General features: G+C 36.7%; 5 protein-coding genes across 6 annotated transcripts; 2 read left to right on the top strand and 3 right to left on the bottom strand.

Moving 5' to 3' along the window:
* Positions 1-14,226: 14,226 nt before the first annotated feature.
* LOC113334989 (uncharacterized protein At2g29880-like) lies at positions 14,227-16,328 on the top strand. Its single transcript, XM_026581237.1, has 5 exons — positions 14,227-14,259; positions 15,238-15,437; positions 15,483-15,555; positions 15,607-15,825; positions 16,065-16,328. Exons 1-5 carry the CDS (start codon positions 14,227-14,229, stop codon positions 16,326-16,328), a joined length of 789 nt encoding a protein of 262 aa, XP_026437022.1.
* A 21,211-nt stretch (positions 16,329-37,539) lies between these two features.
* LOC113290861 (myb-related protein 308-like) lies at positions 37,540-39,104 on the top strand. Its single transcript, XM_026540451.1, has 2 exons — positions 37,540-38,115; positions 38,257-39,104. Exons 1-2 carry the CDS (start codon positions 37,853-37,855, stop codon positions 38,888-38,890), a joined length of 897 nt encoding a protein of 298 aa, XP_026396236.1. The 5' UTR covers positions 37,540-37,852; the 3' UTR covers positions 38,891-39,104.
* A 6,041-nt stretch (positions 39,105-45,145) lies between these two features.
* LOC113290866 (proteasome subunit alpha type-7) lies at positions 45,146-48,549 on the bottom strand. The gene is made up of 3 exons (XM_026540459.1): positions 48,259-48,549; positions 46,506-46,920; positions 45,146-45,575 (listed from the first exon to the last, which is right to left on the bottom strand). The coding sequence occupies exons 1-3, from the start codon at positions 48,429-48,431 to the stop codon at positions 45,414-45,416; spliced, it is 750 nt and encodes a 249-aa protein (XP_026396244.1). The 5' UTR covers positions 48,432-48,549; the 3' UTR covers positions 45,146-45,413.
* A 306-nt stretch (positions 48,550-48,855) lies between these two features.
* On the bottom strand, positions 48,856-56,854 carry LOC113290853 (histidine kinase 1-like). Of its 2 annotated transcripts, none has more exons than XM_026540444.1 (13): positions 56,484-56,854; positions 55,490-55,732; positions 54,592-55,383; positions 54,007-54,254; positions 53,601-53,760; positions 53,228-53,354; positions 53,014-53,103; positions 52,614-52,793; positions 52,455-52,524; positions 51,858-51,900; positions 51,633-51,773; positions 49,553-50,737; positions 48,856-49,370 (listed from the first exon to the last, which is right to left on the bottom strand). In XM_026540444.1, the coding sequence occupies exons 1-13, from the start codon at positions 56,766-56,768 to the stop codon at positions 49,155-49,157; spliced, it is 3,780 nt and encodes a 1,259-aa protein (XP_026396229.1). In that variant the 5' UTR covers positions 56,769-56,854; the 3' UTR covers positions 48,856-49,154. The 2 variants fall into 2 exon arrangements, with proteins under 2 accessions (XP_026396229.1, XP_026396233.1); XM_026540448.1 differs by lacking the exon at positions 56,484-56,854 and adding an exon at positions 56,005-56,158.
* A 1,422-nt stretch (positions 56,855-58,276) lies between these two features.
* LOC113290844 (protein EARLY-RESPONSIVE TO DEHYDRATION 7, chloroplastic-like) lies at positions 58,277-61,510 on the bottom strand. Its single transcript, XM_026540436.1, has 4 exons — positions 60,479-61,510; positions 60,166-60,332; positions 59,288-59,372; positions 58,277-58,730 (listed from the first exon to the last, which is right to left on the bottom strand). The coding sequence occupies exons 1-4, from the start codon at positions 61,414-61,416 to the stop codon at positions 58,547-58,549; spliced, it is 1,374 nt and encodes a 457-aa protein (XP_026396221.1). The 5' UTR covers positions 61,417-61,510; the 3' UTR covers positions 58,277-58,546.
* Positions 61,511-72,089: the final 10,579 nt, after the last annotated feature.

The raw sequence follows: 72,089 nt of genomic DNA, 5'->3' as shown, positions 1-72,089 counted from the left end.
TTATTTGGTGATCAAAGATGATTTAGAGGTGTTCATGAGAGTTGTATCAATGCCAAACATATTTGTGAAAATAGTTTATGGCCTATTCTTAATTCGTACTAGGTAGGTATGTGTAGGGGTACACGTATTTATGAACCAGTTCATGAATTTTCAGGGAGCTAAGGTATGCGTACCATGTATGTGTACCCTTAAGCTATTCACGCACTTAGGCCCTTGAGGTACGCATGCTGGGTATGCATACCTCTCCCTTTAACGAATTTCAGAACTACACGTAATGGGTATGCGTACCTACCTATGCTCGGAAGTCAGATGTCTAGGGTACACGTACTGGGTATGCGTACCTACTCCGTGTCTAAACTTTAGTGGTTATGAAAACTCTCTTTTCATGTTTTTAAACATTCCCAATTTCCATAGATATAAAATATCATATGCTTGGGAAATTTCCAAATAATCCATTTAAAACAAAGATAATTGTTGAACAATAAATTGTTTTGAACCAAGATTGTTAAAGACCTATGAACATCGATTGCTTGAACCATATTTCGTGATGTTTAACAAGACAAGATTGACTCAAAAATTCTTATTTGCAATGTTAAATATATTAAAAGTCATACGATATAGTCTCCTATAGATAGAATGGTATTGCCGTGAATAAATAGAATGGTTCGGTCTTCACATACCTCTTTGTTGGTGAAGTTCTCCAAATGTCTTCGTGTGATCTTTAGTCTTCAATCTTCGAGGGTTACTCAGTGATGTTTGATACTCAAGTAGCATCTTATAATCCTAATCTGAGACCTAGCTTTAGTAAACTTAAAATCAAGATATAGTTTTGTGCATCTAACGTTGACAACAAGCCTGATGTAGTAAAACTTGCGAGTTCGACCGAACATTGTTGTTACAGTGTGATGGAAAACTTTAGACACACCCAAAGTGATTGCAAACGAGTATCCCAATCCATTAAGGGCCAGATCAAGTTGCTCATGGAGAGCAAAAAAAATTCTATATGAAAACACTTAGTGTCTTAGAAAATTATAAGGCCCAGTACTACGGTATGCTATTTCCCTTAGCTATAGCTTATAGAAAAAGCGAAGTACTACAGGGTTTCGCTTGGCTCTAATGTGACAAAAGCCATTCGCTTCGCCAAATAGTGGATTACATCTGAATCAATCTTAAGCTAAGCGATGAGTTTAAAAAACTACTTTATGGAAACTGAGATTTCGTAAAGTATTTTTTAGGGCTCATAATTAAAATCTCTAGTTCTGCTTTATTTTTTGTGGACCCAAAAATCTTATGGATGTAAACTCAGTTTTCTCTCATATAAGCTAGGAGAAAAAGAAGACCCATACTAATTTTTTTTGCTTAGCTATCTTTTAATTAAGCTATACCTAAGCAAAACGGCCATACCATAATGTTTGGCCTAACATAGTTCATGTAACTAGGAGTACTAATACTAAGGTTGATAAGCTTGTAAAGTGGTAAAGGGAAAAGAAGTATAATTTTTTCTCTTAACTTTATTCAGATTCAGCTTCAGCTTCTAGAGGATGTATATCTAGTGTCCCTAATATATTTAGGTCAAGATAAAACTCCTACCCCAGACAGATCAAATTAACGATCATAAGAAAATGTTAGCATTTTTTGAGAGTCAACATCTTGAAAGTAGTAAGAGATTTCAATATTTGGGGCATTTTAAGTTGGTGTTTTAAAAACTCATTTCTTTCTTTGATTCTGAGGAAACCAGTGATACGAAGAGATAAAATATTTTTGACAAATAACAGATTTTACAAAATAATCAATAAAGTATTGGCAGAGAGATTGAAACGGGTCCTTCCCTCTGTAATTTCTCGACAGAAGTCGGCTCTTTGAATAGAGAGAAATCGTTGGTAGTGCGTTACTAGCCAATGAATGCATGGATTCGAGAATCAAAAGTGGCGCTCTTGTTGTATTTATGAAATCGACTTTGAGAAAGATTTTTATCATGTTTTACGGGAGTTTTGTTGACGAATTTCTCGCAACAATGGGATTTTGTAAACAATGGTAGAATGGGTTCAAGGATGCATTTCCAACCCCCTGAGTTCAGTTCTTATCAACGGATTAGTGCATAAGAAACTTTCCACACGGAAAGGTTTAACTCAAAGTGACCCTTTTTTTTGTTTCTTATTTTCTCGGAAGCTTTAAATCTTCTTTGCCCAAGATGGCCACGAATCCGGTAATTTAGGAGGTTCGAAATGAATACAAATGAAATCAAAATAAGTCATCTTCATTATGCTGATGATACTTTAGGTTCTTAAAAGACTCAATCGAGAAAGTGAACCACCTTAGGATATTATCGCATGGGTTTCGAAATGGTATCAGGTCTGTAAATAACTTGCAAAATGCAGTCTTTTATGTATTGCAGGAACAAGTAATTTGGAAGCTATTTCAGCAATGATGGGTTATAAGACTGAATTACTTCCTTCTAGTTATTCAAGTTTTCTGCTCGGGAAAAATTCAGTTGATGAGCAAAAATGAGAGGGTGTCATTGAGAAATACAAAAGCAGACTGTTTTCGTTGAGGATATGTAGTATCAATAAAGTGGGTAAGTGTAGGAAGGTAGGGTTCGTCGAAGGGAATATAAGTAATCCAGAGGTAGGTGACCTAACACCGAGTCCTTTTCAGCATAATTGGTTCTAAAGTTGGTAGAAAACTCTGCAGTTAAGCGTACTTGAAAGGGAGTAATCCAGAGGTAGGTGACCTCCTGGGAAGCTGCTGCTGGATGATCACATCATTGCCCGTTGAAAATCTCACATTGCCGGATAACCACAATTAATGGTTAAGCGGGGACAATATCAGTGGAGAGTCGGTTCAATACAAATGGTATCAGATCTGACGGCAGGTCAACTATCGAGGGTGGGAGAGTACACTGTACGGGATATATCATATACTGGTCACATGAGTGGCAGGGAGCGTCGGAGATATGGGCATGTGTATATATATTCCGGAGCTACTGACGACTCCAACTTATGGTGGTGGTATTGGTAATACCCCGAATCGACGTATAGGGTTCGAAAATGAAATATAAGTAATGGTTTGTCTTTCTTAACATCGATCCCTTTTCAGCACAATTGGTTCCAGAGTTGGCAGAAAAGTATGTAGTTAAGTGCGATTGGAAGAGAGTAATCCAGGAATGGGTGACCTCCTGGGAAGCTGCTACTGGATGACCGTTGTGGTGCCCGTCAAAAACCCCACGCTGCCGGATAACCGTAATGGCTAAGCGGGGATAATATCGTTGGAGGGTCGGGCCATTACAATAATTCAACTCTTGCAATGAGTTTCTTATCAAGTATTCTAAGAAAATTTTGGTCTGGTCTTAAATCATTGAAGCTGAATAGAACTTTAGTCTTTTAACGAGGTTAGCGCTTTAGCGATAAGAAATCTATCTTATGGAGAAATGTGATTGTCTTTAAATAAATGTGGCACAATCTAACAGATACAAAGAATCCAAAAGTTAACAAATGTGGGAAAGGTATTCTCTCTCTTTTGAACTCATGCAAAACTGAAAATGAGAAAGGACAACACCAAAGGATTTTTGAAAGACAGTTGGGCGGGAGATCAAGCTTTTAGTTTGAAATACCCATTAATTTATGTCATTTCATCGGCGAAGAACTGGACAATCATTAAATGTGTATATTTGATATCAAATGGTGCGCCTTGGAACCTAGGTTTTGTAAGAAGACTAAACAACAACCAAATTATGAAAGTAGTTTTTTTTAATTATTGTCATGAGAGCATTTTCCTGAATTTAGACGAAGACCCTTTAGTTTGGTCTCTTGATAAGTCAGGAAACTTCTCAGTCAAATCCGATTATATGTAGTTTAAAAAAAACTACCAAATTTTGAAAAACTTAAGTATTTGGTCAAGATTTTGTCCCTACAAAATTGGTTTCTTTCTCTGGTAGGTTTATCTTAAGAAAATATCTGTAATGGACACTCTCTACAAGAAAGGTGCATTAGTAGTTATTCGTAGTTTTCTCTATTGAAAAGGGGAAAAATCCGCTACACACTTCTTCTCCATTATACCGTTTCATCTAGTATTTGGATTTATTTTCTGTCGTATATGAACTTAAAGTGGGTGATGCAAGATTGTATCGTTAAAGGTTGGAGGATTAAAAACATCTCTGTAGCGGGTCAAATGTTGTGGAAGATCCCTTCCAGCATCCATTTCATGGACAATCTAGAAGCATAGAAATAAGCAGGGACGGAGGGAGATGGTGCAAGTGGGGTCGCTTGCACCCACTACAATTGGAATATCAGTAAGAAAGGGGTTGAGCTCTATGTAATTTTAGTGGGTTGTGGGTGAAAATACTCGTCGTAAACCCTCAAACATTTGAGTTCGACACTTCCTCATTGAAACTAAATTTCACTGACACCATCGAACAGTTAGTTTTTAGTACATCATTAGTTATATTTTGGATGGAAAGAGATCAAAATCGTACGTAGACTTTGAAAATGATTTTTCTTAATTAAATATGATCAAATTTTATCCTTTTTGCGAGTGTCATTAGAAAAAACTTTATTTGACCACATAGCATATACACTCTAGCTTCATCCCTGGAAATAAGTTAATCTTCAAATTTTCTACTTTCGATGCAAGCGGGTTATACAACATATGAAAAGTCAAGCTTACCATTGGTGCGAAAATTCACAAGCACTGAAAGGAGTAATTTTGGGTACTGTAATGTCCAATTGAGGACAACTTTTTATGTAATCTATTTGAGTTATTTTTTTTAGCTACGTGATGAAACTAGTTCCTTGATTAATTTGGTCTATTTTTGGGTTTTTACTTTATTTATATCTAATAAGTTTATATATTAAAGTTAATGTTTTTGTTGCGGAAAAAAACATAGAAGTATGATTTTTCTAATAGTAAAGACCTGGATATAATTAACTTTTCTGGAGGACTAATAGATATTGTTGTTTAATTAATTAAATAGATGATTGTTGTTTAATTAATTAAATAAATAAATAAATAAATAAGAAAAATTATAGCGGGAAGGTACACTTTTGATTTTTGTACTAATCTCATATTCCCAAATTAAGATGAACTTAGACAAAGGTGGTCATGGCAATCACATGTGAGAGGGAAAACAATTAGGTAAGTAAGGATTTTTAGAACAACAAATTCATGCTCGTTACCTAAACACTTTTGTTATAGGGAGGGGGCTTTTGGATCAAGGGAGTGGAAAACTCGTACTCAACTCACCTGGTACGACCTGTTCAATATTTCCTCATGAGTTGAGCAAAACTACCCTCCCATAAAACCTTTGTTTCAAGATAATTCCTTCTTTACTTCTTCTTCCAACTAACCGTGAAGAAGAACCCAACCCAAATCCTAGTTTCATGTATAATTCATCTAATGTAAAACCATCGTGATTTTGCATGTTTCATCACCGAAACTATGTCTTCGAAAAAGGTATGAAGGTAATGATTGGTGAATATCTAGACTATATGAAGTTAGGAACCAATTCTCGATGCCAAGGAGATCAGAATATCTGTCTTTAAGTGTGCCAGAGTTTGTTGGAACCAATTAATTTTAAGTATCCAAGTAATTAAATCATGAGTTTCTCTTTTTTATGACGGAAATGGAACAAAAGAACAGTCGATAAAGCATTGATTTGGTCATACCACTTGAAGAAAAATGAAACATTCTCGTTCACCACAATACAGAACGTTAATACCAAAATTCTCAACCGTATATATCATGGTGAAATGCAACATTGCACTACAACTTGGGTGTCGGCGTTATAGAACATTTCACTGCCATTTTAGTGACAGTGAACATATTAATTCCTAACAACATAAATTAATTTAGAAATAAAATGAGTTAAGACTATAACTTAAGCAACCTTCATTGAAAATTTACCCTGGAATCTGATCAGTTTCGCATTATTAATATCAGAAAATATATAACAATATTCAACGCCCCCAACTGATCACTCTTTACAAACACAAGTCGTTAACAAATTGGAATAAATTATCCTAGTTTCTCCCCATCTTTGTTTTCGGCTACTATAATTTCAAAGTTCATTTTTTCCCGGGTTAATCGATAATTGCCACAATTTTGTCAACATGACCACAGAAAGATGGCTCCTGTGGCAGCATTTCACCCTTACCATGATCTTTTATAGGTTGCTTCTTACACGTAACACGCTATACACTTTTGGTACTTACGACTCTTGAATATTGGTGGTGCCAGCTTGGAGATGCAATTGGTTGTAGGGACGTAGGATGGGTTTATTCATTGGGTGAGAAAGTTGCAAATGGGACAACCTTATCAACATTAGTAAGACTAGCTGAAGCAATCAAAGATGAAAGAAAACGATGAAATATTGTATTTCACCGCCATTTGAGTGGAAGTGAAATGGCGTGTATCAGTGTAACTTGGGTGGAGGTGAACTGCTAGTTTTCACCGGCACTTCTCTTGTAGAGAAATCACGTATTCACGTTTTGAAATGTGGATGTGAATGTTTCTTTTCACTGCCTCTGATTTGAACGAACCAAGGTCATGCATATTGATTTTTATTCATTTGTAGTTATGTACCACATAAAAACAAGAGAATCATGCTCTTATGGGGTGGGAGAATCTATATTTCTATTAAACTCATATACATTTAGGGATAAGATTAATAATTGTTTCAGTTGTTTCTCTTAGGTTTGAATTTGGAAATGGTATTTTTAGAGGATAAGATTAATAATACCCATTTTAGTGGATTAAATTCTGCAACACCTAGATGATTTTACGAAGGAGCTCTAAATATAATTGGATTTTATGTTTTGGTTGCTGAGAATAACCAAAACTAGCTTAAATAGTAGTTGGTTAGATGAGTCAAGTTTTAAGGATAGTTTTGTCAAAAACAAGTTAATATCTAACTCATATATGAATCAGTGAGTTAACTCTGATTCTTCCACTCCCTATATCCAAAAGCCCCCTCCCTATAACAAAAGTGTTACCTAAACACGTGACCGTTTGCGTATGTGAGCCATTTGAGTAGGTAAGTGCCACAATTATCCGTACAAACATTAGTTAGAACTCGACTCAAGTGCCACAGGTATCCATACAAATACTGTAGTAGCTAGAACTCTACTTTATAGCTAAGATCAAATCAAGATACCAACAAAATGGCTTCCTACTTTTACCCAATTCCATCCTAGTCGAAATTGTATTTGACCTTCAACTATTACGTTTTGGGAAGTTAAGAGAAAAATCAGTGTAATGTAAAGCTGCACATGTCGTGGATGAACTTTTAGTGGGATTTTTAAAATTATCAGGGGGTGTTCTCTATTATTGAAAATTAAGCTGGTCCATAACCATATTTACCAAGAACGAATAGAAAAAATATATATATATATATAGTAGATTTCTCAAGGAAAAACATGGAATAAATTAAATCGAAATACACCATTTTCCATTTTAAGACAAAGAAGTTTCAATATTGATGGCACACATTTTTTTTGTTTTTTTTTTGTTTTCTTTTGATTCATGAAATTTGGGTTAGGAGCCTTCGAATTTGCTCCTCTAAATAAATTATTGATGAATCAATCTGACTTTATCACATTCTAATTTCATATTGAAATACGTCTAGTGATTAAAAATTGAATCCAGAGTTTGCTATATGTTCACCTCGATTAAGTCTTTCATGTAGGTATTTTCTTGTTTTGTTTTGTTTTGCCTTGCTTTGTTAGTTCATTGATTTATCAAATAAAATAGACATAAAATAAATTAAAAGCTACAAGTGAAACTGTAAATTTACTACGACGTAAATAATATAACCATGAGGGTAAATAATTTGTTGGCCACATAGAAAGATTTGGCTAGGTAAGAAGATAATAAAGTTGAAAGAGATGAAGTATGGGATCAAATTTTTACTCGCATTCACCCTCAGATCAAAATATCTACCGCTTACATAGAATACCACCAAGTGGAAGTTAGTAGGATATAGACGATGAAGTCTAAAATGGATAGTAATGCATTTAATGATGGTTCTGAATGATCAGATCACGAAAGACCATGTTGACCAGATTACATGGAAAGTTGGGATTCTATCTCTGACAGATACGAACTGCGACTCGCTCGATGAATGGGAACTTCCTAGATCGCATATGTCATTCAAATAGCAAGCTTGATGGTTAACTATTATAACAAAATATACTTGGTGAAAAAGCGGGGGTCTAACAACACCACCCAATATTTCGTTTGACAATCTGAATAGACAAACTCCAATATACTTTCAAGAGAATCAACTAGACAGTTAGACTCAATCTATGAAAAGTATATCAAAGAGTTTTATATCTCTATCTCTTGATTCAATCCGCAATCAGCAAATAGGGATTTGCGATCCCGATTGAATATAAGAGAATTAACTTGAACGGTACCATATACCAATGTTCAAGTGTCAATCAATTCACTCAACAGCCCTAAGGCCGGATACAAGAACTGATTGATCTTAACGTACAACCTGTGATATTTCTATTATATAAATAAAATATAATGCGGAAAAGAAATAACACAGACACCGGAATTTTTTTAACGAGGAAAACACAAATGCAGAAAAACCCTGGGACCTAGTCCAGAATAAACACACATTGAACAATAAGTTGTTACACCAATTTCTTACTACCTATTCGGACGAGATGTAATACCTTCTTCAGCACTTGTAGAACTCCTAGCAGAATACCGATTCTCTTTAGGAACTCTTCACACAAATCTTCTAGTAGAACCCAAAGTTCTCTTTAGAAGACACACCACCACGATTGATACGATCCGATATCTTGTATGCACAAAACATCGCTTTGATATCCCTTTAGATGTGAATCAAGGCTTTGGAAATCTTGTGTTTAATTTGATAAAAACAATTACTAGGTAAAAGTAATATCAAAATAAACTTGTAGATTAGGGTTTTAAATTACAATCAGTATGCGTACACACAAGGAGTCTGTGAACCTGATTTCCGTAAGTAAACTTGGGTGATTCCAAAGATCAATTTACAAGTTAAGAAAACCCTAATAATTCTACAACAAGAACAACTAGAATAAATCTAGAGATATCTTAGTTTAACACTTCCCAAGGATTTTTACGAGATGCCTCAATAAGAGTTTTTCTTTCTAGTCTCCGATTTCGACTAACAAGTGTTGGTGTACGATCGGAAACTGAAATCTATCAAAACCTAGGGTTTATGATCAACAACTCTTGAATGGTTTTATATCAGAAGAGAAAACCTTAGAATAGACAAGAGGTGAAAAACCTAGATTACAAGTTGTATGATCAATCACGAAGATTAAATCCAACTTGGCTTTGTGATCCCTAATACAAAGACTTTTATCTCACTCTCGTTCACGAAGAACGGAAGACGTGGAAAACAACCTGCAGGGCTTAAGCCAATTTTCCAAAGGGATGAAAACTGTGTAAACTCACAAACCCTTTATTTATAGTGAGCAATAGCTGGGAAGCTAAACAAAGTTATTTTCCTTTTTCAAGACTCTAGTAAATAAGAGAGTCTTTCCTAAGTTACAACTCTTGCCAAAATAATTAAATAAATAATTAATTTAGCAAAATGTATTTTTGTGAATTAATCACAAATTAAATTAGGAAGGAATCACAAACACTTTAATATGGTAATCAAAGATGTTTGGAATAATAGCTAACTTGCCTAGATAAGGAAACATCACCAACTTGACCAAAAATGTCTTTTAGTCACGTAATTGGGCCCAAGTCCGTGAACTGTTACAAAAAACCCATGGATTGTTTCCTACTAACGAACTGTAACAATCACAACAACATAATTGTTACTTTAATAAATCACTCATAACTTCATCGTTATAACTCGGAATTGAGTGATTCTTGGCTCGTTGGATTCATAAGCTCATTCACTATAACATGAGATTCTTGAAAAGGATAAAGGTTATTGTCTCCAAGGTCATGAATCAAATAACCTCAAGTATATATACATAAATGTACATTTACCGTCATCGAAATTGTTCCATATAGTGAGCATATATCTTGATAGATTAAAAAGGTAGAATAAAACAAGAATCCAAATAAAATCAATCACATACCTTTGATGAAGTATTTGTTGATGTCTTCTTGTAGTCTTCAATCTTCAATCTTCATCCTTTAAGGATAACTTCGATTCAACTTATTAGACCTAATCTAGTCCGAAACTATCTTTAATATACTAAATCAAGAATGCGTTTTGGAAACTAAAATTGACAACTAACTTGACATACCAACGCTAGTGGGTTCAACCGAGCAGTGCTCTAACACTTGGCACAATCTTATTAAGGCTATAAAAGGAGAGATTGGATTCATGATTGGAAAAACTCTTGCGAGAACACGCCTAAGAGACCATAATGTCTGATCGAACCTTACTCGCATTTTTTCTCAGATCAATCCATTGTTACTTTTGTAACTCATTGCCTAATCAGAGTGAAACTCAATTGACAAACCACATAGATAATTTATAACTAGGAATCATATCTTCATCATGTGTTTGTTGTGTGCTTTATCTCTCTTTTTTGTGGCCGTCAGATTGTACTTGAGTGTGTCACTAAATTTTTACTAATCACAGTTACAATATAAAATGACTATGGTGTACACTAATGTTTATATATGCAAATAATATGATGTATATATATAGTCTTTAAAGCAAGTTTTATTGTGTAGATCTTTTAAGTTTCATGTCACTTGTGCATTTGCAATAGATCATGGAAGAACAATTTTAATGGTGGAAAGTTCTGACGGATATGATTTTCTTTAAGAATTACAAGCCACATTTTAATGCAAGAACAGATAAATGAGAAGTTGAATTGTTTGGATGAGTGGATTACATGGGTTCAGGGTCTTACTTTGTTGAATCTGATCTCATATTCGGTGAGGTTCAACGAGCAGTCTTGGTGCTAGCTTTGTGAGAATCGCTATATTTAAATGGTAGGGACTTCCAATTACTAGCTCTCCTAGGGATTTTGATTTACAAATGGCTAACTATGATTTTGTGTGTATGCTTTTGTATCCATATAGATATTTCAAGAAGTCTCATTAATTTTATCCAAAGTTGATCTAGAAGCAACCGAACATTGCATTTGATATATGGAGTAGAATTAAAGAACTGAATTAATGAAAACGGTTATATCTGCCTGCTGAAATAGTAGTTTATAATTTTGTAACGTGGATAATATGTTGGAACCTTAGCTTCACATTGCTTGACGGGTAGAATTGGGTAGTTTATAAGTATGTGGGTTCCCTCATCTTGTAAACCAGTTTTAGAGCTGAGTTCTACCAATGAGCTTATAATTAATTGGGGACGATACCCTCAAATTTGGTATCAGAGTCAACCACCACGATCCAAGCCCGCTCCACGGAAGGGGTGGCCTATAGGATGGATTAAGATATCCCATGTATGTACGTAGTTGTCACTGCATTGAACGTTGGTAGTCGAGTGGAACCGCCATAAGAAAAAGGTAACACCGGCACAGTGTCAATAGAGTGCGCCAGCGAGGGTGCTGGGTCTGGAAGCATTGTGGGATGTTAGGACCTTAGTCTCATATTTCTTATGTGGGGTGGAATTTGGTAGTTTATAAGTCCATGTGCTCCTTCAACTAGTAAACCGATTTTAGAGTTGAGTTATACTCATGAGCTTGTGGGGTCGGTACCTTAACATAATATTCGTGATGTGAAGTAGTGTTCTTTATCGAAACTTTTTGTAATTATTGTTTAAGGGTAAAAACTGATTTTGCTGTTTTTTGGCAAATTTGGGGTGTGTTGATGAGAAACGAATTCAAACCCTAAAAAAATGCACTGCACGGGAGTACTTTTAGATTCGAGAGATCAATCTGTAAGACTCTGGCCTAAACCGAGAAATGGTCGTTCCAGATTCAATTCGATCACAAGGTGAAGGAGAAGGTTTGATCTTAGGGAGGGAAGCGGAGAAGGTGTTAGAGATCGGGATGTTAAATTACGAAGGTGTGGTTGTTTTATGACTTGTATCAGAAAATTGGTTTCTGGCTACTTGTGTTGATAGCACTTGTTGTCCCCTGAGGATGGTGTGATTCGAACACAGAACGTTGTGTGCGTTAGGTGAATGCTCCACCATTATGCTACATCCCCCAGCTTGTGACATGTTTGATGTCTCGAGTAAGTAGGTCGAGTCGTGGGACTCGTTGCTGAAAGCAACACGTAGTGCTTTTATTTCAAATAATAATTTATTTGTAAAACCGATATTTATAACGCATTGCTTATAATCGATGTATGTGAAGCATCACTTTCGAATAAGCAGCTGAAAATAATCGATGTGCTAGAAGCATCGTTGTTTTTGAGCTCGATCGAATCAGTCACAAATCAAGCGTCTCAAAAGCATCACGACCGGACCTCTTTGGGTGTTCGTTTGAGGACCCTATGGGCGAGCTATCACTTGGTCGGTCGCTCCATGTGGGGAAGATATGGTCGGTGATCCCAATGCTACTTTGTTAGATTTCTGAAAACAAATATACACTATCCAACTAGGTTGGTGAAGTTGGATGGACGAGATGATTTGCGGCAGTTGTATATTGTCGTTGTTGTATTTAGGGTTTGGAAGCCGTGCGGCCATCCCTGTTTTAGCTAGTCGAATCAAAGCGCTGGGCACTGATTCGAACATGCCGATCGGTGATGTACAAAGATGAGCCGCTGGTATGCGCCCGGACATCTCTTGGGCCATCTGAAATTAGATCTAAGCCACTCGATTCGGCTGGCGAAGATGAGTGGTGACGATCGATTTGCGACAGTAGTGCGTTGCCGCAAAGCATTTTTTAGGGTTTTCAAACGGCGCGTTCTCCCTACTTTGGGCCGGCGATTTGATGTGCTCTTTTCTTGTTATGAGCGAGTCGATCGACCAAGTATGGAGTTGGGTCGATGGTGAACATGTTAGCACTTGTTTAATTATTCGAAGGAAAATCTAAGCCAGCTAGGCTAGCTAAGTTGGGCGGTCGTGATGTTTTGAGACCGTCTTGGCCGGTCTTAGCTCTTTTGAGCTATTTTTCAACATCGCGGTCATCCTACTTTGGGAAATCGTTTTGATGCACCTACGGATTTCCAGGTGAGGTTCGATCGACTAAAGATGAAGGCGAGTTGCCGGTGAACACAACGACGCCTCTTGGATCGCCCAAAACACGATCTACGCCGTCCAACTTGGATGGCTAAGTTGGACGGATGTGATGCTTCTAAGACCGTCATGGTCGGTCTAGTTCGTTTGAGCCTTCTTTTTAATAGCGTGAACGTTCATGTTCAGGCCAGCGTTTGAGTGTGCATCGGATGAGCTAAGGAGTTTCGACCGGCATGGATGCTAGTGGGCCCGCCGGTGTTTATCGAGACGATCGCCTAGTCCTGTTAGGAGTAGGCTAGACCTATTAAATTGTGTGGCCAAATCATGTGGTCGTGGTCATTTCTTAAGACTGATATGGATAGTCTGGATTTCCCTTAAGGAATTTAAACGCGTTCGATCACGCTAACTTTTGATTGAAAGGTGTGTAAACACGTTGGTCTCCTTGTCAGAGAGTGATGCAGCCTGTGTGAGTACTTCCATGCAGACCTCAATACTGACATTTCAGGAGATTCATGTTACTCTGCTGAGAGTGAACATATAATCGTCATGTCATGTCAATATTGAGGGTTCGGCTGGGAACATAGCGTAGGAAAATACTAGGCAAGTCATGCATTAGTGAATAATGCTGGTGGAAGATAAAATTCACAGAATATTTTGGGATTGATGTTGCACGCACCATTCTGAGTAAATTTCATATATACAGATATATTGAATTCATCAATACATATGTGAATTAAGCACTCATTTCTTTCAAATGGCTTATGTTCCTTTGCAGGATGACAGCGTATTAAATACAGGGTTTACGATTTTATCCCTTGAACTAAAAACCACCATCAACAATTTTTCTTCACTTCGCGAACAATGTTATTGCGAAGGTTGCTGGAGATCTCTTCCTAAAGCTGCTGGACTTCCTAAGTATGATAAAAGTTGTAGAGAAATTACAAGAATTATACAGGGGGTAGTCGTGGGAGAGTCTGTGGGTTTTTAATGTATTTCAAGAGAGTTTCTAAATTACCCGTTAGTTGTTGGGGAGTTTAGAAGAATCTTTTAAAACCCCCGTTAGTCGTATGGGGAGTTTGGGAGAGTTTCTCAAACTCCCTAGAAAACCCTGTTAGTCGATGGGGACTTTGAAAAAAACTCTTGAAATTCCTGTTAGTGGAAAAACCTTAGATTTCTAGGGAGTTCATATATAGTTTTTGGCTTGGTGAGAATCTCTCAAAAAGAGAGAGATTTTGGAAGAGACCTTGTTTAAAGAGGAAAAAAAAACGTTTCATCTTTCAGGTATGGGTTTCATTTTCTTTCCTTCTAATTTTGCAAGATCAGTATATGGTTTGATTACGAGGCTATTCTAGTTCCTTTTATATGATCTTGGTGGCTCATTTGATTGTTATCAATCTTGAGTTTGATGGAATTTTGTTTGAGATTTTAATATGATTTGTTTGCAAAATCTATGGTTGATATACAAAAAAGTGATTTTACCGTCTAGAATAGTTATTGAAAACAATTATCATTTGTTAACATACTGATATTAGAACCAATTTTTATGAATTAGGGAATGAGATCTACAAATATATATATATATATATATATATATATATATATATATATATATATATATATATATATATATATGTTAGAACGGATACTACTCTACCATTGTTTTCTTCATGTTGGGATACTGGTTCTATGAATTAGTTAACGGATTGAAATATGCATTTTTGTAAGCTCTTCACTCAAGCTATAATGCTGAGACAACCTTGCATGTTTATTTGTAACTCTTTTACAGAGAACCACTAATATGGATGTGCTGATTTGAGATTCATTATATACAATCCAGTTAATATAATTGTTTGATTGCTTAACACTTATATAGGGAGCTACAAATAAGTACATACTGATTTGGGATTCATTAGATTTTATAGTTCAGTTCATATAGGTGTATACTGAACTGGACAACCAAGGTATATATAATTCAGTTTGTATAGGTGTGTACAGTTCAGTTCAGTTCATATATGTACAGTCTAGTTCAGTTCGTATAGGTATAAACGTATATACTGTTTTATATGTTGCAATTCTCATGTTTTTTTACACCTTAGGATGGACAACCAAGAGACTGAAAAAACAACAAGAAGAAGAAATCATACAATCAATGGACTGAAGAAGAGACTGATGAACTATTGAAATTATTGGTGGAAACTACACTTCAGCATCAGAAAGACAAGAATGGAGCCTTTACTAAGAAAACTGTAGAGGAAAAAATATTACCAAAACTTAACCAAATATGCGAATGTAACAGAACTTATGAGAACTTCAAAGGAAAATACAGATGGTTTAAGAATAGATTGGGTGAGTACTAAGAAATGTTTAAATCTAGTTCTGGATTCGGTTGGAACAAGGATTTAAAGATGATTGACGACACTGAAGAAATGTGGGAAGATTACTTGGAGGTATGTGGATGTTAATTACTAACAACTAATTTACTTTTGAATTATGCATAGGTTGAATGCATGGTTTATTTATTTTTGAATTGTGTCAATTGCCACCCGAATCATAGTAGCGTTAGACTAGAAAATGGCACATACTATGGATACTTGCTTCCTGTTTTTGGAAACAAATGTGCAACTGGAAAGTCACAGTTGATCTCACTCAAGATGGTACAAGTGCTAGAACTTCTATGGAGGAAGGTGAACATCAAGATGATGGCGAAGATGTTAATGGTACTCATACGGAACAATATGATAACGTTTTTGGCGTAGCCTTTGAACCTTATTCTGAAGAGGAAAATAGTGATTCTCAAGATATGAACACCAAGAAAATTCAAACCCAAAAGGCAGTTCCAAGGAAAAGAGCAAGAAATGACAATAATGATTCATCTGCATCTTCACCTCCCACAGGGCAGTCAGAATACATTAAAAAATTGATTATGAACATCGCCTAAATTGCTTTTACTATTGAGTCGATGCATGTTATCGTTATGGAAAATTCCAAAGAGAAAGCTAAAGAAAGAGAAGACCGCAAAATTGAAAAGGAAATCCGTAGACTTGAAACGGATAAGAAGGAAAATAAACTATGGGATATTGTTTATGCCATGTCAGAAATTATGTTGGAACAAAAGCTCAAAGTGATTGAAATGCTCGATAGCAATCATAAGAAGAACATATTTAGACGTTCTAATGCTGAAGAGAGAAAGCTCTGGATTGCTTCAAAGTTGCGAGAATGAACCTTATATTATGTTTGCAAGAAAGATACTAGTCTTCGCAAACAACTTGGTCGTACGTAGTCGTTTATTTTCATTTTTGCTTGCATTGCAACTACTGCTACTTCTTTTTTTTTGTTAGTTATGACTTTATTATCAAGTATTGACTAAGACTGCTTTTGGACGTTTTGTTTGGTTTAGATTTTATGAATTGACATCTTTGTTATTATATGTCGTTATGATGATGGAGGCAATGCCGATGATGAAGTAAGTAGCGATGAAGAAGGTGAATTATCTATAACTTTAAATATTCTTTCAGCGGTGCATTCATAGTTAATGGATACAATTAAGCAATTGTAATACATACAAAGTCACTGTATTGAACGACCAATAAGACGACCAGTTATTGATTTTGGATATAACTATATAATGAGAGTTTGAACGAATACCCAGAAGAATTTCGAAAACAATATAGGATGTACCCTGACGTATTTCAGAAACTATGTTATATTATTTGAGACACAACATCAGTTCGTGGCACAAAATGTGTTTCCGTCAGAGTAATGGTCGGTACGTTTTTACTTGTAGTTGGCAAAAATGAACGACATTGCAGAATACGTGATACATTTGGTCGTTCACGAGGATAATTAGCAAAAACTTCGATAGGATGTTACGAGTTTTAAATGAAATAGCTCCGCGAATCATGGATAAACCAACAACACAACACCACAAAAATACAAGAGAGTACACGATTTTATCCTTACTTTAAGGTAATAGACTAGTTAAAAATATATAAATTTTTTTAGATAACTAATAAATTAAAATATATAAATTGTTATTTGTATATATGTTTGCCTGTTAAATTATTGGTGAATTGAAATTCAAGCATTGTATTGGAGCTATGGATGGTACACATATTCCAGTCATGGTAAAGCGTAGAGATTCTGCCATTTTTTGGAATCGTCATGGAATTGTATCTCAAAATGTGTTAGCGGCTTGCAACTTCGACTTGTAGTTTATTTACGTGCTTAGTGGATGGGAGGGTTTTTCTCATGATTCAAAAATACTTAGTGATGCAATGACAAGGAGAAATGGACTGACGATCCCCCAAGGTATTTTTAGAATAGCTTGCGTATTATATATTGTGTATGTCAAACATGATTTTTACTACAACGCATATGGACTTGGACGATATTTTTGAATTTTGATGCTGCAAAATATTTCGAAGAAAGTTATTTTTGACAAAATTTATTGTCTTTTAATTAGGTAAATATTACTTGGTGGATTGTGGGTTTGCAAACCGCCAAAACATCTTACCTCTATATCGTGGCCAATGTTATCATTTAAAAGAATTTGGTTGTAATACCCCGATTCGGCAGGTAGGGTTCGCCGAATGGAATATAAGTAATGATTTGTCCTTCTCTAACACCGAGGCCTAATGAGTTCACTTGACTGAGATGTGGGAAAAACTTCTCAGTCAAGCGTGCTCGGCCGGGAGTAGTCACAGGATGGGTGACCTTTCGGGAAGCTGATGAGTGCTAAAAAGTGCATATTTCTATATATTTTTCTTGGCATTTAACTCATCTTTTGTGCATTAATTCTACATTTTATCCCATATTCTGTATTTTCTTTGTTTTCAAGAATAAATATTTTTATTAATTAATTTTGCATTTTTAGGTAATAAATAAAGTTTGGATGAATAGCGGAGCGGAAAAGAGCAGAAAAGCGGTGAAAAGCCGGGAGGAATTACACAAGGAAGCCGCGAAGAATGTTGTGCACAAGATCAAAAGGCTAGAAGTGGGCTTGAAGAGGAAGAATTGTTCTTAAAGAAGATATGGGCTTGGCATACCCAAGGCCCAAAACCCTCACCCAAATCCATTTCATATATCCATGCCCGTTTCCCTTTATAGCCGTCAGATTTGATCATCTCAGCATCTTACGGTCGCAGCATCGCCAGTCATCAGAGTCTGAAGCTCCTGTCTAACACTACAGCACCTAACTCCATCTTGAGCCGTCAGTTTCGTTGTACTTCCGCATCCAACGGTCGCTCCTCGCTTCCTTCTGTCTCGCCGTTAGATCGATCCATCATCTTCGCATCCAACGTCTCATCCTCGCTGTTCATCAACAATTGCTAAACCCGCCTAACACCCAAGTATCGAACACCTATACCCTTCAGCCAAACGCACCTTACCCAAATTCTCATCTTCCTCCTTCGAGCAGTCGAGCTCTGCTCCTGCCAACTCCACCATGTCCACCACCACCACTGCCGTACCACCAAACGCCACTCCTTCACACCGTACACCACCACCAACTCCACTATAATCATTCCCCCCATATTCTAGCCATCTATCCTACCAATTTCTTTTCTTTTCTTTCTCAGAAAACCCTAGGAAAGAAATTGGTACAATAGCTAGGGCTAGAGAAGAAATAGAAGCATGGGAATGGAACAGAGGACCAAGGAGAAGAATGGGTCGAAGAAAAACTCGTCAAATCACATCAATATGGGTAAGAATTACCAAACCCTAAATTTTCTGATTTGGGGGAATTTATTAAAGAACCCTAATTTTGTAATTTGGGGGAAAACCCAAATTGGGTCTGTGGGTATAAATAGAAGGGACTGTTGTGTTGTGTAGGGTATGCTGGATTAGCCAGCTTCACTCTCTAGAGGTCTGGACTAGCCAGAACCTCAATTGCCCTGTTTTGTTCCAAGTTCAATGTTATTTTCCATGTCCTGTTTATATTCAAATTTCAATTTCAGTTCAGTTTATTTCAAGTTTATGTTTAAATTCAGTAGTAGTTGCATTATGTTCTAATTCATTGAGCTAAGGCTCAGTTGAAGCCTTATGCACTGTCAAATGACAAGTTGCTAGGATAGTTAACTCCTTGCCCTGTTTTGCTTGAGCAATGGGAAGAGGTTAATGCTCATAGTGCCTGTGATTGATTGTTCTGTCAAAAGACAGTCAATGCTAGGGGCAAACTAGTGAGCAAATTAGTTTTCCTCCCATTCTAGATGTATGCATAGGATTTTCAACTCAACCTAGAAATATGTTGTTTGATTAGGACACAAGGTGGATACTAAGCCTTAGCTTAGCCACAATCCCTTTTACAGTCACTTAAATTCAGTTCTGTTTTGCTTCCTGTTCAGTTTATCTCCTTACCTGTTTTGCTTGTTTAAATTCTTGCAATTTGTAGCTGTTGTGCACTGAAATCAGTGCACAAACTCCCCCTGCCCTTGGCTTACAGCCTTGGTTTCCTGCTATTGTTATTTTATATCCTCTGCCATTTAATCTTTGCTGTGCTGCCATCGTGTGTTAACTGCTTTGCTTTGTTAACTGTTTTAGTTCTTTGTTTCACTGCCTTCATCCATCACTGCTCACTGCCATAGTGCCTTGTCTCCATTGCTAGCTTAGGAAAACTTCTTGTATGCTCCCACTCCCTGTGGACTAACCCCTACTCATCCCTATACTATAAAGCTTGGCCTTGTATACTTGCAAGTTTTGTGTGCAACCCCATTTACACACCAAGTTTTTGGCGCCGCTGCCGGGGAGCTGGCTGCCATATTTTTGAAGTTTTCATTGCTGTTCTGTGGCCTTGTTCTGTAACTGCGTACTCTGCTGAAAATTGCATCTTGGCTGTGCTGTTTTGAAGCTGCTGTTGCTGTTGGAACTGCAGTGAAGCTGAAGTTCCTGAACTGGTGCTGTGGCCCATGTTGCTACTTGTTGCTCTTTGCTGTTGCTGTTGATACTTTAGTACTGTGGTGCTAAGAAGCTACTGGTGCTGAGGACTTGCAGTTGTGCAACCTGCTGGATATTTGGAGATGTTGGTGCTGGAGCTGTAACTGCCTCTGCTGATCTGCTGCTGCTGCCTTCTGAACTGAGCTGCGCTGCTACTTTCTTCTTCTCCCTGGTGCTGCTGCTACTTCTTCCTGCTGCTGCTGGAGCTTGGGCCATTGCTACAGCCAGCCTCTGGTGCTGCTGTTGTTCTCTTTCTGCTATTGTTGAGTTGCTGGTCTGAGCTTGTTGCTGAGAGCCAAAGCCCAACTGGGCCTCTCCAACAAAAGTTTAGGAAGATCCAAAGCCCAACTGGGCTGTAAGCTGCAGAAGGTGAAGAAGTTGAACCAAAGCCCAACTGGGCCATAGAAAAGCCAAAGCTTAGGACGATCCAAAGCCCAACTGGGCTTTTGCAACCAAACCGAACAGCTGGGCTGTGCTTTATAGGTAAGCCTAAACCCATTAAGAGAACCCAACCTGTGGGCTTCCATTTTTAATTTGTGGGCTTGTAATAATTTTTGTTTTTCTTTATTTTTTATTTGGGCTTGTAATAATTTTTCTTTTTCTTCTTTTTCTTATGGGTTTGTAATTATTATTGTTGTTTTTATTTTCTTTTATGGGTTGTGCTAATTTATGCTAGGCTAAGTTTAAAAAAAAAAAAAAAAAAAAAATATTTGCTCCTAATTTCGAAGACCATATTTTTAATCCCATAAAAACCAAAGTTTTCAAAACCCATAAAAACCAAAATTTTCCCATAAAAAACCAAATTTTTGAAAACCCTTTAAAACCAAATAGTGGGCTTTGTGTCTTTTCAATATGGGCCAACCTAGTGCTCTCCATGAATACATGTATCCCACAATAAAAATTCCATTATCATGTATTGTCTTACCTCAAACCAATAACCCTTTTAAAATAAATGCAAGCATGATACAAATACTTCCTTTATTTCGAGGGTTCGATTCTGAGAACCCCTATACTCATGTAAGAGAGTTTGAACAAATTTGTCGGACTATGCAACCTGATCATATGTCCGAAGACTCTTTGAAATTGCGTTTGTTTACATTTTCTCTAAAGGAAAGGGCCAAAACATGGTTTTACGGTTTGAGACCACAATCAATCAACACTTGGGACCAACTCACAGATCTATTTTTCAAAAAATTCTTTCCACATCATAGGACCATCGCTATTCGTCAAAGTATCAATTGTTTTGTCCAATTGGATGAGGAAACTGTTTTTGACTATTTTGAACGTTTTAATGATTTGTTGAGCGAATGTCCACACCATGGATTTGAGAAGTGGAGACTTGTCGCTATCCTCTATGAGGGACTAGACTTTAAATCTCGAGCCATGGTTGAGTGTATGTGTAATGGTGAATTTCTTGATAAAACTGTGGATGATGCATGGAAATTTTTAGCTGAGATTGCAGAGAAAACCCGTCACTGGGAATCCATTAGGGAAACTGAGACACTGTCACATGATATAGGTGGTAATGAATTGAACTTTGGAAATAGCATGTCTAGTCCTTCTCATGTGTATGATATTGAATATGAACCTAATCTAGAGGAACATGAGTTGACTAATGACACCACAACTGCTAATAGGGACAAGTATGCATATTACTATGATGATGATGATGATGATGTTATGTTAGAAGAACATGTCTATGCTGAAAATGTTGTGGAACCTTTGGTTTCAAATACATTAGGCTTTTCTGCCCCGACCTTCATGAATGATATTTCTTCTAGTATTTCATATGCATGTGATGTTGATACTGATTTAGATATTGTGCAATTATCCTGTGAAGAGCATGACTTAGGTAAATCTTCTGTTGACACTAATGATCCTATGCATGAAAACATAGTTGATGTGTCTGATTCCATACTTAAGCCACAATATATTGCTTCTGTTGATGATAATTTGAATATATTGGATAACCATGATTCTGAATTAGGACTTGTGCAAATTTTTTGTGATGATGAGCATGCTACACATCTTGAGTGTGACTTAGATAATGCTGATGTGACTGATAATATTGATACTCTTGATCTCATGCATGTGAGACGCTTAGATGTCACTTTCTTGCCTAAGTCACAATCTGATAGCCTTGTATCCTACCTAGATTTAGTTTGTCACATATTGTCAAACCAATTTTCATGAGAATACCTAATCTAGGCCTGGAACTGTGTGCCTCTCAAGTCCTCTTGGACTATTTTGCATCTAAGTATAATATCTTTGAGGAACCACAGTTGGAATTAGCATGTGTACCCGTCCCTAGCAAAGTTCATTTCGAATTAGACCTTGTGCATGATGAACCCCAAAAACTGCGAGATTTTGTATCCAAAATTTTATCTGTTGAAAAATCCAGGTTTGGGGGTAGCTCATTTTGTTTCACAGCTTCACTTGCATGCCTATCATATTATTATTGTGTGAAGCTGTTGAAACCTCTACACTTTGTCTTTTGGGTTGATCCTCAACTCTTTAGATTGTTAGTGTATGGTGAATTTTTGTATATAATCCAGTAGATAAAATTTCTTAAAAACCCTTTTGTTCCTTTTGTATATATTTTGCTAATCCAATATGATCTCGGCTGACATATGTTGGATTCTTGCCTTGAATAACGGAGTTCTAATATTGCTTTCGCCGAAATCGGGTATTCTCTTTCCTTTTTCTCTACTCAACATGATCCTCTTCATATGTTATATTATAATTTTGTTCATATTTTGAAACATTGAGGACAATGTTTAGTTTAGGTTTGGGGGTGAAAAGTAGATACTTTGATAATACGCCATAATTGAAAACAAGAACTCCTTCTTTTTGAAAAAAAAAAATAATAATAAAAAAAAATAAAAAAATTAAAATTGAAAATTGAAAAAGAACATAAAAATGGAGCTCATTTACCTTGAAATGTTGACTCTTGTGCAAATATGTATTTTTTAGGAGTCTTAGTCTAGATATTTAGGCACCCTGATTCTAGCACAATTCACATAGTGATAAGAAATTTGCACGCGCACGATCTACCAATACATGTATAGCCTCGATCTTCAAGGTGTTTGATAGGAAGTCACGATTGCCAATCACTTTAGAATACTGAACGAAACTTGACTAGCTTGTTCTTTGGTTGGTTGGGATAGAAGGTGGAGGTTACATTAAGAAAGACAACCATCGAATTTAACTGGGTGCATCAAAAAGGGCTACCTCTTGCAAAGTGTCATGTAATCTTTTGTTTCCTTTTGTATATGTATCAAAAGTGTTTCCTTATAAAAAAAAAAAAAAAAAAAAAAAAAAGATGTATATATTCAGAAAAATCAAAAAAAAAAAAAAAAAAAAATCAAGTATTTTTCAATTCCATCCTCTCTTGTTCCAAAAATAAAAGAGAGTAGTCAATGTAAATAAGAGTCATGTAAAGAGTCATCTTTTGTGTTTTATTGTAATAAGCAAGGAAGGGTGTATGCCATTGATGTACAACGCGAGTAATTGTGAAATACCTCCAACTCATTCACAATTCTCGTAAAGTCCGGACAGCTAGCTGGATTTCGACCTTGGTTCTTAGCCTGAGAAACTATCTCTTGGTGATTAGTAGTCATAACTTCAGATCTTTCTTTACACATGTGTAGATACACTTTACACTCTTATCACATGTCTTTTTTTGTTATCAGTGCTAGGATTGTGCCTTTGATAGCTAGATTGACATCTCCATTTTGCTGTGAGCTTAAACTGACTTGCACATGTCACATTTGATGGAATCTGAGCTTATATTTTGACCTAGAACTTTGTAGGTACGTTCTAAGCAAACCTTCACGAGACTTCACTCGTCCACTAGGGACACTTAGTGGTTTAAAAGGCTTAGTGCATACGCTAAATGCATTCGAGAGACCAGCGACAGTGGTATAGGTAGGATTTCCTTAGTTTTGTTTTACTTGAGGACAAGTAAAATTCAGGTTTGGGGGTATTTGATGAGTGCTAAAAAGTGCATATTTCTATATATTTTTCTTGGCATTTAACTCATCTTTTGTGCATTAATTCTACATTTTATCCCATATTCTGTATTTTCTTTGTTTTCAAGAATAAATATTTTTATTAATTAATTTTGCATTTTTAGGTAATAAAAATTTGGATGAATAGCGGAGCGGAAAAGAGCAGAAAAGCGGTGAAAAGCCGGGAGGAATTACACAAGGAAGCCGCGAAGAATGTTGTGCACAAGATCAAAAGGCTAGAAGTGGGCTTGAAGAGGAAGAATTGTTCTTAAAGAAGATATGGGCTTGGCATACCCAAGGCCCAAAACCCTCACCCAAATCCATTTCATATATCCATGCCCGTTTCCCTTTATAGCCGTCAGATTTGATCATCTCAGCATCTTACGGTCGCAGCATCGCCAGTCATCAAAGTCTGAAGCTCCTGTCTAACACTACAACACCTAACTCCATCTTGAGCCGTCAGTTTCGTTGTACTTCCGCATCCAACGGTCGCTCCTCGCTTCCTTCTGTCTCGCCGTTAGATCGATCCATCATCTTCGCATCCAACGTCTCATCCTCGCTGTTCATCAACAATTGCTAAACCCGCCTAACACCCAAGTATCGAACACCTATACCCTTCAGCCAAACGCACCTTACCCAAATTCTCATCTTCCTCCTTCGAGCAGTCGAGCTCTGCTCCTGCCAACTCCACCATGTCCGCCACCACCACTGCCGTACCACCAAACGCCACTCCTTCACACCGTACACCACCACCAACTCCACTATAATCATTCCCCCCATATTCTAGCCATCTATCCTACCAATTTCTTTTCTTTTCTTTCTCAGAAAACCCTAGGAAAGAAATTGGTACAATAGCTAGGGCTAGAGAAGAAATAGAAGCATGGGAATGGAACAGAGGACCAAGGAGAAGAATGGGTCGAAGAAAAACTCGTCAAATCACATCAATATGGGTAAGAATTACCAAACCCTAAATTTTCTGATTTGGGGGAATTTATTAAAGAACCCTAATTTTGTAATTTGGGGGAAAACCCAAATTGGGTCTGTGGGTATAAATAGAAGGGACTGTTGTGTTGTGTAGGGTATGCTGGATTAGCCAGCTTCACTCTCTAGAGGTCTGGACTAGCCAGAACCTCAATTGTCCTGTTTTGTTCCAAGTTCAATGTTATTTTCCATGTCCTGTTTATATTCAAATTTCAATTTCAGTTCAGTTTATTTCAAGTTTATGTTTAAATTCAGTAGTAGTTGCATTATGTTCTAATTCATTGAGCTAAGGCTCAGTTGAAGCCTTATGCAATGTCAAATGACAAGTTGCTAGGATAGTTAACTCCTTGCCCTGTTTTGCTTGAGCAATGGGAAGAGGTTAATGCTCATAGTGCCTGTGATTGATTGTTCTGTCAAAAGACAGTCAATGCTAGGGGCAAACTAGTGAGCAAATTAGTTTTCCTCCCATTCTAGATGTATGCATAGGATTTTCAACTCAACCTAGAAATATGTTGTTTGATTAGGACACAAGGTGGATACTAAGCCTTAGCTTAGCCACAATCCCTTTTACAGTCACTTAAATTCAGTTCTGTTTTGCTTCCTGTTCAGTTTATCTCCTTACCTGTTTTGCTTGTTTAAATTCTTGCAATTTGTAGCTGTTGTGCACTGAAATCAGTGCACAAACTCCCCCTGCCCTTGGCTTACAGCCTTGGTTCCCTGCTATTGTTATTTTATATCCTCTGCCATTTAATCTTTGCTGTGCTGCCATCGTGTGTTAACTGCTTTGCTTTGTTAACTGTTTTAGTTCTTTGTTTCACTGCCTTCATCCATCACTGATCACTGCCATAGTGCCTTGTCTCCATTGCTAGCTTAGGAAAACTTCTTGTATGCTCCCACTCCCTGTGGACTAACCCCTACTCATCCCTATACTATAAAGCTTGGCCTTGTATACTTGCAAGTTTTGTGTGCAACCCCATTTACACACCAGAAGCTGCTGCTGGATAAGCGCAGTAGTTCCATTAAAAATCCCACACTGCTGGATAACCGCAGTGAGTAAGTGGGAACAATATCGGTGTTAGTTGGGATACAACTAGGGACGGATCGCTTGTGCTCGGACGGGAGAGTATACTAGGCCGTTGAGCTAGATACTGGTTTCACATGAGGCAAGGAACGTCTACATTATACCGACGCCTTTTCAGCACAATTGACTCCAGAGTTGGCAGAAAACTCTGTCGTTAAGCATGCTCAGGCGGGAGTACTCCATGGATGGGTGACCTCCCGGGTAGAGGGCCGGGTCATTACAAATGGTATCAGAGACGACGACGAGTCACCTGTTGAGAATGGGAAGGCACACTGGACAGGGTTTTTCCAGGTGCTTCTCATGAGGGGAAGGGAACGTCAGAGATCTGGGCTTGGAAATATTCTGAAGTCGAGGAAGACTCCAATTTAAGGTGGTGGTATTGTAATACCCCGATTCGGCAGGTAAGTTCGTCGAATGGACTATAAGTAATGATTTTTCCTTCCCTAACACCAAGGCCTAATGGGTTCACTTGACTGAGATGTGGGAAAAACTTCTCAGTTAAGCGTGCTCGGCCGGGAGTAGTCACAAGATGGGTGACCTTTCGAGAAGCTGCTGCTGGATAACCGCAGTAGTGCCATTAAAAATCTCACACTGCTGGATAACCGCAGTTGGTAAGTGTGAAGAATATCGGTGTTAGTTGGGATACAATTAGGGACGGATCGCTTGTTCTCGGACGGGAGGGTATGCTAGGTTGTTGAGCTAGATACTGGTTTCACATGAGGCAAGGAACGTCTACATTATACTGAGGCCTTTTCAGCACAATTGGCTACAGATTTGGCAGAAAACTCTGTAGTTAAGCGTGCTCGGGCGGGAGTAGTCCATGGATGGGTGACCTCCCGGGAAGTTATTGTTGGATAACCGCAGCGATGCCCGTTGAAAATCCCACACTGTCGGATAACCGCAGTGACCAAGTGGGGACAGTATCGGTAGAGGGACGGGTCATTACATTGCCGGTGCGGGTAATCATACTCAAAAGGTAGAAGAACTATTTAATATGCGTCACGCTTATTTAAGAAACGTAGTTGAAAGATTATTTGTTGTTTTCAAGTCTCGTTTCACAATATTTTAAGTCCCAACCTCCATTTCCATTTCAAGTGCAAGCAGAGCTAGTGACAGCTTGTGCAGGATTACACAATTTCTTACCAAACAGCATTGTCAACACTCGTAAATGACGGTGTAGAACTTTTATCACAAACTCAAGAACATCAACGTCAAAAAGCTAATGCATGGAGAGATGACATAGCAAAAACTATGTGGTCTGATGTTCGTGACCAGTGGGATTTAAAATTGTACGGAGATCGCCATTAAAGAGAAACTTTGAGTGCGATACTTGAATTGTCTAATGTCACTTACAGATTGTTAATTATCTTCGCGACTACATAGACTGGTTTTATTCAGCATGTTTTTTGTTGAGGAAAACCCGCCGTGCATAGAATCAATATCGACGTTGGCTCTTTTCTGTATCATATATTAGAAGTATTTACTGGAGAAGTTCTAAAAAAACCTCCTTGATTTTGGCTTTGAAACTCTTTAAACTCTCTGAAACTCCCTCTAATAAACTCTCTGAAACTCCCTAAACACATCTAAACTCCCCAGCTCAAAACTTCTAAAGTCTCTTAAAATCTCTGGACTCTCTCAAACTTCCTAGGGATTTAAATACATTTAAAAACCCCAGAATCTCCCACGACTACCCCCTGATAGTGAATTTGGAGTAAATTTACTGAGCTTGTAGTGAAACTAGATTTGTGCCCGGTTTTCCCATATTAACCATATTTTTGATTTGGTGTGCTCCGCCCCGTTGCGATGCATTAAACATGTGGAAAAAAATAGGAATATGTGGGATTTATATTTATTTATTTCTTTTATTTTTTATAGGAATTCAAAAAAGATAGGAGTTCAGAAATATGTGGGGATTCTATTATTTTCTCCTTTTATTGTGACGCAAAATATATATGTGGAGAAGAGAAAAGAATTATGTGGAGAAAAGATAGAAATCACACTCTTTTAACCAATTGTTGTTTTGAGCAATATTGAGTAGTGCTCACGATTGAATTACGAGGTGAGATTTATCACCGTTCAATGTGTGGGCGTTATTGAGTTAGTCCGTTTGACAATTAGAGATTTGAGAATTTCAAAATTATTAGGAATCATAAGAAGATGAAAATTTAAAGACAAACATGAACCCACAAAAGCATATTTTTCATTACATAGAAGGCCAATATATGTTTTATATCTCCACTTTTGCTCAAAGGGGATAAACCTCCGGGTAGTGCTTCCTGGCTCTGGAAATGCCTCTGGAAAGGTCTAAAACTAATCCAGAGGAATGCAACTTGGAGAATAGGAAATGGAAAATCTATTAAAATCTGGGGCCATAACTGGATCCCTTTGGATTTCCCAAATTATATTGCCTTAGAGCAAATTAAACCAAAAATCCAAAACACCTTAACAAAAGTCGAACAACTTTTTACTGAGGAGCCTGGATACTGGAATCTGGATTTTATCAATCAGGTTTTTGAACCAGATGTGGCAGAAAACATAAAACATATCCAACTGGACACAACCAGGACAGATGATGACAAGCTTGTTTGGCTCACAAACAACAAAGGGGATCTCTCTGTTAAACTTGTATACCAATTCCTTGTTAAACATACTACCACTGAAATCAACCCTAGAAACAACCCTAAGGTGTGGAAGAAATGTTGAACCTCAAAAATGCCCTTAGAATACAGATGTTCATCTGGAAATTTCTCCATGACATTCTGCCAGTCAATGCTAACCTCAACCTGAAATTAAAAGATATAGATGCCACTTGCGGTATGTGCAAATGTGAGGAAGAGACAACTCTACATTCTTTGTTCAACTGCAGCTTTAGTAGAGCGGTTTGGTTTGGTTTTGGAGTTCTCGTCAATCATCAGCAACCAATAGGAACTACCCATGAGGATATCTTCCTTTCCTGGTATGACTATGACATGGAAGAAAACTTCCCAGAAAAATGTGCTACAATTTGCTGGTATATATGGAAATCTAGGTGCAAACTTTGTTTTGAAGGAATTATCCCAAACCCACATACCACAATCCAAACTGCTAGGCAACATTTGAAGGATCAGAAGCAGACCCAACTAAACCTTATCCCTGTGAGAAACCCAACTTTATAACAAAGAGATGCAAGAATTTTACGGCAGACAGAGGAAAATATGAAAATCAACATACACACTGTCCTGAATAAAATCTACACACTGCGGCAACAGTCGTTAATGTTTATAACTCGTATGACGTGATTTTGGAAACTGCAGGAGTAACAAATGCAACTCGGAATGTGGTGACAGCACAATCTATAGGAGTGGTGGCAGCTCTGATGATTGCAAGAAGAAGAAATCATAGGAGGATCCAACTCAATTTGCAAGACAAAACGGTCAAAAATCAAATGAACTGCCATCTAAGGAAGAAGGAGAATTATGGTGGCAACACAATCCTGTCGTCTTTTATGAACTTAATTATGTATTTTGATTCAATAAATTGTAAAACCTTTAATAGAGTAGAAGTTTTTAATCTCCAAAACAATGCTCATAATTTCCTAAACACCCAAAATCTGGGGGAATATGGAGAAACAATGATGTCTGGAAACCGTAATTTAAATAGTTGTAATGCTCGGTGGGGAGTCATCCCAATCGACTAGTTTTCTTGTTTAAAAAAAAGGCCAATACATGTTTTTTATCATTCCCAAAATACATGAACCCACAAAATACAATATATCTCATAATTTTTTATTGTTTTTTATCATTTCCAAGATCAATGACTGGTTCTTATCTTGTGCATAGGTGACAAGATAACAAAACCCATATATATGAAATGAAAAAGATCACAAAACTAATCTAGTTCTTTAAATGAACACTAAGCATAGTGTACACAGTTGAAATTAGATTAAGAAGCACAACAATGGAGAGAACTTCACCGAACTTCTTAAATGGACTGGGTCGTGTATAACTATTGAGCTCGTCTCTAACTCTTCTAAGACTGCCACCATGGCTTCTCATCACCTTTGGAATCGGCAAATCTCGAAAGAGAAATGGAATCCTTTCCTCGAGATTAGGATCCACAATAATGACTCCACTAGCAGCAAGGACTTTAACATCGTCTGTTGATCTAACGAGTTCACGCATCAATTGTAGATACTCGCACACTTTACGTTGGTTTTGCCCAAAATGCGTAATTTCGTATCTGATCAAGTTACTGAACAACCTATAAAGATGTTGCTCAGAATCTACTATGATACGAGGGATGATTAAAGTTGCATTGAACATAACTTGCTTCAACTTAATTCCATTGATCCTTGTCCCTTCATCGGACTGAAAGATAATGCCTTCCTCTTTAAGCTCCGTCGCGCTCCTCACTGTTTGACGGACCACATCGTAAATATGGTCACTTCTACTTGTACTATCATCTTCACCTGCAAATATGTAACCAACGCAACCATCTTTTTGGGGTTGATCAGATGACCCTGTCACTAATAGCCAAAGCCCGTGAAGGAGGTCTATAGGGACTTCTTTTAAAACGACCCTCTTCTTCGTTTCGGAGAACTTACTTTGAATTGCAAGCGTATTACCTCCAGTTCTCCGCCTGTGCAAATATTCAGCTAGAGAGGCAGTCGGAATTGTTATTGCTGATTTTGATGATGATACTCCACCAGAGCTATCCATCAAAGACGGAACTAGCAGGAGCTCAAATAAGACCGACCTTTCCAAGTCCATTGGTTGTTCCCATATCCCACCATTAACAACATCTTGAAAGAAACTTTGTTTCATGAGTTCCTTGAGAATTATTAATGGAATTTGGTTACCTACCACGAAGATTGACGAAACTGCATCTCTTATCAGGGATACTTTGTCGCCTTCAAGTTGTCCAAATACCGGATGATCTATAATGTGTTTAAGCTTTTTCTCACGACCAAGTACAAACAAAACTAATTGCAGCAAGAAACAACCATCGTAAATCATCATATGTAGATATTCGTTATCGCTGAGGTGATGGATTCCCGCGTCATCCTTATAATAGAGAGCTAAAGCTTGGTTCTTCACTTTTCTCACCGCGCCAGCATAAAGTTTATATATATGTGTGTCGCTTTCTTTTACTGAATAATAACTAAATCTGGTATAACGACAACTGCTATTGGCTCTGCGAATGTGATTCCATGCAACTTCCTTTGTTGTCTTCCACGACGCGCTCTCCTGTTTATGGTAAAGGGGTCCGTAAGCAACCGTGATCACAACTTCTTGATTACCTTCTTCGTCATCACCGACAAGATCGTCAGTTGTTTTTTGTATTAGTTTGTGTGCGCATGTAGTTCTGCTTTTCAGTGGGGTACGATGCCATGCATAATTGGCGCCTATCAACGTTTGCGAGGGACTATCTCGCTTGCCTCTGAAGAGCCTGTTTTTAGCACGAAGAAAACTTTCTGTAACCAACATGCTGCTAGCTGTTCTTTAGCAACTTGTATTATGCAGTCTCGTGATGGGGGTAATACGAGAGACTTTCCCTTAATGAGGCAAAACTAAATTTGTGAAGGCATGAATCATGGATGCTACTCCCGAAGGTCAATAAAGTTTGATATGGAGAATTTGAAGGGTATATCTGACTGAGTTTGAGTCCTTCCTCGGTCGAACAATTGCTCATTTAAAAAAATTCGATCCTGTTGTGATTGCTATTTGTCATCCACACTTCTCGTTGCCACTTTTTGTCCATATTAGTGGAATGCAGGAAAGTGGCAAATCTGCACCTTGAGTGAGAAACACATCGCATAATATAGTACTACTACTACGGACCAAAACCACACCCATATGAAATACTGAACCACTATTTCACACTTGAATTACCTGGATACGTCTGCATTAAATACAAATTAGTACACCGTAAACTAATGGCACACAAAATTATGTCTATACATGAAAACTATCTCAAAACAATTTGTAAAAAGAAGGAATAGAACAAAACTTGTTTGTTCTTGCACAATTTCGTCTCAGTCACGAGCCCAACACTCATTGTTGGTTCAAAGCCCCGTACTCAACACAAAAAATATCATGCCAGCCTGCCCTGACGACAACGAGCTTTATATGGAACTAGTTAGTTCTTGCCCAGCTTACGAGCACAACAAACTCAGTCCATAACATAAATGTAACCTTAATCGCAACTAAATTACGTATATCACTTCAACAAGCAGCTGGGGGCTTCTTTGCAACATGCAAATGCAGTTGATCCAGGTCCATTTTTCTTATCTACACTGTAATTGAGTTATAGTTAACTAAAAAAAGTAGAAGCTAAAAATAATAATTTTTGTATAGGTACTGGTAATTACGGTAGGCAGCATAATAACTAACTTTTGTTATTCGAATTCAAGAGTATATTTTCTCATGGGATTTGAGTATACAGCCTCATGTTATTTGTTAGCCTTGTGATGCTCTTTGTTTCAGCGGAGGTTGGCTGAACAAGATTGAGGTAGCTAGCCTGTCAGACTTGTAACCATGTCTTCTGGTCTGGTGATTAGCATGAGCCATGTGGTTACAATTTGCATTTTGGAAATGCATTAATTAGAAACAGATAGATTAATTGAACAGAGTATATTTCTCTCTTCTTCATCTTTCAATCTTTTTGAACTAGTCTAATCCCTCATTATACTGTATGTCACCATGTCGTCCCCATGCAACCTTATCTTAAATACAACAGATATTGTTTTAAGATGATGAATTTGGCCCTCAAGATAAAACCAATAAGTCCAAAAAGAGATTGATTTGCTTTAATGATTCTCCACTAACTGATGGTTTGGAAAGCATGATCGACCAAATATCCATGTCCATTTTGAATTACGATATTTCAATATCTAACGACTTTACCATTCTGCTAAAATAAGATCATTTCTGCTCGAGCTCGTTGATGACCACGAGGGTGCCGTGCATCATTTCGCACAACCTGTGAGCGGTTTGATATTTGTCCCTATCGCATTGTCCCAAATTAAGATAAACTTATGAAAAAAGAGGTGATGGCAATCACATGTGAGAAGGGAAACAATTAGGTAGGTGAGGCTTTTCTGGACAATAAGTCATGTTCTCGTTACCTAAACACGTGACCATTTGCGTGTTGCGAGGCAATTGAGTAGGTAAAGGCCATAATTATGGCGATACAAATACATATACCCCGTACCTCTATACCTAAAACTCGACTTTTTATCCACCCAACCACTGAAGTCCAACTACAAGGGGTTCTTGTATCTCCAATTGTATCAATGTATGTATAATTCGACCAACTTGAGTGCAGAAGTTGGGAGTACTGTTGATATTAGGTGAATTTCTACCTAACTGATTTAATGTTTTGAGTACAAGTAGCCTGGCTCCTAGTTAGCAATTCGGGGTACGGGTAGTAGTTCGGGACGACATACGTATGGAAATTATACGGATTCGGATAGGTTAGATTCGGTCAAAAATCCGGTCAACGGTTCGTTGTTCGGACAGTAGTTCGGAACGTCATACGTACGTGTATATTCGTTTTATAAATGTGAGTTCGGCACTTAAAATTCGACTTATATATATGATAAATTGATAAGTATTATGACCTTATTACGAGACTAATTTTATTTGTATATGATTTATAAGATGGAAAAAAACATTTTAGCGTGATTATTTAACAAGAAGTAAACAATTTAATCGCATAAATGTATTATAAAACGAGTTTATAGACTTTTAAACAAAAATCAACACATAAAACATTGGTTAAACAACTATCAATAGAAAATTTTAACTGAATAATTGTATTTAAATATAAAGTATATACAAAATCAAACAAAAACCAATCAACGGAACTTTGGTCAGAGAGTTACCTATGGGAGAGCGAGGTTGGACGTTCAAACTAGGTTCCGAGTTCTAGTTCGGAAATACCATTCGGATTCGGTCAATTCAGATACGTTTGCGAATCATTCGTGAGGTCCATATAATTCGGGAACTAGGTTCGGAATTCAAATAGTTCAGAAGTATCATCCGGATTAGGTCAGTTCGGATACGTTCGTGAATCATTCGGGAATGATCCGGAGAATTACTAACTGGGGCCTGGTTGTAGGCTTATAGCTCTACTGTAGAGCTCTACCTATTCTGATTTGGATGCGTAAACTCGTGGTTTTCATGTGGGACTGGTTATTTCAAAGGGTTCTCCACTTATTGGGTGTTTGGACGTACACTGAGAAATTGTTTCTTGATTTCTAGATGTCAAAAGTCAGTTTGACAATAATTTTCCAGAACAATTTCTAGAAGCCGAAAAGTCAGTCTTTTGTGAAGCAAAATAGTTTTGCTTCTAGGTTGGTTTTCAACAGCTGTACGCACCACTTGGTAATGCATTAGATTATTGCATTTCCCTGTCCATCCATATCTCATACTCCCTCCGTCCCTAATAAGATGACCTAGTTGTAGTTTGCACAAATTTTAAGGTAAGGAGGGAAGTGGAGTATATATAACTATTTTTTATAATTATACCCTTATGGGCAATAATTAGTAAAATTTAGAAACGATTTATCTCTTAAACTATACCACGGTTTTTTATAAACTTTATATCGTTGAAAAGCATTTTAAAACACCTACGCAACGAATATAAACATGACTATCAAATTATACATATTTCTTATAGAAAAAATAATCAATTAAAAGGATAGTTTTAGAAATATCCCTTGATTAGTGAAATATGTCATCTATTTATGGGATAAAGTTTAAAACCAAATAGTCATCTTATTAGGGATTGAGGGAGTAGCATGTATTTGATGGATTATTAGGGGGAAGTGAAATACGTACAATAGGAAGAGACACGGAAGTAACCAAGTTGGTGTAAATATAAGAAGAAGTACGTACTCTCCTCCATGAATAATAGGAAGAATAAAGAGGAGTCACGAGGATAAGTTGTTGTCACATAAAAGAGCAATCACTTGAAGACACGATTGAGAAAAAAGAAGGTAGAAAGTGAGAGGATGGGAAGAAAGAGTTATTAGAGTTTGGTAGGTTGAAGGGCTCGACCCCATGTGAGTAGTGGGCCGCAATAACACACTAAATGACGCAGTGCCATCTTTTTTGCGAATTGAAAGTATTAGCTAGGACTGAGACTCTAGCTAGGAGACTAGAAGAAGATAGCAACAAAAAAAACCTTCCTATTCCATCCCACTCCTTTGTCGAAATTGTTTTTCTCCAACCACTATAACTTTCTAGATGTTAAAAGAAAAGAAGGATGTAAAATTGAACAATTTTATTGATGAAATTTTAGTATGTTTGGATTTATAAAAGTTCTAAAACAAAATGTTGAATATATAAAATTTCAATACAATTATTAAAAACAGATAAGTCGATTTTTTTGTGAAGCAAACAAATTGTAAAATTGTTTGAAGGCAATTCCTATTGTTGAAAGTAATATAAGAACCATGTTTTTCGATAAATTCTTATCAAAGATCTCTTTTCGCATGACAAGGTTGCAGAGTTAGGAATTTCTTAATAAAGGCTATTATTTCTAAATAAAAAAATTATATTTGGTCTCTATCCGTACTTATTGAGAATGGCAAGAAAATTACACAAGAGTAATTTTTCGAAAATAAAAAGAGAAAAATTGACTAGCTCACCACTTTTCGTTTAGGATATAGAAATTCAATATTATTGTACATATCTTTTGTGCATTTCTTTTTGATAAACCAATTCTTTTTGGTGATTTTTTTATTTTTCTTAATGATACAAAAAGATGAAAGAGTATCTAATTTTTGTTATATATACTTACATAGGAATGTTATGCTTCATTTTACTAATATTTGCCTATGTTATTTCTTAATAAACTTCAAGGAATCAATAATAATGCAACTGTTAGACAAAAACGAGTCAAGTGATTCCCTTTGTTGAGCAAAACTCAAACAATCATAGGATAATTTTCAAAAAAAAAAAGAAAAAGGATCTTTTAATTATTAAAATCGTTTTCATATTCTTAGAAGGAAAAATTTATCATTATCTAATATTTAAAACTCTATTTAAAGAAATGATTAGGTATATAGCTTAAACTAAATATTGCTTAATCAATGATGACTCAGCCTGGCTCTATCATTTGAACAAGAAACCCCTCCTCTAGAGGAAAAAAATAAAATGGAACCATAATAAAACTATTGGCAACAACTTCCTAGCTAACTTTGGTCATCATCAATAAAATATAAGAGATTTTGAAACATTAAATTAATTAATGCTTAATTTGGTATCTGATACCAACCACACGCAATAATGTAACAATATAAAATGATCAATGGTATATACTAATGCTCATATATGACGTACAGATATATGTAGCCAAGCTATATACTCTACAGAGAGTTTTAATTTTATTTTATATTTTCTTTAACCAAAACGATATGTAATCTTTACTCTACAGATGATTACTGTATAGTATCCTATAATTCCCTTGAGCAATACTATATATTAATTTGTGCGTGGGTTGAGATTTGGTACGAGCAAATCCGCAATGTCCTAAATTTGGTACAACCAAACTAATAATGATCAATGTAGCTACGTATGCTCGACACATATACAACAAAGTTTATTTTGCTTGGTAAGAGTAAACGGATCCAAATATTTACGCACGCAGTTACAGGTATGAAATCCTGAGATATGGTGAGAATAATCATGTCAACGGATAAAGATAAAACTTAAAAATATAAATGTTTTAGTGTGGAATCTTATCAGTTATATATCGTGATCATTCGACGAGGAGAGGCCTCCATCACACATAAAGTTGATTAGCTTCACTGTTGTTGATCTTTTTTTTCTTTTACCTTGGTAGGCTTCTTCTTCAAAATGCGATCGAGGAGGTTGTAGGACCTACCTAGATAAGACATGCACTAATGACAAGGAAAGCCTCCTGTAGACTTCATTTCTCAACCCTGTGAGTGACCTGTGTTGATGGAAAAACTAGCAGGAAAATGTCCATTAGGACGCTCCAAGTTAGTTGTACTGCTGTATGCCTCACCACACAGTCTCCTTCCGCAGATGGTCGGGGAGGATATTCAGCTTGTTTATTTTAAAGCAACCAGCAACGTAGTTTAAGGTTTTTATTATTTGGTGGATGACATTTCTTTCATCTTCTGGTGCACATTTCATTGGCTTTGCTGAGTAGATGCCTAAGAAAAGAATATAGTAGTATCAAATAACTAATCTGTCATACTCGATCGCGTATGAATAATTCAGTAGTTTTGATTATCTTTTTGTTAATTAAATTTTTAAACTAGAAAGTAAGGTTATTATTGATTGGTAAATAAAGATTCTTGTTGCGGTTCTTTACTGCTAGCTGTTAATTAATTACTGTGATTCGAGGACATCCATTTTCTATCTATCATCCCACTTTTATTTATAGGCTCAACAGATCACCACCCAATCTCTGAAAACACCTTTCTCACCAACTCGCATCTAGAAGCATTTAGTTTCTTTCTCTCTCTTTCTTTCTTTCTCTACAAAAGTCTATACCTTTATAAATGCAAATCTTAAGGACTTAAACAGGGCCAGTTTCTGACTCTTCTGATCACCACCACCACAACTGCCACCATCATCATCATCACTAGCAGCAACAACAACAACAAAAACTAATAGGTCTCTTATAAGTACTCCTACTAGAGTACTTCTACTGCTATCTTAACTGGTTGTATTATTAACAACACTTGTGGTGCTGGTGCAGCTACAACAGTGAGAATTGAATTACATGGGAAGATCACCTTGTTGTGAGAAAGCTCACACAAACAAAGGAGCATGGACAAAAGAAGAAGATGATAGACTTATTGCTCATATTAGAGCTCATGGTGAAGGTTGCTGGAGATCTCTTCCTAAAGCTGCTGGACTTCTTAGATGTGGTAAAAGCTGTAGACTTAGATGGATTAATTATTTACGTCCCGATCTTAAACGTGGAAACTTCACTGAGGAAGAAGATGAATTAATCATCAAATTACATAGTCTTCTTGGTAACAAGTAAGTTCATTTCTTAACGGCCTTATAAAATAAAAACAAACCAGTTTTCTTTTTTTGTGTATTTCCTAAAGAATTTAAATTTCTTTGTTTGATTCTTATCATTTGTACTTGGTTGTTTTTTTTTTCTTCTTGTTACTATAGGTGGTCTCTTATAGCAGGAAGATTGAAAGGAAGAACTGATAATGAGATTAAAAATTACTGGAACACACATATAAGAAGAAAGCTTATGAGTAGAGGAGTTGACCCTACAACTCACAGACCTATCAACACTACTACCAATATTATTGATTCATCATCTGTATCTGATCATCATGGTCAAGTTAAAACTATATCATTTTCTACTAGTAAAGAAGAAGAACAAGTAGAAGAAGAAAAAGATGTGGAAGATATTGAAGAAAAGATGAATAAAATTGTTCAGGGATTTGACAGTCACAAGTATAATAATCATCATCATCAGTACTATAAGAAGGAAGAGAAGAAGATCAACAGTATTACTACCATGGTCATGACTCAAGATCATAACCTACAACCAAAACTAAAATGCCCAGATTTGAATCTTGAGCTTAGAATCAGTCCTCCATATCAGAACCCTGCTGTTAAGCCATTATTGATGAAGAGTACTACTCTTTGTTTTACTTGTAATTTAGGGTTACAGAATAAATCAGGGTGTAATTGTAGTGGTAATAGTTCTACAAGTAGCATCAATAGTAGTGGTAGCAGTGGTAATAATGAGTTGTTAGGGCTTAGTAGTGGAATTTTGAGTTTTAGAAGTTAATTAATTAGTTTGTATAGATAATTATAAATGAAATTAGGGTTTGATTAAAACCTTTTTAAGATTAATTAATATATAGCTTATAAATGAGAAAAAAGAAAAAGATGAGGTTGTTATTGTATTTATATTTGTAGACCTCTGTGGCTCTTTTTTCCACTTGTGTTGTTAAAATTTGTGTGATCAGATACCAACAACGGCAAGGCTGTTAATAGGGGTACCAAATTGTTTTGGGTATACCAATTTCTTTCCGACATGTATTTTATATATATGTATTTTGTCCTATATATATATTGATACACCCCCAAGTAATTTGAAACTCCCATTAGCAATCTTGAACATCAGCAATATATATGCGATGAGCACTATGTTTACATATGGAATACAATTCTAATGATTTAGTTATCTAGAAAAAATAAATTTTCACAAATAAAAATTAACATTTTATTTATAATCCATGAAATTAATATTTTCACAAAAGAAATAATCAAACAAAACAAGAAGTTTGGCATATTTTCAATTTTCTATATATACATATATTATCGGTGGAATGTGAATATCAAGGCACTAATGGGTTTCTTGTTACTCCGTATTGTTTAGTTGTTTTCTCTTAACCTATTTTAGTCGAGAATCCAATTTATTTTAGCTTTTACGTTCAGTGTTAAGTCAGGTGTCAGATTATTGTTTGTGCTGCATTTTCTAAATTTCAAATGAAGTAGCTATTGGTTGAGGTCCTTGAGGATACTAAAATGACAATATGATTTTTAGCAACAAAAAGAAAAGAAATCCAAAAGAAATGATCAACGGTTCGGTTCGGTCAGATAATTCTTTGATCTTGGCACATCGCAAATAAATAAATTTAAAATTGTAATGTCAGGGCCACCTAAGATCGGAAATTATGGGATGAATCAGCACACAATGCCTAATCAAAAGCTTGCAAGTAACAGCAAATCATGTGGTACACTTTCCAATATGGGTAAATTTTGCACTTATGTTGGCTGAACTAACACACTACACTACCTGAAGAAATAACTGGAATTGACCTAATTAAACATGATTGTTTAATGTGATTATATTTTTAGTAAACTGAAGTTATCCAAATTTCGGATTTTACCTTGATTGATGCGTGCTAGGTTTCTAAAATAAGAACGATATTTGGCAGATAAGTTGCGAGTGGACCACAAGTCTGATGCAATGAGGCCCAGGTGGTTGGTAACCAATCCCATTAGATAAAATAATAATGAACACACAATGTCCAGCACATTATTAATTCGGGAAAAAAAATTAATCTGGAACCATCTTAATTCAATCTCTTAAATGGGTCATCAACACGAAAAAGGTTTGCTAAGCAGAATCATAATTAATTAGCAACGGAATGTGCAAACTCACGCTACATGCGTATCAAATTAAGTGTCAACGACCATCACTAAAAAAAGTTGAATTGGTAACTTGTAGAAAGAGTAAAGGTTTGGCATAATCAATTGTTTGGAAAAAATGGCTAATTAAGCAATTTAAATTACAGACTTCTAAGACATGAGAGCATGCAGGCGCCATGGTGAGGAAAAATTACCTAAAATTTTTATATTTTGGAGGGGGAGTTTTTAGGCGGGGAAAACAACTACTATGACGACGTCTCTACTTCAGTCTGGATTCCGAGTGTCTGTTGGCAGAAACTAAAAATCCATCCTTAGCTCTTCATTGAAAAATGTCATGATCTCTTCGGTAGGCTTGGTCTGATGATGCGTTCGCGTAGCCGACAGGGAAATCTCCAGATGGTTGCAATAGTCTTTTGGATGTGTGCAGAACCGATAAAGATCGTGTTGTTTTCTTACCTGTCTTAGTTTTAGCTTAATTATTTTCTTCTCGATTGACCTTGATTCCCAGAACAAGTCTTGTGCCGCATATATATGATATATATGATGACAATATGACCTTGTCGGTTGGTTTCTATAATGTAATGTAAACGAAATCATGCATCAGACTATCAGAGAATAGCTATTCATCTGCGGCTTAATTACTCTGACAAATAGATACATCAAATGTGGGCTCCAAATCGAACCACCGATATCGGTTACATTTTCTTAACACTGGTCCATTTCGGGAAAGATTTTTCTTTACCTCCCGGACCGCCCTCATAGAAAATATTTTCAACATTTGCATTATTATGAGTTTTGAAGCCAAACTGTCACTTTATTTGCTTCAGCTGTAATTCACATATTTTCGTTTTTGTTTTAATTTGAGTTCAATAGCTTGTTTGGATATACATCTAGAAATTACTTTATGATTTTTTGAAACAAAAAATTCAATTTGAGTACACAATTTTAAAATGATTTTTAAAAATAAAAAAGTCAATTTTTTATGAAACTAAATGTTTTTGCTTCTAACTTCTGCTTCTCGAGAAGCATAAACATTCATGCTTTTGGTATAAAAACGCGCTATAAGGCACTTAGTACCACGCACCTACCGGACGTTTTTATAATCCAAAGAAAAAGTTGAGAATTTCATCTTCTACTTTTAGAAGTAGAAAGTAGGAGGTTAGGTGGAGAAAACTAATTGTTTTATTTGAAATTCCCCCAATCATATGAACAAACATACAATCCTACAAAAACCCTGAATCTTGATTTGATGTAGTTTTAGATACAATGACCTCTCAAGTCTCATCTAAATTTATCTACTAATTTCAAAATAAATAGTATAAAATTAGAAAAGGGAGGGAAAATTCCAAAATCATCTGTGGATGGTTCCAAATAAAGAAAAGATGATACCATTCCTCTTAATTAAGATTAAGAAGAATTCCACCCACTCTTTTGCACTTTATTCAAACGGGTTAGGTAGACTCAAAAAAGTGTACTCATAGAAGCTTCTATTGTTATTTTCATTTTCCTATAATTCTCTTGAGATTTTTCTTCTGATTTCCATGGACTTTCACTTTCATACTCGACTAAGTTGCATTATTTCACCATAGGGCATTGAATATTTTGTGCATAGTTCTGCTACAAATAAGTAATACCTTTGTGTACTTTCAGAATGTAACTTGTCGTTTGAAAAAAATCCATAAAATTTATTCAGTTATCACTGCCACTGTTAATAGGTTATTAGAATATATCAGAAACAAAAGTCAATTCCAGAAGTCAGAAGTAAAAGCAATTTGCTTCGTAAACATTAAGTTATGTTATTTTAGGAATCATTTTGAAATTGTGTTGACAAACTAATTTCAGACTTTTTCGCTTTAGAAATTAGAAAGAAACTTTTTAAGTGGTATCTAATCAAGCTATAAATTTTGTTACTTGAATGTCCAAACATCAAACAAATACGGTGCCAAGATTACTCTAAGCACTGGATCCGTATAATTGATAATCTTTCGTAAAATTTGATAACTCTTTTAGCTGCTTTGTTATGCTAAGCAATACTAGCTGTTTACAGTAAATCTTAACCTAAGTTGAACCAAGCATTAAGGGTGAATCTCTCGCATATACAGAGCCAATCAAACAGTTGGTACGCATATTATGGCTGTATCTGGTAAGTGTTCCCCTCTGGTGGGCCACTGAGGATCAAGTTGCGTGCCTCCAATATGGCATGGTTGGCCGTTGTAGGTCTATTGCTTGAGCAGAATTTTTGTCGAAATGCTCTGTCTTTGTTCTCCTTTTCCTTGATCCTCCAGTGCAGTACTGATATTAGTGACGTGCACTCGTCCAAAGGAATTGGGAAACATTCATCATTTTGTTTCTTGAACAAATATGATTAGGTTGCTATATGATTTCCTTACCGTTTAGACGTATTAGATTCCTCAAGTAAGGATAAGCATATGGCCAGTGCTGTAAAATGACATTTACAGCGTGTTGGATTTGCATAAGCCGAAAAGTTAGAAAACATGAATGATAATTAAAAGAACCACTGTTGAGAAATGACTTTCTGAAGTACAAAGTTATATTATTAAAGAGAGGAAAAAATTCCAACATGTTTAAAAGAATGTCTTCTGAAGTTTCGTGTGAGTCGGTGTAGACTAGAGGCCGCATTGTAACTTGCAAGAAGGGTCGGATAACAGTAGAAAATCTGCGATTGACGTATTCGTTGAGAAAACAACATCTTCAAAATAGTAGTCATCATCTGACAAAATTGTAGACTAAATGAATAAAAACATTCATCTTTGCTGGTCACACATAGAGAAGTCGCACCAATGAGATGAACAAACTGACCTCTTCACTGTGCGTCTCACTCGCTACGTGAAATGAAGGCGTGACTTCTGTTGTTTTGAATTCAATAATTTCAGGGTTTTTTCCATCGGTTTGAAATCGAAAATACTACATGTCATCGTGTATTATTTTTATTACGAGTATGTCATATTTTTCAATGCTGAAATTCCTGATTGGTTGGGTTTGGTAGTGGTGGTTGGTGGTGCCGTTAACGCAAGGTAGTACTAATGCTTATGTGGTTAATAGACTGCGATTGATGTTTACGCATTTGGGGGTCAACTACCGCTACCACCGAATCTTCTTCTTCTTTTTTTTCTTTTCTTCAGGCGAATAATAATAGTGTTTTGCTTGTTTATGTGGTAATAAGATGAAAAGAGAAAGGTCTCACTGCACAGTTGGGAAAAAGTGCTGGTCGGTTTGGCTGATTAACTACTTTGTTCATGAAATAGAGGCCGTAATTAATGCTAAGTTCGTCAAGTAGTTTGAATAATACGAACTTCTGATAACTACAGCAGCATCATCATAACATGATTCACAAAAAGGTCTATAACATGATAATCTGATATTAAAATATCAATCTTATTATAGGGGCGGCATGGATTATTAGAGGGACGGTATTCTAATAGGACAAAAAGGATTATTACATGATCATTCAAAGTGTCTCTTATCAAAAAAAATTTGGAAATGACAAATTAACCCTCATTATTGATAACCTAGTTTAGTGATGATAATCAAATTTAGTGTTAATGATTAATTTCACTTATATTAACTCAAAATCAAAATCAAAACAAAATCAGATTTTTAGAGTTAAAAAGAAAAAAGTTTAGAGGAGAAGAAAAAGAAAAACTTTTGTGATATTTGTGAAACCCTAGATTTTGATTCACTCAACCAAAATGACTGATTTCAGTAACCCGGTATACTTCTAAACTGGTTCCCATTAACTTTTTCTCGCTCAAAATTATCTAAAGTACGTAACAAATCAAAACTTTTAAATTTTCAGAAGAACTTACGGTTGCAATTTTGCTCGTGACCAACCGTAACTCTTAGTTACGGTTCGTAAGTTATCGAATACCAACCGTAACTGGTTAAATATGGGGAAGATCCAATTATAAAACCAGTTACGGTTGGTAATTAAATTTGGACAATAACCGCAACTAAATTACGTTGGTAACTAATGAATCGAGACCAACCGTAACTACCCTACGGTTGGTGTGTCAACTTAACTTTTGAACCGTAAATCATTATTTGATAAATTCTTAAGGCACAGGATTATTTACGGTTGGTATGGTTGTTTGAGTAACAAACCGTAACTCAGTTACGGTTGATAAATATGATGCAAATACAAACCGTAACTGAACATATTTCTCAAAACTAAGAACTTACGGTTGGTATTTGAGTTAAAACCAACTGTAGCATCAACCCAATCTACAGTTACGGTTCGTATTTGAGTTATTAACAACCGTAACTCACATGCAACCAGAAATTTCAATTTCAATTTTCATACAAAACCCTAATTTTTGATACAAAATTAACTTAAATCCAACACGATAAACTAAACCCTAACTGGGTTTTTCCAAACATTTTTCGAATCGTCGATTAATCGAAGACGATGAAATTTTCAGTTTTAATGGAGGTTACGGTTGATGGAGGAGAAGAGAAGATGAAGAAGATGATGAAAAAAACTGATTTGATTTTTTCTGATCCATTAGGTTTAAAAAAAATTGATTGATTTTTGTTGATTTAAGGTGAAAAGGGTAATCTAGTCAATTTACATCCCTTTAAGATATCCCCTAACCAACTAAAGGGACATTACTATCACAATGCCGCCCCTGTAATAAGCTTGTAAAATATAAAATACATTTTGATGAAGACAAAATGGGGGGAAAAACACTTGGGCCTCTTAAGCCCGCCAAACTAAATGGCCCAAATTAAACCCCAGCACTAAATTTCTTCGTCAGGCAGGTAATTCTCGGTATTTTTCTTAAAATTTTCTTGCATTATTAGGAATCATGGAGATTTTATGTTCAGACTTTAATCTTGGTTAATCTAAGAAAAGCAAGTATTTTACTTTGTTCAAGAAATAGAGGCAGTAATAAAAATCCAAAGTATTAACAACAAAGTTTTCAAACAGAAACATATTGTATTTCTAGAGATGCGGTCCATTCAAGTAAAGGAAACATAGCTCTTACAGAACATTGAGCTTTGTAATTCTAAAATGTATCATTGGGGATAGCTGATTGACAAAACCAGAGAAAATGTGCCAATCAAAACAGCCACTGCAAGACCTTTATCCAGAATTTTTCGCAAATTGGACCAACTTAATTAGGAGATACAAATTAGGTATTCTTTCGAGCAGGTTTCTTTGCGGCTTCTGCAGCTGCTTTTTCTGCTTCGATCTCGGCAACAATAATATCAATCTCAGATTCTTCGAGTTGACGCAACACCTTGTCTTTTCCCATTACAGCTATCTCTATGTTCTTCCCACCACTTTCAACAACCTACATGTGAAAGAACCAAGTTAGTAAACCACATGCCAGCATGGTGCATTTGGAGTTCGAAGAAGATCCGGATCTGCAGGTTATCGGGCAGATCAAGGTTCTAATCCTAGCATTGTCAACCATGAAATTCAGAACTATATTCATATGCCACAAAAAAAGGACCAACCACTCAACGACTCCGGGAATCACAGTCAATGCATGGGCTTCAAGGACATGCAAGATATTATGTCTATAAATTTGAGAAATCTTCGGATATTATGAATAGCAGTAATGACTATTTGACCAAGAATACCAAAGATGCGTAGCAAGCATGACAGACAGAAACTTCAACAGTTCCAGCAAAAACAAATGCTTTCCCCAATCTCATGCAAAGCCACCCCGTATTTTCATGTAACAAACAGTAAGTGTCCTATACGGCTCTAGAGAAGTATTAAATTAAACAACTTCCTAATCCATACGTATTACTTAACATGTAAATGAGTTCCTCAATACAAATCAGCAGCTTTTCGATGCAGCATGAGTTAAAATCGCATAAATACATTGTGAAAGTTTGTTTTGGTGAAGAACAGGCTAACAGAAACATATGCACACTAAACACTTCATTAAAATACAATGAAAAATATCAAATCAGATGCTGTAAATTTAGCTATCAACACAAAAACATATCATATAATATTCAAATGTTATATGGTCATCATTAGTGGCCAAGAATTAACACACTCTGTGCAACTAGCATAACTGCATAGTATGTCTAAAAAGTTTAAGTGAATATGAATCATATGATCATTATTGAAAGCTCACTATTAACTTAGTAAGGTCGTGAGAATAGCTAAGGGCATTTGACTGACTTAGATACTATACAACATACTAGAAATCCTACAATGACGTCCTATAGCCAACACAACAGAAACAAAAAAGGAGAAAGCATACCTCGAGCAATGCACGAATAGCAAGCTTCACAGTTTCTTGTCCAGAAGTTTCTTTGTAGTTTTTCTCCAAAAATTCACGCATAGAGTTAGAGTTTCTTCCTGTTGCATTGGCCTTCCAAGCTGAGAACGTCCCTGAGGGATCAGTCTGATACAGTGATGGAACATCAGTGTGAGGGTCAAAACCCACGATCAAAGTTGATAGCCCAAATGGTCTCACACCACCACTTTGAGTATACTTTTGCTGCAGACCAGCAATGTAGCGTGTGATATATTCAACTGTTACAGGATCCTCAACTGTGAGTCTATGGCTTTGACACTCAATCCTTGCCTTGTTTATTAAAACACGTGCATCTGCCTTAAGCCCAGCACAGGCCAAAGCAATGTGATTATCCAGGTTAACAATCTTCCTAACTGATCTGCAACAACACCAAAGACGAAAATAAATAAAAATCAATGTAAGCTACACAAGGACATCACAAGTCATAATTACAAGCTGCAGAACACATAATAAACCTTGAACTAGGATAATACCATGATATCATAAATTAACAGCTATCACAATCAACAATAAACTAGGTATTATAATCAATTAGACATTAAACCCATGTGATTGACATGTTAAACATCTTGGAGGCTTTGCTTAGAAAAACAATACATATACTACACTATTTGGGAATCCCTTAATGGTAACATGCCGCCATGAATTTTGGTCTCAGATTTAAATGACGCGTTGCTTCCATGTTAATCTCAACATTTAGTATACCACGTCATGTTTAAAAAACTAATGAAACAGAAGATCGAGGCAGTGATTTTTGCGGCTAGTTCGAAACTTAATGGTTTCCTAGCGTGTATGCAGAACCCATAACTTACTGTTTATTTAGCACTTAGCCTTCACAAGAGTAGGGACAAAACAATAGGCAGCTGTTCTACCCCACTTCGGCTCCTTTTTACAAAATACCTAAGGTCTCAACAGGATGGACTTCACCTCCTGACAACTGAATGCAGGTGTGGGCAGATGGTGCTGCTACCTACCCAAGGACTGCCCTGCACCTGCAGGAGCAGGATTTGTGTGTACAAACTCTCCAGGAATAATAGTTTAAGCTGTAGCAGATCCATTGGGCACACAGATGCCACAACAGCTGAAACTTGGGCATTAATACTTGCTAGCAGAGTTGTTATACAACCAATTGGATTCATGTGTGCTTTGAATCAAATTCCTCATGTGTGCTTTGAATCAAATTCCTTGACTCTCATACATTTTATGAACAGGTTACATGATTTACCTTGGTACTTATCAGGCATGATATCTGAAGCAAAGGAGCTGCTCGCAAACGTTCCACATTCAACTCTCTACCAAGTTTAAGAGAGGCAAACCAGGTGGCTGACTCTCTTGCCCGCTCCCAACACTCAGCAATTTAGTACACCATTATCCACTGAGTGTTGGCTGTTATCATGTCAGTATTTCTGCTAAGGCCGTTAATCAGTGACCTTAATGGAACATCTTATCCTCATGTAATGAAGAACTTGCTAGTTTAATCAAATTGAGCTATAGAATCAACTCTAGGTTTACGTTTTAACAGTTAAACACAATCAAATTTTTCCTAAAGTACCCTTACCAAACATAAACCCTAAAATTTCAACTAAAACCAATTTCACCATTTTCAACGAACAGAATCTGAAGCAAAAAGTTACGAATATAGATCTAAATAACAAAACCCATGAAAATAAAGAGCGAAATAGAGAAAAGGGTTTACCTAGAATCTTGAAGTTTAGCAGTAGATTTCTTCTCAACACCAAGAACAACAGTATCAGTACCTCTAACACCTACAGCTGCGTTTCCTTTCCTTACAGCTTCCAGGGCGTACTCAACCTGGAAAAGATGACCATCTGGTGAGAATACTGTGATTGCTCTATCGTATCGTGCCATTCTTTACTTCTTCTTCTCTACTGCGATTAAACGATCGATCTGAAAGAATTTAGTATTGAATCTTTTTTTTTTGGGGTGAGAGTAAAGAAAGAATTGGGGTTTTATTTTATATATTGATTTCAGCTTCTTTTGCAACAAGGCAAAACTTATGAAGTACTTTTTTCTAAAGAAATTACGATATTGTCCTCCACTTTTTAAATTTCCCTTACACTACATTTACACTGTGCTGAGCCTGACAATGTTTCGCAAACATAGTGGAGATGTTTTGCGATCAAACATGGTGCACTGCAAAACTGCAACCTTTTGTAATTTGGTTGCCTTGTGATTATTATGTGATGTAGATGTGGATGTTGACTTGGAGTGGAATTGTTCCTTTTAGAGTTGCTCGTGTCGAACCACAAAGAGCAAGGTTAAGAGAAACGTATGAGAAGGAATTAGATTTGGCTTCATGACGTTGTGGATTTTATCCCATTTTTAGTTTGCCGGAATGATTAACTCCACACATAGATGCATACATAGAAGAGTAGCACACAAAATGAGATTACAGAATTGCTTTCTTTTTACTTTCTTCCTTCCCTTTTCGTACTGTTTGTGAGCAACGTCTTCCTTCACTTATCTCTGCATCCCGATGATGTCCAAACCAACGGAATATATTGGCCATTTGGCCTAGCGTTGGCAGATAGATACCATGCCGTTGCTTGATACTCTTCGCATGGAAATTTGTTACACCGTTCTTTTGGTAAGAGAGAGAATGGTTGATAACATTAATTTGCAGTTAATTGGCTTTGTTAGATATGCATCCATCCCCACCTCTAAGCACTTTGCTTCATCAGACGACATGGCATGTGCAGTCAGTGCAACAATTGGTATGTGCAAACCAGTTCCCATCTCGGATTTTCTGATGGTTTTTGTTGCCTCATAACCATCCATCTTAGGCATCTGCAATTGTTTAACAATAGCAGTGTGTAAATTAGTTTAAGCCGGAACATTCATCAGACTCGAACCGAGGCCCGTAAGATGGATATAAAAATTAAAACTAAAATTAAAATTAAAAAAAAAAAACATTGCTAAAAGAATAGCTAGCTAACAAATGCAATTGATCAAGGTTTAAAGGTACTTACTTGACAATCCATGAGGACCAAATCAAACAACATCAACTCTCGGAACTGTGGTTGATTTCTAGTTTCACCATCTTGCTGAAGTGATTCCCATTTTCTACGTTCTTCTGTATTAAGCATGTATCTCAAAGCCTCTACTGCTTGCAACCCATCTCCTACTGCAACTACCATAGCACCCATCTTTTCCAACATTACTGTCGCGACTCTCTGTAACACAGGAGTATCTTCTGCCAGTAATATACATAAACCTTCTAGAGATTTCTTTCCAAGAATGACCCTGCTCGAGTCTACACGATCTTCTTGGATGATTCTAATCCCTGAAAGCCCACCATCTTCCAAGCTTCCACCTTCAATTTCTGTACACTCTGATGATTTTCTTATGTGCGACAGATTACGCAATGAGTCCTCAACATTGAATGAATCGGGATTAACATGAAATGGACATTGGGGTGATTTCTTCTTCACTGAAGACGAGACATGGCTTAGCTCAATTGAGCTGTTGTTAACCCCATTGAGATGCGGAAGTCGAGATGCTGGACTTCTTCCTGCAAGTGCTTCTCCAGCATGATACCTACTTTCTCTTGAGTTACAATTTCCACCATCAGAGATATCAGATTCATCCGAACTTGCATCATCATAAGGGATGGGATCAATTTCAAGACATTCATGCAAATCACCCTGCATTGTCGAATTCCTTGAAGTGTTGGATCCATTTCTTTGGGTGTTATCCACATTACTTTCTTTGATAATGGTTTCCAGAATATGAATCATTTTCGCTTTGTAAAATGGTTTATTTACCATCAACAGATGCCCTTTCCTACGAAGCTCCATCTTAATTGCATTGCAGGTATCATGGTTCAGAATCCATGCAAACTTTGCCTTCTTATGATATCTGTCAAGAAATTTAAGCTGCTCCTTCCATATATCTGTGCTCAAGTCAAGTACTCCAATATCGACTACTATGACAAAGGTTGAATCTTTAAGGTTTTGAATGCGTACTCCAGTTCTCAGGGTTTCACTTGCTGAATTCTCTACTTTGAAGCCATTCATACCATTGTTTTGAAAGACTTCACGAAGAATTTGAGTAAGCTCATTCCATTCAGATGCTTCCCAAGTGCCTACTCCGTTTTTCCTTAACCACTCAGACATGATAGATCTACTCATTGCACCATTAAGTGCTAGCAATACCTGCATTTGCGTAAAGTTACTCAGGGAAGGCATTCGGATTGACAAAATTGACTAATATATTAAACATGAATACAGAATTCCGAAATGCCTCTTCAAACATCTGTGCTTGGGTGCTTCCCAGAAGAAAGTGATTCTAGAAACCAGCAACTAACTAAATAAGATATTTTTTTTGGCTTTTTATTTGCGCAACAAATCTAAATTACTCTAAGCTAATCCCGGATTTGATTAAGTTAGGCCAGATTAGTAGTAAACCATTATAAGGTTCGCTTATGGTTTAACCATGCACTAAAGACTAGATTAAGTTAAAGCTAACTAGTGAACTATCCAATGTCTCCACGAGTTGTGTTACTCGAATTCATAATGGGAAGGTTAGAGTGACATGTGGCAAGCATGACAAGGATTCTCTTCTAGCCTGTTGCAATAAAGAGATAATATGTTTTATCCATCATCATGAGAAAATAGAAGTAGAAGTCCAAGTCAGAAGCCAAATAAGTTAGCTTCCTTTTCTTCTTCTTAACCATGTTTTATGTGTTGTTTATGCAGCCGTATATACTTTTTGTGATACTGTTTAATTCAGTTGAAGTGAGAACTGAATACATGATGTTCCTAAATCTGTAAAGCATGAATAAATACAAAGTTATGACTATTACTGAAGTCTATCTATAGAGTATGATCTGTTTTGATATGTATGGCTTTTGTACTATGTATGACAGCTGATTTTGTAAGTTGTAGAACATGTTAATACTATGGTCAAAGCTATTTTCAGCATACAGTTAATTTGATATCATGTTTAGGTTTTTTTTTATATAAGTAATGATGGTTAAAGAGTATATCTTTCAATTTTAACCTAACACTTAAAATTAAAAGAGAAAACAATAGATGTATATTTACTCACTATAATATTATGGTTGCGAAATTTTATTTGAGCATATTTCGCCGAGCAATCAAAAGGTGTACTGAGCTGCAAGGATAGTTGCATCAGGGTTCCCTGACCATTCTTCTTCACAACTTTGATTTTTCCACCCATTTTATGAACCTACCAAACCGATTAATCTATAAGCTAGAGAGCAAACAAACACAACAACTGGAAGAAAATATCAGTTAAGAAGGTTCAACTCACCAAAGTGCGAACTATGCACAGGCCAAGTCCGGTTCCACCATGCCTGCAGTTAGCAAATATTCGAGGACATTGGAACTTTATGCATGATTGTGTATCAAACTAAAGTACGCTAATATGACATGGAATCTCGATAAACAACAGTATCTAACAACAACTATTGCTCAGACTCAGTGTAAATGATCAGTCAAAAGAAGATAATGTAAGCATTGCCTAAGAGATAATTTTCTGAGACCATTTATTTTTACCTCAGCCAGTCTTAAAGCTCCAATGCCAAATTTTAACACATTGTATTCCCAGTAAACCAAGATTCAATTCTAAGCCCTTATGCTACCTTCCAATTTACACATCCAAGTGGGTGATTGAATACCCGATAATAGAGGTGGGCGATTGAATACTGGATAATAGAGGTAAATTTTCCGGTATTCAAAAGTCAAACATTAGATACACCTATCCAGCCAAATCCACTAGGTCGCCATTGATTGAATGGTGTGGTATGATGAGGATGTGAAATATCTATATGTACATTAAAGCTGAGTGACTTGGAGGTATCACATAGCATTTCATGATTAAGTAAACAAGGGACCGTAAACTGCTTACGTTCGTGTTGTTGAAGGGTCTGCTTGTTCGAAACTTTCAAATACAGATTCCCATTTGATTGGATCAATCCCTACATGAAAATAGAAGCCAACGTTAACCTAGCGACAAACTAGTGCCTTAATTCTGAAATCACTAAACAGAATGAAATAAGTTCAATACCACAGCCAGTGTCATCAACTTCGAACCAAAGAACAATTTTGTTATCCTTTTTGAAGGGTCTCTTTTCATGGTTTCCATTTGACTTGATTTTAGGTGTAGATTTGCGGTAAGTGGATAACGTCAAGGCATTTGTGCCAGTTTCAGAGCTCTCACACCATCCCCGCAAAACAATATGACCAGCTGTAAGGAATTCACAAATTAGATACCAAAAACTTACTTGATCATGCTCAAATACCACTGTACTTATATAACTGGTGGAGGTGAGCACAATCAGTAGTTTTGCTTTTTACATTAAGTTTTTCTTTATAGTTTATATATTGAAGTGAGCAACGTAAAGGGAGATACAGTCTGCAACAATTCAATTTCTAATTAAAAGTAGCAATAAAGTGGTGGTGCTTACATGATGTAAACTTGATAGAATTGCTGATGAGATTTACAAATATTTGAACCAATCTGGCAGAGTCTCCAAGAACTAGCTTTGGCATATCATCTGCGAAAGTAGACGCACAACACATTTGAAACAAATAATCAGATTAGATAAGTCTCAGTAACTTTTTTGTTTCCACACAATTGTATATATTGAAATATTCAAACGACAAGATAGATGTACTTACCAGAGAGATCTAGAACAGTCTCAACATTATGGTTGATGCATTGCACAGAAAACATATCCATTAGTCCTTCGAGTTCCCGTCCCAAGTCAAACTCAGCTTCTTCAAGTACGAGTTTTCCAGATTCAACCTTCAAAAATGAGATAATAACTGTTCAAAATAGTTGCTTGCTTCTTCTATCAGTCTCAGAGTGCTTTCTGTTCATTACTCGTTAATGTGTAATAATGTTATGTTTCTGTTCCTTATGTATGTTGTACAAGTGAACTAATTGTAACAATCAGGGGTCTTTTTTTTTTTGCTGAATACAAGTAAAAGGCTTCGAATGGGTCATTGTTGTATACAAATTGGAAACCTAACATTTGTATGGGCATCTCACCTTGCTGAGGTCCAAAATGTTATTTAGAAGCCGAAGAAGAGCATTGGAACTTTTGCGAATCTGAGTTACCGTTGAGTATTGTTCGTTTGTTAGACAATCATCACATATCAGAATATCCAGCAGTCCTATAACTGCAGCCATAGGTGTCCGTAGCTCATGACTGCATTATATTAGAAGAAGAAATTTTACTTACCACAACTATAAAAAGCGGTATACCAGATTCAGAAACAGTCAGCTAAGTCTTAACAGAGTGAAAAGCACCAAAAAAGTGGAATTGACTGATAAGAACGAAAGAAGACACTTCAACTTACAACACACAACAGGTAACATCACGAAAGCTTGTCATATTAACTAAGAAAAGTGCAAAGTAATGAACAACAAAACATTGACACATCCATGGACTCACCTCATGTTCGCCAAGAACTGGCTTTTATAGTTGCTTGATGCCTCTGCACGTCTTCTTGCATCGAGATGGCTTATCAGTTCTGCTCTCAGTTTCATTTCCTTTGAGACTCCACTGGTCAATATTAAAATACAGAGACAGCCGATGAATAGTATACAAACAGATGCCGATATTAGTATGACCAATGTCTCAAACGCTCTCTGGTCTACCTTTCCCATAACATATCTTCTCGGAATGATAATAACACCCACCTGTACGAGGTATTAACCATCAGATCATCTTTATAAAGGTAATTTAATAAGACAAATCTCTCTCTTTCGAAATAATTTGAAACATGGGAAAAACATGAGAGTGACTGTGACATCTAGGAATTTGGTCTAGTTTTCAAAGATCTATTACAGACAACTAAAAGCAAGAGAACTTCTTTGTGGAATGTAATAGACTTCTAAAATCTTTTGGTTGAATCACGAAGTATATGATTTGGTTCATTGGCCAACTAAAACATAATGCAGCTGTTCTCATTCATTTCTAACAAAAAGGGAAAAAGTAAGAGACAAATAAACATTTTATATTGTGGTTATTTCTTACCAGTGGAAGTCTCTTAAGATTAAGGAAGAAGGAATCGATGTAGTACTGCTGGTGTCCAAGCTTAACGTTCTCAGCATGAACCTCGTGATTAGGACGCAACTTGCTGCCGTAAGCTTTCCCCAACCACTTGGCACCCATTTTTATTATGTGATCTTCTGAATCAACTGGCATCATAAGCGCGGGACCTCCTGACAAATTCCTCAAAAGTGGGGCATCTGTAGATGTTGCAAGTAGATATCCTTCCTGAGAAGTCAAGTACATGTATCCACTGTGGTAGTCTACCAATTCCCTCATTAGCTGACCCACACTGTATAATGCTGTAGTAACACCCACAACCGCCACTATACTTCCATTTGGAGCGTCTAAAACCGGTAATGCTGCTGATAACAGTGGTGAATCAGTAAATTTGCTTACTTTTACATGCCATGAAGGTGCACCATCTGCAACTTCTGATGGACCAGCTATATCAATTAAGCCATCTGGGGGGACCCGTTTCGGTTTCCCTTTTGTCTCACCAGTTACCTGATCTACTGCTTCACGGTACCAAATTGCTGAGAGATTACCATGTAGGGATTGATTATTCCAACCTGGATATGGTGACTGCACACCAGTACTGTGGGTTCCTGCACCCGAAGAGTTAACGAGGTCGGAGTAGATATAGAATGTGTTATTAGTCTTGTGATCTCTATGAAAAGCCTGGACGAACCCATTCTTGTAACTGATAGTTATTGCATTAAGAGCCCTTCGACTTGCAAAGAGTGCCCATGTTACATTCTTCATTACTTCATAAAGCTGCCAACAATCAGCGTAACATAAATCAAAGAAGCACCAAGGAATAAACAATAGTCCTAAACTAGATAAATAGAAACAACAAAGGTAGGATGTATCTAGAACTGACCTCAACTTTCGGTCCTTGGGTCTTTGGCCCATCGTAGCGTCTAATAACGTATTCAGAAAGCTTAACCTGCGCCATTGTTATTTCTACAGTTGAATTCAAGATGTTCCACATCCGTAATATTGGACGCTGTAGAAGTTCGTAACGGAGACCAAATGCTAAGCTGTTTATTGATTTTGTTGTGTACACCCTTGTAAAGTGCCATGTCAATACGGTTAACATCCCAATTAAAATAGCTAGCATCACCTGCATTAAGAATGTAATTAGGAGTATTCTAAGAATGTAAGTGGTAAGCTCAAAAGCTACCATTGATGTATTATAATCATGCAGGATGAAACACGGCATTCATTTCTTCACTAAAGACATTAGTAGGATTTTGTACAAAATGAAGACCTAATAAGGTTTTTGTTAGGACCTCTATTAACTCTTCTACTTGATTTTACGCTTCAATACAAAAACCCTTACTTCCTAAACTCCTATTACTTATAAATCAAAAATGGGTTTTCCAAATATCTTACCTGGTACAAGTTTCAGCTCAATCAGCAACATCATCATCTTTGAAATTTGGAATTTTTGAAAACGGGCGGAATTTTTGTCAAATAAAAACTGAATTGATGGATTTGACATAAAAACCCTAATAATGATCAAGTTGGCCGATAATGATGATAGTTGGTTAAAGAATCTATAAAATCCCAAATGATGATTGTAGATGAAGGAAGATAAAAAAATCGAGTCAAAAGACAAAGACTTATATTTTGTTTGAGTACAACACGCAAAAAAAAAAAAAAAAAAAAAAAAACACGTGTATGGCCCCACACACAACGACTTGGGTCAATGTTACATGACCCAATTCTGACTGCTTTTGCTTTCATTTTTTTTGCAGTTCGCATTGAAGATCAAGTGATGCATCATGGCTATGTATGGCTTGCTAAATTATCAAAAACGAGAATAGGAAAAGAAAAAATGTGACTAGTAAATGAGTTGTTTCTATGCTTACCATTATAGCAAGGCGAGCAACGAAGACGCTGTAATAAGAAGAAAGGCAATGTGTATTATAATTTGTTCCAAACTGAAACTGATCATCATTTGTATTATCTTCTTCATCTTTAGCACCATGTTCTCCTCCTCCACCATTAGCACGTCGTCTTCGAGGATGAATAGAACTGTTTTCGTCGGAACCATTACACAACCCTCTGAGTACTCTTCTTAGACGTAATGGTATAGGAGTCGAAGGTGTTGTTGGCGGCGATTCAGAAGTACTCATCGAGTTGCTTCTCTCCATTGAATATCCTTATGATCACTCACTACCATTAAAACAACACAAAACTAACTATTCTACTACTACTTGTTTCTCTTTTTTTTAATTATCTTTTTTCCTGCTAGAGGGAGATATCTAAATAAAAGGATTCTTTTGGTGGTGTGGTGATGAAGTTGGTTTTATATTGAACTTGGAAGTGGTTGTTGATGTGATAGTGGATTGGTCACTCTTCTGAAACCGACGAATCGTTATTAGAGTATGTTTTGTCAAAAGTGGGGGTCATTGTTTACTCCTAATCTAATCCGTATATATATCACTCTCATTTTTTTATCACTTTGTTAGATTGTTGTTGATGTAAGATTTGATTTGGACCATCTAGTTGTGCATACAGAATTTTTTCTTTAAACAAAAAAAAAAAGATAAGGAATTTTACCTAATAAGCCTTCAAGCACAACAAAGGGAACAATATCACTTTCTTCTTTAGGTAATTCTAAAGCAAAATTTTGCATTAGCTGTTGGGGTGAGATTGGATTACAGCCTTAATTAACAGATATGTGTGGTCTCTTGATTCTTCAAAGACTACTTTCAACTAAGAATCTATCTGGAATAGTATATATTCAAGCAATCACATTTTCACACTATTAAAAAGAGACTTCACTTGGGTTGATGTTCAAGACCGAAAGAGTTGGCTGTTAGTATTTGTTGTTATTGGCAGTTTGTTAAAGACTTCGTTCCTTTTGCAAAAGCAAATGAAATTGAGTAAATTTGGAAGAGAGGGCAATTTAGGTATGAGATGATAAGTGAGTGACTTTTGGATCTTTTGAGATTAATACCAGTTAGATTTTGTGAGAGAAAATCAGTCTCAACTCTCAATTGCTCTGAACAAATATCTTTTGAGGCGTGTACATGAACCAGTACAATCATTCTAGGTTGAAATTTAGTGGGCGGTGATGACTTAATCAAACAAAGTATGTTTAAATGATAAACTAATACATCTATTACTTATCATAAACTTTATTCCCTTTATATTTCTTTTCATTTCTCTAACAAAAAAAATCCATCTAGACTTATTGTTTAAGTATGTTTACAGGACTACACTTCATCATCCATATAGAAGAACCCTGACCAATCTTTTATCAAACAGTACAGTACTAGCTCTAGCTCACATCACGGCACTATCAACCGCCAGCAGTCTACCACTTATCAATTCTTTGGTTGCAATGTGGACTCAGCAACCAAAACAAAAGCATTAAAGTATTATAAAACCATCAAAGTTTTTCAGTTTTAGTGCTAGACATGCTTCATGTTAGGACAATCCTATCTCTTTATCTCTTAACTTTTTGAATAAAGCCTAAAACCCAACAAATACAAGGACATGCACATTCATGGGTTTGGGCTAGATTCATAATATGGTTACTTGTAGTCTCTCACTGGAGTGATACTTATACAACATTTTGCTGGAACTAGGAAAAGATCACATACTGACTCTGAGATATCCACTGTAAAGTCGGAAAATTCCAAAAGAAGAAATGTAACAATCCAGATATAAGAAGATTTATTTTTATATGCTGCGACTAAATGTAATTAGCATAATACAAGTTATATTCACAAGGTCCTGTAATCAAGCAACACCTGAGGAGATGTGTCTATGTCTGATCTAGTTAATATGTATCTAGGTATGCTCAAATAGAGCTTAGTATATTACAGAATTTGTGGAAAAATGAACAAATGAAATGCATACCTCGTTGCTGGAATCTTGCATCATGTAAGAATATGGGGATTCAGATTGAGATCCATATAGGCTACTTTTTGTACTTAAAATCTTCAGCTGCGGACTTAAAAGCTGACTTCCCAAGGGTAGTGGGTTTGATTGCACTCTTAGGGTTGAGCGCTTTACGTATCTTCAGAACTGCCCATGCGGCCCCAGCAGCATGCCCTGCAGCGTCTAGCCCTTCATCCGTTGCCTCTGCTGCTTTTTCTCCATACCTGCAATCAGATAGCTTATTAGAGCCTTTTTCCATTCATAACATCGACCATCTTCGCATTCATCCTTTTTTTCTTCTGGTTCTGGTAAAACTGGTTACTAGAAGAAAACTAAAGAAACAAGATAAATATACACTAATGTTCAGATACAGACAGTTAAGGTCGAACATATATGTGTGCAATTAGGCTGGAGTAAACCATCTTTTCTCTGACTTAGTATATCTGGTTAAAACTGACTTATCCTTACTGTCAGAGGTTTGTTGTCTCAACCTGAGGCGAATATGGAGATATCTACATTTAAGTATGTCGGAACTATTTTTGAACATATATATACACAGGAATACTGGTGCAGGGTCGATCAAGGATAGCGGGGGCATTAGCAAATTTCAGGCACAGATTACAATTACTAAGAATTTACAGAAAAAGAAATAATGCAAGGATTCAAGATGTTTAGTCCTCCAAAAGACTGGATAACAATGAATCCATAGTAGGAGACAGAGCAAGCATTGAACTAAAAGGTAATTTCAAAGAATGGTCTCAAGGGTAGACATGATAATTACCTGTGTGAAACAAGTCCTGTTGTGACGGTGGATGATGTTGACATGACATTCTTTCCAGCTACTTCAAAAGCATCACAAACCCTCCCTGTTAACCAGCAAAGAAAGATACCTTCAATTTTGTCGACTGAGAAACCATATTCTATACCAAGTAATACGAATAGAAAGGTTTGGAAATAACAAAGATAATGCCGAAGGGGAACCAAATCTATTAGTTTCGTGTATTCAACACAATTTATTACCCCAACACTGAAAAAGAGTAATGGAACAAAGTTTCAAACATCTAAGTATTGCGGATCAGGCCAGACAAGTTCACAACAGATGAATATTTCTGTTCTATAATTTTAGCCTGTTGAAAAAGTTAAAGACTCCCCACTACTGAAGTGCCTGCACATATCCAACAAAATGAAGCCCCGTCCACTGAATGATGGTTAAGACTAAACATAGAATAGCAGGTAATGCCTATTGCTGCGGATTTACTCCCTAAGTGACTGCAATGTGCGGGGCCCTTCAGCCTTCCCAACCCCTCAGGAGTTACCAAACCGAGCTAAAGAAAAATAGAAATTTCAATTGCCATCCTCGACCAATGAACACACAGTTCCTCCAAAACAATGCACACATGATATGCAACACACCTAAGTAATGAAAGTAACAGCTCACTTCCGAAATACAATGAATTGCCTGATATGCATAATAACAAATGAGCAAAGTAATCTTAACTCCTTAAAGTAAAAAAACATCGTGATTGCAACACGTAGTCAAGCAATATTAAGCCGTTAGCGAAGAGATTGTGTAAATTGTAAGGATACGATCTCAAACTACACCATAAAGCAAGAAGACAATATGCTGCAATAGTCAATCAGGCAATATGATTAACATACCTAATCCATCCAGGGAAGCAAGAACGACTTCCCCTGGGAGCATACTGAAGAATTTCTTTCCCACTTTGGAGTTCACAACTGAACTCGAGAAATATCCTGAGACCTTCAAAACCCCACAAAGTATTCCAGTTGCCACTTTCTCTGACATCTTGGTGATCCTCTTAACCCTAAGGGAATCATCATAATGACAAAGGTTATGACACATGGATACCCTTAAACAGCAGATATTTAATCCGCCTAAATTTTAATCCAAAAGAAGGAACTGAAAACAGCAAATTCATAAGACTACAGAATTCATGTTGGAAGTGAAAACCTTTTTATTCTCTTCATTACTTCAGGGCTAACTTCTGATTGTTCAGCACAGGGAGCCATCCTCTTAAGCAAAAATTCATTTCCCCATTTCAGCCTATCAATTGTAACATCCCCACACCACAGTATTCCCTTAATCACCTGACCAGATCCTACTGCAATGGCCTTAGCAACAAACCCACTATATTCCTCTACGTTTGGAGCCAACGTCGTCCAATAAGCCGCAGCCAATTTCTCCATATCCTTCTGCTTCTCTGGAGTTAACTCCGCTGGCGATGTCTCCTTAGCCATCAATCCATCCAATACCTCAGATTTCTTCGATACCTTCTGAACAGAAAAACTAATATAAGTCTCCAGAATCTTATCAAATTCCTTCAGCAAATGTTCTTGTCCTTTTGATGCAAATGTTACACCATAATTCAATATACTATCAGATTCGTTTCCTTTATGATGATCCTCATCGTCGTCACTAGAATCCGATTCATCTACAGGCGGAATACGAAGCGAGAAAAAGTAATGTGATTCATCTAATTTAACAGCAGCTTCATCTTTTCCAAGAGGCCATTGAATCTCATCACCAATACGAGCAAGAACAGCTACAACGTGAATTCCTTGACGAAGCCTAAGAATCGATAAATCACCAGATGCTAATTCAACACTATATTTTTTATCTATTAAATGAGCAATTGCACCAGGGATTGTAAGTATAATTTCTTCAATTGGTTCTGTTGGAGCTGTTGGCGGTGGATTGGATTTGGGATTATGAAGAGGTTCTTCGCAATGTGGGAAAAGATTTTCAACATATTCTTCAACAACTATTCTTGGATACAAGTTTGATGATGATGATGGTTTTGAATCATTTGAGTGGTACTTAGGGATGGATTCAGGGTTTGATTGAATTACTTCTGGATATAGAGGCTTATGGATATTATCACTAGCCATTGTTCTAAAATTAGGGTTTGCAGAAAAATGGGGTTAGGGTTACAAAAACCAACAGAAAAAAAAAATAAGCAAAAGACTACCAAATTGAAGAAGAAAGAAAGATATAATCTATTGGCTGGAAAGAACTGAGGAGGAATTGGAAAGATACCATTTTCTGCCATTGACAGTCCGAATTTCCCGCGCTTTCTCAGGCAACGGTTATGAAATTGGGAGGAAAAGAGAGGACTAGAGCAGAGGTAGTGTACTACTTAGAGCATCCACAGTGGGCGACTAAACCCAAATATTTGGTTTATTAACGAGACGTAGTGGGACGGACTATCGATTAAATCCTGACCATCGATTAAATTCCAGACTATATTTGGTCTGGGATCAGGACTAAATCCAAATTTGATCGCGCGGGACCTGAAGGCTACGCCCCACACCAGGCGTACATTTAGTTTACGCCCCACACCAGGCGTGTTTTTAATCTCCGCGCGATTCATTTTTTTTTCAATTTTGTATGGGGCGGGGCTTTACACCTCCGCCCCATAAGATGACTTTGAAATATTAGTGGGACGGGCGGAGATTTAATCCTCCGCCCCAAATTTTTTTTTTTTTTTTTTTTTTTATAAAACAACGGGCGGACGTATAGTCACACGCCCCACATCAGGCGAATGCACAGTGTTACGCTCGATCAAATTTAGTCTTCCACCCGTAGCGTCACACACCAGACTAAACTCAAATTTGGTCGTTTTTTTTGGTCTTTGATCTTTGGTTATACTCGCACCACTGCAGTTGCTCTTACTGACTATACTGTACTTAAGTACTAATTTGGTGAACCTTGAGACAAATTGAGCCCCCACTGATTGAGCTTTAAGTTGAACTGTTTGAACTGAAGGTTACAATTTAGAAACTTAGCCAAATATTTTCCATTTTGACAAGCCATTTGGATTGGCATATAAGGTTTTCGACCATGTAAAAAACCATAAAGCCGTGTATGATTAGCGGCGTGGTAGATACTAAGCCGAGCCAGAAAAAGTTTATCACTGGGCGGCACAGTCTTTGCCTCTCAACACAGATTATACCGCCAACAGCTACTTTTTATTACCTGTTGAATAACGGCTAAATCACCAAATCCTATATAACCCACTTTGACACAGCTCAATTAACTTATTGATCTGTTGATCAAATTGCTTTGAAGCAAATAGTTTATGTGAGATAGTTATTCCCGTCTTGCAAGAATGTTTCAATCATTAACATGGAGTTTAGAACGATTAACCATTGATTGGATATAACACAATATGCGTAATTGTATGCTAACTGTTGCAAGTTATTCCAAGTCCGGGAACCATAGTATGCATACTCGTATGCTTACTAGTTTGATAGTTGAAGTCCGGGAACTTAGTATGCATACCCGTATACGTACCGGCTTAAAAGTTCAAGTCCGGGAATTCGACTGAGTTTGGTCATGTACGACAGTATGCGTACCTGTTCACATACTGGCGGACCCATACCAAGTCCGACTACTTAGGTATGCATATTGGTTTGCATACTTGAGTGGATAATGTTTTAAGATCGATTTTTTAATGAACTAATACATTTATATGATAAGAAATGCAATCTTTTGCAAACTATGGCTATAATGTTCATGAATTGATTCGAGTGAATCAAAATCGATTTTGCTTCAATTGTGTCTTGTATATTTCTATGATAATATAAACAATTGAACAACTATAAAACTAGATTCATTTGAGTCATTTGAACTAGTTGTGATTAAGATGAACAAGGTTGATATGAAAGTGTTCATATGGATAACTTCGGTTAACTATTGTTGATCCAACCATGTGCACATGTTTGGGGACGGTTACTCATACCTAAATGAAGTCACATTTCATTTGTGTATAACAAGCTAAGTTCGATATAATGGTTGAAAGATATTAGCTTGACTCTAATCAGGTTTTCATCTAACGGTGAATATTGAATGCTTTGTTACCAAGGTAGCATTGATTGCAAACCCTGATTTGAAGACTATATAAGGGAGAACTCTAGCAACTGGGAAATCTAATCCCCACACCTCATGTGTGATACTAGTTGCGACTAGAGTCGATTCCCCTTTAACCTAGTTTTTTCCTAAAACCATTATAGGTTAACGACTTAAAGACTTCATTGGGATTCTGAAGCCAAACCCAACTATTTTCTCTGTAGTTGCATGTTCTGCTCTTACTTTGTTCTATCGTATTGAGTATTATTGACCGCTGTCGTATGGGTCAAAAATAAATTACACTTTCTCACTACTCAAAATATATAATATAGCAAGAGTAAGAAATGATTGTTCCCACAGAGAGGTCTAAGTTTTCGTTGTTTCGATTTCTTATATAAACAAAGGGGGATTTTTCTGATTTTATAAAGTAAAATAAAATAAAAGCAAAACAAAACAAATAAATAAATAAAGCAAAATCAATAAGATTATAATATTGGTCAAGGATTGGTTTTCATTCACAAACATGCATTTGAAACAATAATTAGAATTTATATTTAATCTCAACTTTTATCAAAGGCCCTAGGATACCTTGATCGCAAGAATATCCCGCTAATTTCCTCTTGTCATCAACAAACACATTAAAAGATGCGAGTATGAGTTCTACATAAGAGAACAACCTAACGTGTAAAAGCACTAATCAAGTTTAATTTCCTAGATGCATTAAGTTCTATGAAATCAGGACAATCAAAGCAATCGAACGTGTAAAAGCACTAATCCAATTTAACAAAGGTTATGATTCACATGTGACTACTAGGATGCATCACTACAAGCAACATTCACAAATATGCTACTTGCAATCAGAAATTTATCACTTTTGCATATAATAAACTCTAATCTAGCAATAGAGATGAAAACCAACTCGATCGATTCTAGACTCGACCAAACAAGCATTCAAATCATATAACAATATTAACGATGAATCATAAACGACAAAATATGGAGACAAAACTACTTTATTGAACACAACCCATGTTTGGAAATCCAACTTATTCCTTAACCAATGATAAAAACTAGGTACTCATTGGTGCGGTTTTAAAAGAACCTACAACTTAGACCTGCAAGTATACAGGGTCAGTTGTAGAGAGTGAGGTAAGAAGGGGTTTGTCCTCAGGGACTTGGTGTGTGTAGTTGAATCTATGGTCTCACCACAACTTATTTCAGAACAAGAAGTAACACAAATAGGGGGTTTTGTTTGCCGATACAGCTAGATGAATGATTATACTACACAAACAATATTAGAATGCAATTAGAAAGCACTAGGGCAGTCGAATCCACTGCTTAACCTGCACTAGATAATTCAGTTATGGATATTACTCTTGTCCTTTTAATGAATAGCAGTGAGGATTCGTATCTTCCGCTTATTCAAGGTGATCTGAAGATGGATGACTAATCACAACTAAAATATTTATCCTAAGTAATAATTGTCTGATTAAAGCACAACTATTCAAAAGATAAATCAATTCATTTAAGCATGAATTGCAGCACAACAACATAGACTTGTTCCAACTACCTAGGTTGCATGACAAACAAGGTGAAAGTAATATGTTGTAGCACAAAGATTAAATCTATCCTTAAGCAGTTAAGCACAACAAGAACAAATTCATAACCAAAATTATCTGATATTAGATTAAGAGCTTCATCTAAGCCCTAGTTAGAAAATTAGAACATTATAAGAACTGAAAAATAAACCTAAATACTACAGCTTGGTGCACCGGCTAATCCGGGCATGACCCAATTACAACACCCACACATCAATTTATAGTTTACATGAGTTTCCCCCAAATACCTAATTTCACAGAATTTAGGGTTTCAAAAAAGTTGAAATTAAACTTTACCTAAACACTGATAGCAATCAAATTCGTCGACCCATGCTTCTTATTCGTCTTCTCCTGCTCTTCCCATGCCCTAATTGCAACTCTATTCCGACCTAATTTATCAATTTCACCTCTAGGGTTCCTGACATGGGTGAGGCGTGAAATTGAGAGATTAGGAGGCCATAGAGTTGGTGAAAGTGGTAATAATGATGGGGGTAGTGATGGGTTAGTGATCTGAGAGCTCGAGTGGTGGTGGTTGAGGCGGCAGGAAGTTGGTGGCGGAGCAGGTGGTGGCAGAGTTTTCTCTGCAGACGGTGAGGGAGAAGATGGAGAAGTTTGGGTCGATGGGATTAGGGTTAGGATGTGTTTGGTTTGGGGTGAAATAGATTTGGGTGTTGTCGTATTGAGCGGGATCATCAAGTTTTGATGATTGGTGAGGGGAATCCGTAGGATGAGAACTTCTGAAACGGATCTAACGGCGAGATGGAGACAGATTATGAGCGACCGTTGGATGCAAAAACACAACGAAACTGACGGCTCAAGATGGAGTTAGGTGCTGTGGTGTGAAGCGGTTGTAGCAAATTTGATGTATCGGCGATGAAGCGACCGTTGGATTCAGCTGAGGATCCAATCTGACGGCTACAGGAGAAGTAGGATATGGATTTTGGTTTTGGTTTAGGAGATAAGTTGGGCTTGGGATAATTATGAGCCCATTTCTTCTTTAAGAACAATTTCTTCCTTGTTAAACCCATTTCTAGCCTTTTAGTCATGCGCACAACATTCTTCGCAGCTTCCTTGCGTGATTCCTCTCGGCTTCCACCACTTTTCTGCTCTTTTCGCTCCGTAATTCCATCCAAACTTTATTTGTAACCTAAAAATGCAAAATTAATTAATAAAAATATTTATTCTTGAAAACAACGAAAACACAGAATATGGGATAAAATGGAGCGTTAATGCACAAATGATGAGTTAAATGCCAATAAAAAGGTGCAAATATATACAATATTTGGCACTCATCACTCATATTCATGGAGTTCATGACAAGGAGGAAGATAAAACCTATCATGTCGTAACCCTAGAACCAAAGTAGAAGCAAAGATAAGATCCCCAAAAATGGGAGTTTTTTCCTTTTTTATTAGACTTCACTTGCGGCCCTTTTGGAATTGAAAACCTCGGACTTGTATGAGAAGTCCAGGCTAAAAGCCCATCTTTGTTGGATATGCCTCCATGAAGTTCACAAGGCCCAGTTAGTATTTGGCTTGTCAGTCTTATGGAACTGACAACCTACCCTCTTGCTCAATTACTTCCTCCAACTGATGGCCATTTCCCCTGCATTCCTACATTCATCTATTTGTGAATCTGCTCAATCATTCATTCAAGCCAACACTATCAACACCATTTCAATCACTTCTCTGGCAGCACAACCATCAAAGACTCATAACAAACTGGTACCCATTTGCACTTCTCTGCAGCTCACCTCAGCAAACACTTATTAGTCCATTACCACCAACACCACAAACTAACTCAAGTTCTGCAAAGCAGACTCAAATCTCAGCCTAACTCTCCATCTCTTGCCACCTGAATCACCAGCAGCAGTAGTTCTTCCCTCTTTCCATTTCTCCTCCAAGCCAGCAGCACACAGCTCCCGTCTCTTTACAACTCAAGCCACTACTTGAATCGCAGCTGTAACACCACTTTCTTGTTGGCTGTAAACCTAGCCAACTGCAATCGCTAATCCATGTCCTAGTTTCTCCAGGAAGAAACACTCTTTCATCTGTGGCTCCTTATTCATTCAGCAGCACTGCATAATACCAGTTCCACCTGCAATTCAATTCAGGCCATTATTGCACCACAGTAACCCTTGTAATTCTCAGCTGCAACTTCATCATATTGCTTCATATCACCACCAGTACCTGCAACTGACTATCCCTGCTTAGCTCAACAGCACCACCAAGCAAACCTCATAACAACAACAGTTGTACTCATATCAACCCACTATCCATTTCGGTCTTGAAGCATCACTTCCATTTGAGCTTCTCCCTGACTTGTTCATCTACTGGCACTTGCAGCTGCAAACTAAGTTTTCTACTGCATCACCAAGCCATATGCACAGCACTTCGTACAACCACAACCAACTGGTGCTCAACTTCTCACATGTCTTCAATTTCATCACTTCTATCTCAGGCACTCAATTGCAGCTCAATACATTCAACATCACTGCTTATACCTGAAGCTTGATTTCGAGACATCACCATATGATAGATTATAGCCGCAGCTCCGTACTCTCCACCTGCATCATCAATTCCTTGTCTTCAGATTCACTATCACTGCACATACACACAACTGCAATACTCCTAAATTCGAGCCAAGATACGACCCATTCAATCACCACAGAGAACCCCATTTATTCTTCCATTGTCTTCTTTGATCACTGCCAAAATCAAAGCCTAGCAGCCAACTTCATACTCTTCTTCATCTCGTCACCAGCAGCAACAACCAACAGCAGCATATTCTTAATCCCATCACTGCAATGTCTTCCTGAGTTGTTCTCTATGGCACCAGCAGCTCCTATCCACCATTAACCCAGATCAATATCAACTCAAATACTAGAAGCAAACCCCAGCTCCTCCAGCTGATTCGAACTTGAAAGCAACAGAAACCCATCTTCAATTTCACAAATCACCCTCCAATCAATCATTATCATTAGCAGAAGCTTGAATCAACCTTATGATTTCAATTTCTTCATCAATTACTGGAACCCGATCTGTGTTCTTCTAAATTTCGGCTTCAATTGCTCCCTTGAACTCAAATTCACTACAAACCCTAGGCTCATCCCTGTGACATAAAAGAACATCCGCAATTTCTTCATAAATCCTCAATCTTAACCTTCACATTCTCAACAGATCTAATTCTCAGACCCATCTCCAATTTCTGCTCGATCATCTCTCGATTTCAGCAGCAATAGTCGCTGCTTTTCTTCTGTCTGAGTTTCAGGTGAATGAGGTGAATGAGAGAAACATCTCTCATCGAATCTAGGGTTGTAATGAAACAGGGTTGGATAATGACACCCCAACACTCGGATAAGGGTCACCCAGCTAAAATATCAATTCCCCTTCGACAGTTCAGTCTTCATAATTCTTGTTCCATCAGTTCTTTTGCTCATAACTTTCTCATATGATGTTGTAATGACTTCATTCTTTCGTCGTATAACCTAAGATGGCTCTATCACTCACCAGTGAATTGACCTCTTTGCCTTTACGCTCCAAATAGACGTTTTCTCCTTCTTTTATTCGTAATGACTCCATTGCACCTAATAAACTCAAAATCAAACATAAGATACATATTTTATAACAAACTCGCAAAGAAAGCATAAACAATATATATAAACTAAAACACCTATCAAATTCCCCCACACTTAGACTTTGCTAGTCCTCGAGCAAATGAAACAAAACTTATTCTAAAATATACATACAACTCTCGTGAGGGTTTACTAGTGATATACCCACAAAACCTACTTTTCCAACTTACTAGTTCTCGGAAATGATAGCATCCTATGCGCTAAGAAGACATAGAGATTAGACACATAAATGAACACAATCTCATCCTTAAATATTGAGAGAGAAATAACAATCCCTTCTCGAAAGAAATTCGGGTTCGGAATGATCAAAATTCTCGACTCTGCCTCACAAGAAAGGGTTTTATGATATTGCTCTCAATAATAAATAGCTCTTTATGGGTCACACATGTGTCCAGGTAGGAATGAAGAGAGAATCCTGCGACACCTTGAATGGTAGGAAGGTATAACCCTTCGAATTGTTTTGAAAACCCACATCTTTTATTCATTTTGAAATCCCATTTTTCTGACGATCTCTACGAAAGGAAATCAACCACTTAACGAAGGTGGGAATATGCTTACTTACCTCGTTATCCGTTCGACGTGCAGCTAGCACCACTCTCACAGCATCCATAGAAACGTCTTCGGTCTTCAATCGGTGTCTTCATCTTCGTCTTCGGTCTTCAACTCTTGATGATAACTCATGAACTTCGTAGAATCTTGACAATGTGATTCTTTCCTCTAATTCCTTGTTACTTGAAACTTCATTATGGATATTTCTTCTTCCATTGGATTTATTGAATGAATACAAAATCAAAAACGAACTAAACAAACCAAAATACGATAGCAATAAATATTTTTTTCTTCTTTTTTTCTTCTTTTTCTTTTTTTCTTTTTTTTTTTCAATTTTTTTTTCATTTTTTTTTCTCTTTTTTTTATATGCAAGATAAATAAAGTAGATACAAAATGAAAACAAACAAAATATTAAAACTAATGATGAACCTAATGAATTTTCTCTTGTCTCTTTTTCTTCTTCTTTTCTCTTTTTTTTTTGAGACAAGAGAAAATAATACAGATACAAAATAAAGATAAAATAAAAATGCAAGTACAAAGGCCATGGTGTAAGTACTTTACCGCTTGATTCTTCACAACTTGTATGTCTCGATATCATAAACTTCTTGAATTCTCATCTTGATAATATTCGCTCTTGTACAATAGTCTTCAACTTGTAAAAATTCTGCTCCTTGTCTTGTTGCTATACTTGAATCTGAAATCTGCTCATTTCTGTATTGTTGCTTGTAAAACTTGAACGTCTTCAACTTTCCTTTGAATTTATGATGCTCCTCTTGTTGATGATGATGGTGTTTCTATGGACCTGTTGGTGTAGAGAGAGATAAAGTGGATGGTGCTAAATACGAACAAGATTACAAGTGGTATGTAAGTTAGCAATTCGATGTCACCATCTTGATTGGTAAAAATAGCACTCAAGAGATCAAATTAGTGCTTCTATTGGTGGGAGGTTGGGTAGCTCACTATTCTACCAGGAGTTTACGTATGGTGACACACACTCTAAAAGCACAAATTTAGACAGGTACAGAGAATTGAAGGTCGGTGCCTCACATGATGTAACATGGGTAGTCTCCACTATAGGGGATCACAAATCTAATACCGAATTCATTCTGCACCTCATTTGCCACTGGGATGGTTAAATCCAACTTTAACTCTCATACAAGTAAGAAACCCGATCATGTTCTCTCTCATCTCTAAGTTCAGTCACTCTTATGAGAATCTCGATGTAATCTTAACGACATGTATACTATGTGACTCTAAACTAACTACAAGTTGGAGTTTTTTTATTCACTAATTCACACAAAAGTTGAAAATTTATGAAAAATTTACAATGCAAATGCTTAACCACTCCCCCACACTTAAACTTTACATTGTCCTCAATGTATGTCCAAAGAAAGTGAAGGTGGAAAATCTTATAATGATATGCGACAAGAAAAAGTAAATACAAGACAAGAACCAAAAATAAAAATAAGACAAGACAAGAAATACTCATCGTATGGGTTGCCTCCCATGCAGCGCTTGGTTTAAAGTTGTCAGCCCGACTTGCGAGACGAATTCCCCATACACCAATAATCTGAAAAGTTGGGGATCTACCCATAGAACCTGTTTTGCAAATAGTAACTTCACACAAACATTAGTACAATAAATCAAAAGTGAAGCTATAGCCCAATAGAAGTTTCCCCCACACTTAGTCTTTTCTACACTTGGAAGTGTATAAAGAACATAAAAATCAGGAACTTCTATGGTTTCTTCTTTGCAAACATTCATAGTATGAGAATCAAATGTTTCTAATGGCGGATATCGAGAAACAAAGTCATTCAACAATATTCTCGAAGCACATACATTCAAACCAATAAGAGATAAAGGAGAATAAACAATATGCAAAGAGTTAGACAAACCTTGCACAATCTCTTGTATTACATAATCCTCTTCATCCTTGAAAAACTCAAGTGAATTACTCACCTCTTTTATATCATGGTCCTCTATCAAACCTTGCAACCATTCTTTGTATGTTTCTGCCTCAACCAAAGTCCCGACATAAACATCATCATTACAATTCTTTGCAAGCTCAATTGGGTCTTCCACAATATTGGTCAAATCGGTCACATTCTCAATACACTCGTCATCATTAGGCTCAAACCTTGTTTCAAGGAAGCTCTGTAAAACACTAGTTTCATCATACTCATGTACCTTCTGAATAGTTGTTTGAGCATTATAAAGATCAAGAGTTGAGTCAACTACACTAATGTCATCAAATATCTCCAAAGGTTGATCCTTTTCAAGACAATCATCTTCATTTTCAGACTCACCATAATAAGAATCGTCGTCAGTTTCCCAACCTTTATCACGACGCCGTTTAAGCTCCATATGAATGGTCCTACTAATTTCATCGACAAGCTCTTCCGAGGCTCTATCATCTTCCAACTTGTATAATTTCTGTGCAAGTTTTCTAACGTTCACACGCTTACCACCATTGGCCACAATAGGTTCTCTTTCCCATGACTCTTCCCTTTGAATGGGTGAATGATCATAACTACGATCTAGAGTCGGGTAAGAAAAAGTGTTGCAGAAATTGGTTTGTGCGATGTTCAGTCCATTTATAGCATTCATACATCTCGGATAAAGCAAACTGGAAGTAGAATTGTCCCACCTAGGTGCTTGACTTACATACCCACTACAAGGTTGTTGTTGGTATGTATGAAATCACCATAAGCTCTTGGATATTGATCATAGCCAATAAATTGGTTCCGGTCGTATTCCATAGATGGTGGGCAATCGTCATAGTGTTGAGGAGGTTGAAAACCGTATCCATTGCTCCAGTATGCTCCTTCCATGTGACAATAAGTACCTGAAACAAGAGTTCTCAAAACTATGTCAAAACCAGAAAATAATAAAAACTAAAAACAAAACTAAAAATAAGAAACCAAAAACAAGT

Source organism: Papaver somniferum, chromosome 1 (assembly GCF_003573695.1).
Source record: "Papaver somniferum cultivar HN1 chromosome 1, ASM357369v1, whole genome shotgun sequence".
In the NCBI taxonomy this organism is placed as follows: Eukaryota; Viridiplantae; Streptophyta; class Magnoliopsida; order Ranunculales; family Papaveraceae; genus Papaver; species Papaver somniferum.
The sequence above is the reverse complement of the archived record's forward strand: the minus strand, read 5'-3'. Positions and strand labels throughout refer to the sequence as shown.

Coding starts and splice junctions, on each gene's coding strand:
- LOC113334989 (XM_026581237.1), top strand. CDS start 14,227: ATGGGGACTTTGAAAAAAACTCTTGAAATTCCT. Junction 14,260..15,237: donor AAAAAACTCTTGAAATTCCT/GTTAGTGGAAAA, acceptor AAAAACAACAAG/AAGAAGAAATCATACAATCA. Junction 15,826..16,064: donor TGATGGCGAAGATGTTAATG/GTACTCATACGG, acceptor TTTACTATTGAG/TCGATGCATGTTATCGTTAT.
- LOC113290861 (XM_026540451.1), top strand. CDS start 37,853: ATGGGAAGATCACCTTGTTGTGAGAAAGCTCACACAAACAAAGGAGCA. Junction 38,116..38,256: donor CATAGTCTTCTTGGTAACAA/GTAAGTTCATTT, acceptor TTGTTACTATAG/GTGGTCTCTTATAGCAGGAA.
- LOC113290866 (XM_026540459.1), bottom strand. CDS start 48,431: ATGGCACGATACGATAGAGCAATCACAGTATTCTCACCAGATGGTCAT. Junction 46,921..48,258: donor GCTAAACTTCAAGATTCTAG/GTAAACCCTTTT, acceptor GTGTTGTTGCAG/ATCAGTTAGGAAGATTGTTA. Junction 45,576..46,505: donor CTATTCGTGCATTGCTCGAG/GTATGCTTTCTC, acceptor TTTCACATGTAG/GTTGTTGAAAGTGGTGGGAA.
- LOC113290853 (XM_026540444.1), bottom strand. CDS start 56,768: ATGGAGAGAAGCAACTCGATGAGTACTTCTGAATCGCCGCCAACAACA. Junction 53,355..53,600: donor ACATTTTGGACCTCAGCAAG/GTGAGATGCCCA, acceptor TCATTTTTGAAG/GTTGAATCTGGAAAACTCGT. Junction 51,901..52,454: donor GACCCTTCAACAACACGAAC/GTAAGCAGTTTA, acceptor TGCTAACTGCAG/GCATGGTGGAACCGGACTTG.
- LOC113290844 (XM_026540436.1), bottom strand. CDS start 61,416: ATGGCTAGTGATAATATCCATAAGCCTCTATATCCAGAAGTAATTCAA. Junction 60,333..60,478: donor GTAATGAAGAGAATAAAAAG/GTTTTCACTTCC, acceptor TGATTCCCTTAG/GGTTAAGAGGATCACCAAGA. Junction 59,373..60,165: donor TGCTTCCCTGGATGGATTAG/GTATGTTAATCA, acceptor GCTGGTTAACAG/GGAGGGTTTGTGATGCTTTT.